The sequence below is a fragment of the Engystomops pustulosus genome, chromosome 1 (assembly GCF_040894005.1).
Source record: "Engystomops pustulosus chromosome 1, aEngPut4.maternal, whole genome shotgun sequence".
Classification (NCBI taxonomy): Eukaryota; Metazoa; Chordata; class Amphibia; order Anura; family Leptodactylidae; genus Engystomops; species Engystomops pustulosus.
Genome location: NC_092411.1, coordinates 88,134,492 through 88,206,580, shown reverse-complemented (window position 1 = coordinate 88,206,580; position 72,089 = coordinate 88,134,492).

The window sequence follows — 72,089 nt, the reverse complement described above, 5'->3', positions numbered from 1 at the left end:
TGGGGGCCGTGATCGGGCCACACAATTTGTGGTAACGGGAAGTCTGAGAGGAACCAGTGTTCAAGGATACAGAAATGCGTCAAGGCAATAACTGAATTCAAGTCTGAGTTAGAGAAAGCGGGGTCGCACGAGGAATAAAGACAAGACACAGAGGGATAAACAACAGATAATAAGACAAGCTAAGTCAGACAGAATCGGGTCAAATCCAAGATGGCAGTGAAGCACAGAAGGGAAATGCAAAATTAACATAGCAGAGGTCGGAAACAGAGAATATCAAAAATAGCAATACATACAGACAAAGTGTAAAAGAACTGCAATAACCAGCAACCTGCAGACATATAAGAAGCTCTTGGACGCCGCCCTAGCATCTAACCAGTTCATCCATCCATTGCAGCTGATACTAACACACAGGCTCTGATGACACCACCCAACTTTCTAGAGTAACACACACCCAGCTCAGCAAAGGGAGCTGATCAATCAATGCTCCATGCCAAGCAGCCCTCAGTGTGGCCAAAGCAAAGAACTCTGAAACCTGATACCTTTTAGGACACTGCAGGAGCAAGTAAGTGGGGGACATATTATAAGGGTATTTCCGCCTTTTTTGTGGCTCTCACACCACCCATTCTCCTGTCTGACCCATTTATTTTCTGGTCGGCGCCAGAAAAAATTAGATTTTTTGCCTCCTCCGCCTTTGCTCCGAAAAAAGGATGTGGTTTTCATGGTGTGGATATTTGGACACAATTAATATGTATTGTTTAAATTTTTTGCCACTGGAAATTGGCGGAGAGTAGACCAAAAGAGATTTGGTCTAGCCTGATCAGCAAATTCTCTGACTGCTGAACACAATTGTGGTGCTCAGGACAGAAAATGGTCCCAGGAACAGAAATATAGTGGCTAAATAAAATATGTGCCTCATTACCGACAGCTACTCAGAAAACCAAACTGGTGGAGTTATAAACCTTTATATAAATGGGGGGAGATTCATTATCCTTTCTCTACCAGTTTTCTTTGGATGTGTCAGGGTGGGGAGCTGGGCAGGGACATGAACGCCTGGCCTCTCAGATTTACTAGTAAAACCCAGGGAGACTATAGCAAAATACTCTTCAGTTCAGACCTGTGTGGGAAAGCGATAGATGCAGGATATTGGGTGCACGATCTTAGTGAATTGCGGCTGAGTGCATTATACACGTACAATGCACTTTCTGTGAACTCCAGTGGACGGGTAAGTAAATGTGCCCCATTATTTTGGTTTTTCAGAATTTTTTTTTAAGATATGTGATTTGATGCCATTAAGGATGCACTGGGTAAGCTGATGTGCTAGGTTCATGATTCACGCAAGTTTTCGAAGAAAAAGTGTGAATCAATTCCCTCATTATATTTGTGAGTGGATGAATGTAGCTATTCACTCACATTCTGTCACAAGACAGATGTGTGTATACAGTACATCATATGGCACAAAGACAAACCTACATCATTTTATCCTGTTCGATTTGTCATTGAAATGACACATTTAATATTTGATGGCCTTTGTAGCTTTTTACAGAACTGAACACATGGACACACATACCCTACTATTACTCATGTAAGACATAGGGCATCATCTGTAAAATGAAGAAGGTGAAACATTAGCAATTTCTAACATTTTCCCTCATGCATTCATGCCATTACATGGCTGTCATTACAAGACAGAAGTGGTGAGATTTATTTCACATCAAAAAGTAATTTACATTTTAATTCAGGGACAACTCAGCGGAAAACTAGTAGTGAGTGACACCTTAATGTTAAGTGAGCAGATAAGAGTTATTATACAAAACGTTCCAGCTGTGTGTAGTCAATACAAGTGCAGTTATTAGAAATACTCGAGAACATTTACTAATCCTGCCTAAAAAAAATGGCATATCACTTTGACAGATGCTGTATGATAAATTTGGTGCATCTTTAGACTTTTTGGTCTACTGTAAACTTATACCACCAATTTGCCACATATGTCACAAACGTGCGTGGCAAACTTGTGAGCCATCTCTCAGCCTTAGGCCAGCTTTCATCTACACCAGGTACCGGAATAAGTGAAATCTGCCTGGCAACATTACTGCAGTGAGGTCTAGATCCCTGCGGTGAGGTACAGGGTAAAAAACTATGGAGGTTACTGGTATAATGCCACTGGGAGTTTCCAAAGTCAGATAACTACAAAGAGAATAAAAATGTCCCCCAGTCATCTTTTATCACCTCATGGGAGACATATAAAGTTAAATAACACACACAATATTAATATTTAAACTCTTGGCACTCAGCGTCCGATATATCGGACGCAGAGCTGATGCCGTTTCAGCTCAAGATGTGACCCGAACCAGCATCGGAACACACGGGGTGCCGCCTATAACTAATACCCAACACCTGCCAGGCAGTGCCAGTAAGGTGACATCCGTGACGTCATCTTAAAGGCACAGGGTCAGCCTATGCATGTGCAATCAGTAATGCAGAGTATTATCATGAACACGCAATCAGATGATTGCGTGTTCATGACCCATGGTGTAAATAGTAAAAAAAATGTTTTTCAATAAAAAATAAAATAATGAATCAATAAAAATGCCCATAAGCCCCATAACAAATAAAGAGATATATAACACTAAAAAAGTCTCATAACATAAACCCCACATATATAGTAACACCGTGTCCGTAACAACCTGTAGAATAAAAGTAAATAATTATTGAACCAACACGATGAACGCCATTAAAAAAAACTGTTAAAAACTCACCAAAAATTATGATTTTTACCTATTGAATCCCACAAAAAATGCAATAAAAAGTGATTAAAAAAAATATGTACTCCTTAAAGATACTGTTGCAAAGTACAACATGTCCCGCAAAAAATAAGCCATCAAACAGTTTCATAGCCAAAAAAGTAAAAACGTTATTCCACTTGGAAGATGGCAATGCAAAAATTATCGATTTTTCCCAACATTAGGTTTTATTTGGCAAATTTAGAAAAATGTTAGAAAAAATATTTAACTATGGTATCCCTGTAATCGTTTAGAATACAGATAACATGATTATTAGGCTGTACGGTGAACAGATTTGATGTTAAATATGTAAAATTTCATCCAAAACAGTATTTATTTCCAAAATAGTAAATTCTGACAATACAGAAAATTGATATTCGATTTGTAGGCCGCGCGGCATCAAAATAAATCATCCAGACATTTCAAAAATTATGAAAATGTAAAGTAGACATATGGGAAATGTTATTCAGCAACTTATTTAGGTGGTAAATCTATATGCCTGAAAATGCAATTATTTGAATTTCAAAAATGGCAAATATTTCAAAAATCATCATTTTTTTTTTTGGATATAAACACAAAACTCATCAGCCAACATTTACCACTTAAATATAGTACAACATGTGAGGAAAAAACAATCTCAGAATCATTTTGATAAGTAACAGTGTTCAAAAGTTATAACCATATAAAACGACACATGTCAGAATCCAAAAAATGGGGCGGAGCCTTAAGATATAAACTGGTTGCGTCCTTAAGGAGTTACAAATAGACATGAATATTTCCTAATAAAATGCAAAATGAGTAGAAAACATGGCACACACTGATTTATAATATTAACATTATAAATTGATTTGTGCCATGTTTTCTACTATAGATATTGTGGATTGAGAACCCGTTAAGATCACCAACCTAAAAATTATTTTTCTGAGTGAGGTACCGTTGTCTCTCCAATAATAAAATAGTAATAAATCACCCGCTGCACTAAAAACATTGCCATAGTCACCCCATTTGCCTGGACCTATTGATATTATATATCAAAACGACCATCACACTCTAGGGCAGTGATGGCGAACCTTTTGGAGACCATCTTTCAATCGTACAAGCCCCCTGAGGCCACCAATACAGTTTGAAGAAGGAGGGCAAATCAGACTCTCATTGTAGCTTCTCTCCAGGGTCTCTCTGTAGAGAAAGGGTCCAGCAGGATGAGCTTCAAAGATAATGTGGTTCTTTCAACACCTTCACACTTTTCCCACAGTTCCAAACAGCCAATGAAGTGTTGCTTAAGTTGCCTGGGACTGCAGGAAGATTTGGTCCTATTTGGTGATCTCTGTCCTGGAGCAATGGTCTGAGTGCCCACAGAAATGGCTCTGAGTGCCACCTCTGGCACCAGTGCCATAGGTTCGCCACCACTGCTCTAGGGAATTTATTTATAATGGTAATTTTAAGTTAATTTGAAAGCAAAAAAATATATATATACTATGTATTACAAAAAAAATATCTCCAGTTTTACCTTCAACCGCAAAAAAACTAAAATTGAACAAAAAGATCATTTACATTTTTAATTTATTTTGAACTCCAAAATAACAGCTGCAAACATTTTTAAGGTATTGCACCAAGACAATTTGCTAAAAAACAATTTCCTTGGTCATTAAAGCCTTTTAAGACCTAGTCAGAAAGGGGTTTTGAAATTCTGCTTAATTTCGGCCTGTACAGTGTGTGTCAATGGAGCTGACTATGAGCTCACATGTAATCTCCCTGAGTGTGTTTAAACAACTCTGAGAATGAAGGATTAACCCCTTCACTTTCAGCTTAATCTTTGAAAATAATTCTTACACCATACTGCAGCAAGGGGGGGGCAGAAAGGGTTAACACTCAGTTCTTACAGCTGTGTAACTAAACAGGAATGGAGATGAGAGAGACTTGTTTTCAATCTGGAAGATAGATCTACTATGGCATCTGAGAGGTGTAATACAAGTACTTTACACTACTTTACAACCTGTTTCTTTACAAACTAAGGAAAATTTCTTAATGAAGTATATTGGAAAAATGTTCACAAGACTCTCAAAAATGATCCGAAATTATATTTACTCTTAAAATTTTAGTGCCTTCAAAAATTTGTCAAGTCTTCTCTAGTTATACCCCTGGGTAAAATTTCTCTGAAATCGCCTATAAAAATATTTTAAATAACACTTTTTTAAAGTTTAGTTTTACTAATACATATACCTTCAGGAAATTTGGATCCAATAAATACAAATATACTTTAAACTCATCTCAAGGGAGTTATTGCATTCAGAATTAGATCAGATGTAGATGTAAACATGCCTCAAGATGCATAGAGAGATATAGAGGAAATACACATCATGGATCTAAAAACAATGGAAGCAAAACATTAAAAGGGTATTCTCTTCTGGGCACTCACATTCAGTTTCACTAATCTTCCATATATAAACATTTCTTCAATTGGATGTTATTAAAAAAAAATGTTCCTGTGTGAAGATAATTTCTCATAAATGTAGCCATGTTGTCCCTTAGAAACCAGATAGCTTCCTCGGATACGACCACGTCACACTCTGGCAGCGGTGGCCAGACTTGCGCTTTAGAGTCCTGCCGGACCACCAGGATTCAGCAATCATTACCACAGGACGGCTGTAGGACAGACAGTAACTCCCGGACATTTCATATACAAAACCTTTTTGTTTATTTGTGTAATCTCTCAGGCAGAGGTGGCCGTATCTGAGGAAGCTATCTGGTTTCTAAGAGACCATATGACTACATTTATGAGAAATTATCTTCACACAGGCACACTTTTTTTTAATAACATCTAATTGAAGAAATGTTTATATATGGCAGATTTATCAAACTGAATGTGTTTCGTATCAATATGAGAAAATATAATTTTCTTATGAGCAGGGGAGATATGTGATGGAAGTGCACAGGAGTTTGTTTAGTTGTCTGTGCCAATCCTTTTAGAAAATATTTTATGTGTTACCAAATTAAGGATTGTAAAAAAGTATCAAAAAGTAGACATGCGGTAGGTTGGAATGGCAATAAATAAGCTTGATAAATGTGCTAGTTCTGAGTATCATGCAGTATGTGCACTGCTAGCCCTGTATCTAGGTGCCTTAGAACTGTGGCATCCTCCAGTGCCCTATCACCCAGGGTATATGACCTGCAAGCTTCCAACTACCAAGCTTAAAGGGGTTATGCCATGAAACAATTGAATGCAAAAAGCTGTCAAAGAGGTTAAAATATTTCAAAAATCTATTTGTAATGGTTACCTGGAATTAAAGATACCTTTCTATTTGTTATTATGATGCTTGTTCAGCCTCTACTCTGTTCCACACAGAAGCAGATGTGGGAGGGGCCAGGCACATGCACTGCACTGACAGCTGCAGTTATTGCACAACTCAGAGCTACAGAGCGCTCAGCCTTCAGAGTCTCCTTCCACCTGCTCTGCTCAAATAGTCCCTGCATTACTGATCCAATAGAAGTCCAATAGAAATGTGTCATACGCCCCATGTTAAAAGTGCACCAAAAAAAAGTTGGTGCAGTCTGTCAAAGCAGTGCAGGGGGCATCAGATTCATGAAGAACGTGCGCCAGAAATCCTGAATCTGGCGCCCCCTGCACACTACACAGGACACTGCACATAGTACACATGTACTATGTACTCTCACAGCATCATGGTCGGTCAGGCTGACATGCATGGATGTATAGATAAATAGGTGACAGCTTCTCACATGTTACTGATCTTTAGCTACTTCCCTGCTAGTCAGGCACAGGACAGCAATGTAACATGGAGGGACAGTGAATGGAGGAGAGTACAGGAGGAGGATGCATCAGGAGAGGTCAGAGCTCAGCCTGTTACTTGTGTTATCTCTGCAGCCTCCTGTGTGACCTGACTAATGGTGGAGGGAGGAGAGGGCTGCTACATTGCTATGATCCATGTTATGGGGGACTCCTCTGTGCAGCAGATAGTCATGTATGTCTGCAGTTACCTTGTATCTGCTGCTGTAGGCACCTGTGTGACCTGACTAATGGTGGAGGGAGGAGAGGGCTGCTACATTGTTATGATCCATGTTAGGGGGGACTCCTCTGGGCAGCAGATAGTCATGTATGTCTGCAGTTACCTTGTATCTGTTGCTGGAAGCAACTGTGAAGCAGTGGAAATCACCTCATTCACTGGTGTAGATGGCTGAGCTCTCTGCCCCCATGTCTCACTTCCTATTGGCTGCAGTGTGTCAGGTGATCTCTCAGTGTGGAGTGATCTGTAGTGCAGAGCAGCTGGTGGAATGTTTGTGCGCAGACTCGGCCAGATCAGCTGTTGCTCAGGACGGGACACAGCTACCACTAGAGGGCGCCAGCAACCAGGACAAAAGGAGTTATCTCAGTAAGCCTGCATATTTTGTAATAAGTGTAAATGGTGAAAGTACTTGTCACAATGCATTGGACCCAATTACAGCCATTTGCTATGGTGACACAACCCCTTTAATAATGGCGATCTTTGGATGAATATGGAAACTTAAAATGGATAAACAGTATAAAAGTCCATTTATAAAAAGTGAAACGTATGTCTCAGCGAGTATACATAATCCATATACACTGTAATTATATCAGCAGGCATAAATTACCAGTTGTAGATGTATGACTTTCTAGAATAAAATGTTTCCCTCAATTTCATATGTTGTTAAATTCTTCATTATGTAAGGTAATTTACATAAGAGATACTCTCTTACTTCCTTTTGATGAGTGTAAAACAGCAATAAATTGGTTCATTAATGAGCTTTTTCTAGTTTAAATACATATGCATTGCAAATTTATATTGCAACAAAAATTGAGATTAAGGGAGATGACAGATTTCCAAAAAAAACAATCCAAATCACATACCCTATGATTTCTGGATTGGATGTCTATGTGTATATTTTCTATGTGCTGCACTTTTGTAGCGTGCCAAGTGAGCTGTCAAATGTTTTGGTGTGCTGACTTTATTTTGAATTTCTTTGTCACTAAATGTTGGCAAGTATGATAATGTAATCAATTATGAAAAGCTATCAAAGCATAGTTGACTCCTGTTGAATTTTTAGAGCCTTGAGAAACAAGACCCATTATGCATGATTGTTTGCTTAATGAGGCATTCAATTAAATAGCAAAACGTTACACTTGCATGAAAGTGACTAATAGATTTCCACTTGTATAAAAAAAAAACTTTCCTTATACCTAATGCAACTAAACATGGAAGCAGGGCCGGCTCAAGGTTTTAGTGGGCCCCTGTGCGACAGAGCTTTAGTGGGCCCCTTCGTCGGCCGCCCTCCAGTGGCCACACTGCCCCCCTCCCTCTGCTGACAAACTGACCCCCCTCCCCTGCTGACACACTGCCCCCCCCCTCCTCCCCCTGCTGACACACTGCCCCCCCCCGCGCAGACATACTGCCCCCTTCCGGGAAAGAAAAAAAACTCACCTTTCCTGGTTCCCCTGCAGGCAGCGCCTGCAGCTGCCTTCTTTCTTCGGCCTGGGCCTTCGTATGTGCCGGCACACGTGATCTGATGACATCACCATGTGCGCCGGCTTCAGAGCGCCGCTTCGGGGGAACCAGAACAGGTGAGTTTTGGATTCTGCTTCTATGCTGTACTCTCGACAAGCGCAACATAGAGGCAGAAAAGTAATTGATCCGGATGGTGATCATTTGTACCAGTGTCTTATAGCGACACTGGTACAATTGATCCTGGGGCCCGAGTGTGCCCCTCCAGCACCCGGGGGCTCCGGCACTTGCCGGGTGCTGGCGCCGGGCCTTCATGGAAGTTTTACAGCTTTTCATCTAATTTTCTCTGCAATTACGTGGAAAAATATGGACTTCTATGGCTTCTAAGGGATTTCTTTTACAATCTTAGTAGGCTCGGAAAGTTGTGGCCCCATCATTTTTTATAGGGTGTTCAAATTTGTTCTATAATTAATTAATTAATTGCTGGCTGCTTTCTGACACCAGTAGGGGGAGCTTAGTGGTTTACTGCACACTGATTAATACTCACTGATGAAAAAAGTGCAGCAAGATCTTTAGCTGCCTAAAGCAGGGACTTCAGGCAGGAAATTGTTTTGTATTCACACTCTGGGGAAATTTGGAAATATAACGCATCCAATGTTAACAGTATCCACTGGTTCATGACTGCTAGTACCAAGATTTCTGCTTTCAACCTCTATTCTTTCTTTAGGATCAGAACCTTCTATCTACAGTATGTGGAGTTTTAAAGGGGCACCCCTGATCCTTGTTACTTTTGTTTAAGTGATGCTTAAAGAAGACCTATTAGAAGACCTTTACACGGTACCTTGTGTTACATTCATGTCATGTGACCAGAGAGACGTCATTGCAGGTCCTTTAACCTTTTAACAATAGCAAACTGTATACCGTGTATCTGATCACATAAAATCACAGTAGCCTCCATGGAGGACGGAGAGTAGAAGTCCATGAAGGCGGCTGTGACTTCATGTGGTCAGATACTTGCATGGGGTATAAATAAGAGGCTAATGGACCTGAGATTATGTCACATGACATGAACTTCTAAATAGTAAGGAGGCATAAGGCGTAAGGAGGGGTAGATGGAAGGGTAATAGGGTAATAGTTTATACAGTTGCAGGCAGAGGGAAAGTCCTTGAATTATATTTCTATATAACGCAGAGACTCCCGTCCACTGCACTGTGTGCAGCACGTGGGATTGTGTTACCATACAGTAAATTTATACTGGCTGCACACAATCATGTGCAAGAGCTTTAGTATTGGCAGCAGTAGACATGACACACAACGTCCTCAAAAACAGAAAGCATGGATGTGTCTATATATCCTGTCTGCATCCTACCTCTGCTTCATCAGCAATTTATGCCTCAAATATTTCCCTATCTACATAGTATTGGTGTTAGAGCAGTTTTATCAATAGAGATCAATATAAAAAAAATACTAAAATCTAGATAACTTTAATACCATAATTGAAATATATCACTCAAAACCTCAAGCATGATCGAACCATGAGGATTGAATATGTAAATTAGACAGTTGGAAGGAAGATTTTAGAAAATAACACATCTACAAGTGTCACTGCTTTCATCTTGAGGCTAGAATTTATACAGCTATAAAAGATAGATAAGAAGTCACAACTGTGCTCAAATTCCCCTATAACAGTGATGGTGAACCTTTTAGATACAGAGTGCCTAAACTACAACCAAAACCCAATTTTATGTTGCAAAGTGCCAACATGACAATTTGAGCAGTAATATATTGATCTCTGCTGTATTACAAGTTTCAATCGTATTGGTGTCCTCAGTACACCAATACAATATAAAGCAGGAAACATTTGGATTGAAGCTTCCCTCCTGGGTTCCCTAAAGATGAAGAATCAGGGGACCCATAGCAGGAGCTCAAACAATAATCCATCTCCGTCCACATCTTCTCGCTCGTGGCGCGTCCTAAGATGTCTTGGACTGCAGGAGGAAGCCTTGAGTCCTATCTGGTAAATTCTGTGCTGGGTGCTCACAGAAAGGGCTAAGACTGCCACCTCTGGCACCCATGCCATAGGTTCGCCACCATTGCCCTATAAATAACATGTCTATTATTTGATATGTTGGCCAAATGGGTAAGTCTGATACAATTCTACCGCTGTGGATAGCTTCTTTAAGCAAGTAAGTAAGGAATAATTCATTGGAAAGACTATTATATCTCTGTTCCCAAAGGAACCTTACCATACCTGTTTCCCTAGTAACAGCACTAATTGCAGTATAGATCAAATTGTATATATGGCTCTTTATTATACATGTGTGATGTGTCGTGCCGATGGTTTATAATATTGCTGTAAATTGTTTGCATCTAAGAAATCTCCTTTACAGATAGTAGGATCACCAGAGATAGCGGGGTCAACAAAGATAGTGGGGTCATCCGTTCTCTGATCTAACATCATTTTAGAGACAGTAAAGCTTTCTCGCTGCTTATCTGTAAACTAATAACAGACCTAGTTTCTCAGCTTTTTCTGTTTCTTTTATTTACACCTCTTTTTTTTGTATAAGCTGTTTTTCTGTTCCTTTAGCTATGTTATGCCTGATCTAGAAAGCTAAGTAGTTCTGAAAACCTGGCTTTAACATCCCGAATTTTGGCTTATGGGCACATACATATTGGTTTTCAAATGATTCAAATATTGGTTTCAGTGATTAATCACATATGTCTTACTGACCCATTCTTTTCAATGGGCTTTTTCACACCTCAGTTGATCTGTTGTCAGTGGAAGAAAATTTAAAACCTTTTAAAAGTCTTTTTTCTCTTCACCAACAGCATTGGCTTAGTGTAAAAAAAAAACTAAAAAAGAAGAGAAAACCAATCTGAAGCCAAAATGGTTTCAGTGAGAAAATCCCTGATGTGAAAAAAAGTCTAACTTGACTCTTTAAGAGACATCACAATGGCACAACTGGATAAAACTTACCAATCTTGTGTATTAGATAGATCCTCGACTTAAGAACACCTGACTTACAAACGGACCTGTGGATGTTGGTAATTCACTGTATTTTAGTCCCTGGCTACAGTGATCAGCTGTAATTGTTATCAACAGTGTCTGCAATTAAGATTTATTGTTAATCCTGGTTCTTATGACAACCCAAAAGTTTTAAAATCTAATTGTCGCAGAGACCAAAAATATTTTGGCTCGAGCTCCAATTGTAAAATATACAGTTTCAATTTTAAATACAAATTCAACTTAAGAACAAACCTACAGAACATATCTTGTACATAACCCAGGGACTGCCTGTATATAAAAACAGAAAGTCCAGAGCAGCGTAGCAACCTGGGTGGTGCTAAGCCACAAAGTTCTTGGCAACAAACCTGTATTAAAAACAAAAACGTCAGCACTTGAAAACTCCAAAAAAAAAATAGTGGACTTTATCCATAGAAAAGTGTAACTTTTCTGTTACAAACAACCTCCTTCAAGCACGTTAGAGTACAAATGCTAGTAAGTATATAAACGTGAAGCAGCAAGCTGATTGGCTCGAAGTGAAAGTGCATAATTAAGAAAAAACTGTGCAAATATAGCATGATTTCTAAATATAAAGAGAGTGCATAATGGGCAAACCCATTAAACATATATCGTGGCAGAGCATTGTTGAAACAACTAAGCCAGTAAGTGATCCTCCTTCTAGGAGTACACGATCACAGATCTCCATATTGAAAACCTGTAATCGGTGATGGGGCAAAGGGATATTAATCCATGTGTCTATAGTAATCCATATTTTTAATTTCTATAATAAAAAAATAATATTTGTGCAATATTACTACTATGTCAAGCTTCTGGTACCAGCTCCTGAATGGAGATCGCGGGTGTTAACCATTTACACATCGCAGGCATTTCAAGTTATTCGAACCCCCCCACGGCGCTTACCAGGGGGGTCCGCTGCTCCAATCGCAGCGCCAGGGTCTTCTAGTGCCCCGGGGCTGCTCGATCCTCTTCCTGGACCGTAACACACTGAACATCTGTATTATTCTGTGTTATAGGAATGACGGCTTGAACAAGCAATCAGAGCATCGCTCGTTCAAGCTAACCTGTAAAAGTAAAGAAAAAAATTTTGAAAACACTTAGTAAAAACATTTTTTAATAAAAATAATTAATTACATAAAGGTCCCCTAAACACCAATATTCCCTATACATACCAAATAAAGTACAAAATAAAAAAATCATGAACAAACCCTACATATATGGTATCGCCGCATGCATAACAATATGTACATTAAATCATTGACATTAGTGGACTGCCATAAAAGCAAAATCTGAAAAAAAAAAATCGCCCATAAAATCCCTTAACAAAAATGTTCTAAAATTTGATAAAAAAAAGTTATGTGCACCAAAATGGTGCCACTGAAAAGGACAACTCAACACATAAAAATAAGCCCTAAACCAGCTCGGTCAATCAAAAAATATTAAAGTTATGTTCCCAAAAAGATGGTGATACAAAAACAAATGAGATTTTCTCTATATTAGTTTTTTTTAAATAAAATTGTAAAAATATATAAAAAACTATATAAATGAGGCATCACCGTAATCGTAGCAACATATAGTATAAAGATAGTATTTTTAGTGTACGACCCCCAAAGAATACAAATAGAAAGGAAACCAAAATTGACCATTCCTCCATACTTTCAAGAGTTAATAAAATCTCATCACTAAGCTTAGTTTTTTTAGTAATTGTAGTGGGTCTGTTAAAATGAAGTATTTGTAAAGTACATCTCATGTCTCAGAAAATAAGCCCTTATATGTCCAAATTGCCAAAAAAATAAAGATTGTATAGCCATTATAAAGTGACAATGCAGATCTGCTCTGAATAGCGCAGATTCCCTTCAATTCTCGGGCGTAGGCCCATAAAGCAGGTTACCACCACATATGGGGTATTGTTATACTTGGGAGAGATTGGGTATTGGGTATCCCCACTAAAAACCTCCCTCTCCCAAAATCCGAGAAATAGGTTGGCATAAGATTGCACACAGGCCACCCCCATGGTAGTCCCCTGTAACTACAGATAATAATGATCTTAAAATACAAAAAATAATGTCACCTGGAGTGTGACCTAACAGTCTATGGAGGATGTTCATAGGCTGCAGGGTGACTTGGACAAACTGAGTGTTTGGTCATCCACTTGGCAAATGAGGTTCAATGTGGATAAATGTAAGGTTATGCACCTGGGAGCTAATAATCCAAAGGCAAAATATGTCCTTGGGGGAGTAAATCTGGGTGAGTCACTTATTGAGAAGGACCTGGGGGTACTAGTAGATCATAAATTGAATAACAGCATGCAATGTCAATCATCTGCCTCTAAAGCCAGTAGGATTTTGTCATGTATCAAAAGTGGTATGGACTCTCGTGATAGGGATGTAATATTACCACTGTACAAGGCATTGGTTTGGCCTCACCTGGAATATGCTGTCCAGTTCTGGGCACCGGCCCATAAAACGGATGCCCTGGAGCTTGAGAGGGTTCAACATAGAGCCACAAAAATGATAAGGGGTATGGAGGGTCTCAGTTATGAGGAAAGATTAAAACAACTAGATTGATTTAGTCTGGAAAAGAGACGACTACGAGGGGACATGATTAATTTATATTAATATATGAATGGTCCATACCAAAAATATGGTGGTCAATTGTTTCAGATTAAATCAAATCAAAAGACAAGGGGGCCTTGTCTCCATCTGAAGAAATTAAGGTTTAATCACCAGAGGCGACAGGGCTTTTTCACTATGAGAACTGTCAATCTGTGGAATAGCCTGCCTCAGGTGCTGGTCACAGCAGGGACAGCAGAGAGCTGTCTAGATGCCTTTTTACACCTAAGTAACATTGATGGTTATGTTATATAGAATTGTATCCCCTAAATCTCTTCCTAATCCAATACCTTCCCTTCCTTGGTTGAACTTGATGGACAAGTGTCTTTTTTCAACCTTATAAACTATGATACTATGATCTCTGAAATTTACTGGTTTACATATTACAAAGATCTTTTTCCCAAGGTTCAAATTCTTGGTCAACATTAAGTTTTCCCAGGAAACCTGATGTTTCCACAATCGCGTGGTTCCGAGCGCTCAAGGATACTCCGGACTCCCGATGTCTTGTTATTATCAGATATTTATTGTTAAAATATGGACAGGCTCTTAGAGTAAGCCAGACCATTTATCAGTACCCATTATTTAGATAACAGCAGGATTAGCCCACTAACACAACTAGAAGTAGGGCGTTGTTTAGAGGTATGACTCCATCTTTTACACATCTAATAAGAGTTTTAACCTAATTAATTCATTTTAGAAAAGAGTCCTACGCCTTACATTTATGAAAAGATCCACTTTATATGACCGGAAGTGACTACTTCAGCCTCCGATCATGTAGATCATTGCAAATTCATATAAATGTACGAATACAACAACACATGGGGACTTAATGTTTATAATGTTTATTATGTATATAAGATATTATGATCTTTTATTGTAAACTATTTATTTATGGATTTTTTTTACCGGCCCCGGTAAAACTTTGAACCGGAAGTATATGCAGATACCGACAGTTCTTATTTCTGGTATCTTGCTAAATGTAATAGTAAATTAAGACAACTCATATATACTGCCTGAAGAAGGTCCGGGTACCGGACCGAAACGCGTCGCAACAGAGCATTTTATGTACCATATTTTAACAATAAATATCTGATAATAACAAAACATCGGGAGTCCGGAGTATCCTTGAGCGCTCGGAACCACGCTATTGTGGAAACATCAGGTTGCTCTCTACACTTGAAATACCATCCCCGGTGACCCTGGAACACGGAGGACGGGCTATAATGCAAATCGAGCTGCCGGATACACGAGACCATAAGGACTACATGCTGATACTTATCACCAAATAGGTGAGAGTCCATATGGACAAACTTTCTGTTTTTATCTGATTGCCTTGGGTAATACACCATGAGAGCGCTCCTGTCTTTTTTCCTTTTCTTTGTCTCTCTCCTGTCATTGTGAGATTGGGAGATTGCATTGTGTGCACGACCCACTCTGCTTCCAGGTTTTATATATAAGAATAAAGTAAATTATATTTTATGCTCATAATGGAATAACCAACACTGTACATTATAACAATTCATCAAGAACTATTCTACATTGATAGTATACATAGATCCTAAACCCTAAAAGCAAAGAAAATTTCATCCCAAAATAACCTATACTGCTTTATCCCTTTATGTACCATTTTTATCTCAGTGATGACAAGACCCCAAAACCTTCTTGAATGTGTACAGAGACAAAGGTTATGAATGTCACCGGCTTTCTGTAGGCCACAGTTATTGCAACTATACACCTTTTTACTAAATCTAGATAACAGTTTAGGTGAGTAATAAATTCTATGCAATATAAACAATTGTGTCAACTGATGGGCTGGTATCCTAGTTACCTTATTCAGATTCCTGAGTATCTCAGTCCACTGTGAGTCATTCAGCACCCCCATCACTTCTGTCCATATCCTAATGACTCTAGATTTATTATTTCTATTCTTGTCTACTGGCCAAAATAGTGGCAGAATTTTACTTTTAAAGGACACCTGTCATCAGGTCTGTGTCACTTGTCCTGTCACCTCTACCTGTTGGAGCAGCTCACATGGATTCAATCCCATGCCTTTATCTAGTCAATTCATACATTAATCATTGTAAAATCATCTTTTCCTTATTATGTAAATGAGACTGGTCACATGGTCAGAGGCAGTGATGTCACCCCTGTTACCCCTCTCCTCTCCCTGCTCATGTCTGTGTGTAATGTATAGTAAAGCAATGCTAGTGTGTGTGCTGTATCTGCTGACATGCTCTCTCCTCCCATACACATGTGTGATACACAGACATCAGCTACACAAGTACCTGACATGTCCTGCTATACACATGGCTGCCTGGAGCTGTTGTATTTCTCCTATACACACACAGGCTGCAGGGGGCGCCAGCTCCAGGAAGCACATCATTATACAGCCTCACACCATTATACAGGCTGTCAGTCATGCACTGGGGGTGTGGCTGTGCCTTCCACTCGTGAATAAGCCGGATAGCTTGAATATGCTAATGACTCATTGGACATTTCACAGGTCATTTGCATACAGCTTTAGGACATCATTGCTTAGGTTTACAGGCATGTAGAGGGACAATGAAGGGATAGAGGCAATGCTTTCTAATGGCAGTTCATGCAAATATATTTAGATTAGGGGGGTTATTTTGCCTGACGTTTCTTCCATTGTTTGAAACCAATAGGAAAGCTGCAAATACGTATAGAAACATGAGCTCTCCAATCCAAACTCCTCCTGTAGATCCCTAAAGGATTTCAGTGACCCATTATCCAGAATCTGATGAACATTTTTAACCTTTCTCTATCCATTTGGAATAGTTTACTTCAGGAATGCACCATCTCCTATTGCCCCATATTGGTGTAATTAAATTAAATCCCCACATTTCTGTTATCCTCTGAACTTCACTCCAAATTTTCACCATTAATTTTAAGGTTGGGTTCTCAGAACCAATTTTAGTAGACCTCCATGCTTCCCTTACCAGCATTTCCAAAACATTATAACCCTCATCTGTCGCCACTCCCCCCCACCCCCCACAGGCCTCTCCACAGTGCAGATTTATTCCTTCTCCTGGTTGGCCCTAACTAGCCTGGCGAGTGTTTTACCTGAAATATTAGCTTCCAGGAAACTTCTTCTGGCCTGTGCAGAAATCTTTCGATCCGCCTATAATTTGATCAAATCCGTATAACATGATTGGTCTTCCTCCCAAGCCTGTTTGTTGGCATCTGAGGGGTTACTAATAAAAGATCTTCCAATCTTGCAACCTGGGCTTCCAAGATTCATGCAATTTGCACGGCTACAGTGTAGGCATATATATGTCCTTGCCATGCCCGTGTCTTTATGTTCTTACACCTACGGTGTACTTTATTTGGATGTTTGAATGTGTGTTTGTACATGGGCCCATGTATGTGTGTGTGAGGGTATGCCTGGAATTGGCATGTGATCAATTCTATTTGGGACTATATTGAACATTTGACATCTGACATGTCTGGCTTTTCTATATTTTTTGCACAACCCTATTATTTGTTGTGCTTAATTTATATTAGGGTTATTGTTTCTTTCTTTATTTCACAGACTTGTGGGAGTGGTGAGGTTTCCTCGCTATATCCACTCCATGCATCTTAATGCTGGGTGTTGCAAGGTGGGTACCTGGCTCGCTCTTTATATCATTACATTTTTATCATGGTTTTTTTTTTTTTTTTATCCCAGTCCATTATATGAAATGATCTACAACTATCTATTATATTTATCAATTTACAACCTTCTCTCTTTTTGTCACACATGTGTAATTTACTGAGACTTATTTTCATTTTTCCAAATATGTTTATTTTTGTAACCTTTTTCAAATATGCACACTTTATTTTGACCAAGTTTTTATACACTAGCACTGATGGCACTTTATCCTGCCTTGGATACCGGGCCTGTCACAGCTGCAGGCCAGCAAACACAGGTTTTTATATGCGGACACTGCACTTGTCAGGCACCCCTGAGGAAACCGCGGTTTGCGGCGATACGTGTGGGACACTTTTTTCGTCCCTGTTTCTTCACACTGTCCAGGCTTGGTAATTGGTGATTGGATGGTAATTATCATTTCTTGTCTCTTGTAGCAGGTTCATCATCACCTTTTGTTCCCCTGCCCGGGCAGCATAGTAGATTCGATAATGTCTGCATCATTCAGGAGCTTGTCGGACTGTGGATCCTATAATATAGGCTTATTTGTACATGCCTTATTGTATATGTTATCATTGGTAGTTTATCTTGTGTCTTCTGATCAGCTGCCACTAGCCTGTCACCTGATCTTGTGCGACATACATTGCGTTTATATTCTTTCTGGACAGTGTTCTGAGCAGGGTCGTACGGGGCGACAGGGTTCTGGCATTATCAGGTGCCACTGTCCCCCCGATGTCTGTACTTTTGGGGAACAGCTAGACTGTATTCCCTTGCCATTCCCCAATGTATAACACAACCAGGTCTGTCTATAACAATGTAGTTAGAAGCAGGGCCGATTCTAGCATATTTGCTGCCTGAGGCGAATATTAAAATGCTGCCCCCCCCCCCACTCCCTGTTAAGTAAATCCTTAAACTTTACTAACAATTAACAACCCTACAGACAGCTCCCTGACACTGTGTGACTGACTACAGGTTCTGGGAGTCATTAGTGACATCTAGTACCTTATAGGACGACTTTATTCCAGGTTCTCCAATCCATGACGTATCACAGGTGAACTCACGGGCAGATATCTTCAGCTCTGTGCAGCATCTCCACCCGGCGTCCCTAAAAATACCACAGTCACTTACAGTATAAAGTCTCCTGAAAAACAACACTGTGCTCCTAAATAATATATACCCCTCACAACACAACTGACCGCACGCTACCCCACATATAACACATCCCTTCATTATATAGGGATAAAATCTATATACATATAATATACTGTATCCCATATACAGCCCCTGCAGCTAAGTAATATACTGTACCCGATATACAGCCCCCCCAGCATAGTAATATACTGTATCCCATATACATCCCCCCAGCTTAGTAATATACTGTATCCCATATACATCCCCCCAGCTTAGTAATATACTGTATCCCATATACAGCCTCCCAGCTTAGTAATATACTGTATCCCATATACATCCCCCAGCTTAGTAATATACTGTATCCCATATACACCCCCCAGCTTAGTAATATACTGTATCCCATATACAGCCCCCCCAGCTTAGTAATATACTGTATCCCATATACATCCCCCAGCTTAGTAATATACTGTATCCCATATACAGCCCCCCAGCTTAGTAATATACTGTATCCCATATACATCCCCCCAGCTTAGTAATATACTGTACCCCATATACAGCCCTCCAGCTTAGTGATATACTGTATCCCATATACATCCCCCAGCTTAGTAATATAATGTATCCCATATACATCCCCCAGCTTAGTAATATACTGTACCCCATATACAGCCGCCCCAGCTTAGTAATATGCTGTATCGCATATACACCCCCCAGCTTAGTAATATACTATATCCCATATACCGCCCTCCAGCTTAGTAATATACTGTATCCCATATACAGCCCCCCAGCTTAGTAATATACTGTATCCCATATACAGCCCCCCAGCTTAGTAATATACTGTATCCCATATACATCCCCCCAGCTTAGTGATATACTGTATCCCATATACAGCCCCCCAGCTTAGTAATATACTGTACCCCATATACAGCCCCCCAGCTTAGTAATATACTATATCCCATATACATCCCCTCCCAGCTTAGTAATATACTGTATCCCATATATAGCCCCCCAGCTTAGTAATATACTGTATCCCATATACAGCCTCCCAGCTTAGTAATATACTGTATCCCATATACAGCCCCCCAGCTCAGTAATATACTGTATCCCATATACATCCCCCCAGCTTAGTAATATACTGTACCCCATATACAGCCCTCCAGCTTAGTGATATACTGTATCCCATATACATCCCCCAGCTTAGTAATATAATGTATCCCATATACATCCCCAGCTTAGTAATATACTGTACCCCATATACAGCCGCCCCAGCTTAGTAATATGCTGTATCGCATATACACCCCCCAGCTTAGTAATATACTATATCCCATATACCGCCCTCCAGCTTAGTAATATACTGTATCCCATATACAGCCCCCCAGCTTAGTAATATACTGTATCCCATATACAGCCCCCCAGCTTAGTAATATACTGTATCCCATATACATCCCCCCAGCTTAGTGATATACTGTATCCCATATACAGCCCCCCAGCTTAGTAATATACTGTACCCCATATACATCCCCCCAGCTTAGTAATATACTATATCCCATATACATCCCCTCCCAGCTTAGTAATATACTGTATCCCATATATAGCCCCCCAGCTTAGTAATATACTGTATCCCATATACAGCCTCCCAGCTTAGTAATATACTGTATCCCATATACAGCCCCCCAGCTCAGTAATATACTGTATCCCATATACATCCCCCCAGCTTAGTGATATACTGTATCCCATATACAACCCCAGCTTAGTAATATACTGTACCCCATATACAGCCCCCCAGCTTAGTAATATACTATATCCCATATACATCCCCTCCCAGCTTAGTAATATACTGTATCCCATATATAGCCCCCCAGCTTAGTAATATACTGTATCCAATATACATCCCCAGCTTAGTAATATACTGTATCCCATATACAGCCCCCCCCAGCTTAGTAATATACTGTATCCCATATACAGCCCTCCAGCTTAGTAATATACTGTACCCCATATACATCCCCCCAGCTTAGTAATATACTGTATCCCATATACATCCCCCAGCTTAGTAATATACTGTACCCCATATACAGCCCCCCAGCTTAGTAATATACTGTATCCCATATACATCCCCCCAGCTTAGTAATATACTGTATCCCATATATAGCCCCCCAGCTTAGTAATATACTGTATCCCATATACAGCCTCCCAGCTTAGTAATATACTGTATCCCATATACATCCCCCCAGCTTAGTAATATACTGTATCCCATATACATCCCCCAGCTTAGTAATATACTGTATCCCATATACATCCCCTGCAGCTTAGTAATATACTGTATCCCATATACAGCCCCCCAGCTTAGTAATATACTGTATCCCATATACAGCCCCCCCCCAGCTTAGTAATATACTATATCCCATATACAGCCTCCCAGCTTAGTAATATACTGTATCCCAAATACAGCCCCCCAGCTTAGTAATATACTGTATCCCATATACAGCCCCCCAGCTTAGTAATATACTGTATCCCATATACAGCCTCCCAGCTTAGTAATATACTGTATCCCATATACATCCTCCCAGCTTAGTAATATACTGTATCCCATATACATCCCCCCAGCCTAGTAATATACTGTATCCCATATACAGCCCCCAGCTTAGTAATATACTGTACCCCATATACAGCCCCCAGTTTAGTAATATACTGTATCCCATATAAATCCCCCCAGCCTAGTAATATACTGCATCCCATATACAGCCCCCCAGCTTAGTAATATACTGTATCCCATATACATCCCCCAGCTTAGTAATATACTGTATCCCATATACAGCCCCCCAGCTTAGTAATATACTGTATCCCATATACAGCCCCCAGCTTAGTAATATACTGTACCCCATATACAGCCCCCCAGCTTAGTAATATACTATATCCCATATACATCCCCTCCCAGCTTAGTAATATACTGTATCCCATATATAGCCCCCCAGCTTAGTAATATACTGTATCCAATATACATCCCCAGCTTAGTAATATACTGTATCCCATATACAGCCCCCCCCCAGCTTAGTAATATACTGTATCCCATATACAGCCCTCCAGCTTAGTAATATACTGTACCCCATATACATCCCCCCAGCTTAGTAATATACTGTATCCCATATACATCCCCCAGCTTAGTAATATACTGTACCCCATATACAGCCACCCAGCTTAGTAATATACTGTATCCCATATACATCCCCCCAGCTTAGTAATATACTGTATCCCATATACAGCCCCCCAGCTTAGTAATATACTGTATCCCATATACAGCCTCCCAGCTTAGTAATATACTGTATCCCATATACAGCCTCCCAGCTTAGTAATATACTGTATCCCATATACATCCCCCAGCTTAGTAATATACTGTATCCCATATACATCCCCTGCAGCTTAGTAATATACTGTATCCCATATACAGCCCCCCAGCTTAGTAATATACTGTATCCCATATACAGCCCCCCCCAGCTTAGTAATATACTGTATCCCATATACAGCCCTCCAGCTTAGTAATATACTGTATCCCATATACATCCCCCCAGCTTAGTAATATACTGTATCCCATATACAGCCCCCAGCTTAGTAATATACTGTATCCCATATACAGCCTCCCAGCTTAGTAATATACTGTACCCCATATACAGCCCCCCAGCTTGGTAATATACTGTATCCCATATACAGCCCACAGCTTAATATTATACTGTATCCCATATACATCCCCCAGCTTAGTAATATACTGTATCCCATATACAGCCCCCCAGCTTAGTAATATACTGTATCCCATATACATCCCCCCAGCTTAGTAATATACTGTATCCCATATACAGCCCCCCAGCTTAGTAATATACTGTATCCCATATACAGCCTCCCAGCTTAGTAATATACTGTACCCCATATACAGCCCCCCCCAGCTTAGTAATATACTGTATCCCATATACATCCCCCCAGCTTAGTAATATACTGTATCCCATATACATCCCCCAGCTTAGTAATATACTGTATCCCATATACAGCCCCCCAGCTTAGTAATATACTGTATCCCATATACAGCCCCCCAGCTTAGTAATATACTGTATCCCATATACAGCCTCCCAGCTTAGTAATATACTGTATCCCATATACATCCCCCCAGCTTAGTGATATACTGTATCCCATATACAGTCCCCCCCCCCAGCTTAGTAATATACTGTATCCCATATACATCCTCCCAGCTTAGTAATATACTGTATCCCATATACATCCCCCCAGCCTAGTAATATACTGTATCCCATATACAGCCCCCAGCTTAGTAATATACTGTACCCCATATACAGCCCCCAGCTTAGTAATATACTGTATCCCATATACAGCCCCCCAGCTTAGTAATATACTGTATCCCATATACATCCCCCAGCTTAGTAATATACTGTATCCCATATACAGCCCCCCAGCTTAGTAATATACTGTTTCCCATATACAGCCCCTAGCTTAGTAATATACTGTACCCCATATACAGCCCCCCAGCTTAGTAATATACTGTATCCCATATACAGCCCCCCAGCTTAGTAATATACTGTATCCCATATACATCCCCCAGCTTAGTAATATACTGTATCCCATATACATCCCCCAGCTTAGTGATATACTGTATCCCATATACAGCCCCCCAGCTTAGTAATATACTGTACCCCATATACATCCCCCCAGCTTAGTAATATACTGTATCCCATATACATCCCCCCAGCTTAGTAATATACTGTATCCCATATACAGCCCCCCAGCTTAGTAATATACTGTACCCCATATACAGCCCCCCAGCTTAGTAATATACTGTATCCCATATACAGCCCCCAGCGTAGTAATATACTGTATCCCATATACATCCCCCAGCTTAGTAATATACTGTATCCCATATACATCCCCCCAGCTTAGTAATATACTGTATCCCATATACATCCCCCAGCTTAATATTATACTGTATCCCATATACATCCCCCAGCTTAGTAATATACTGTACCCCATATACAGCCCCCAGCTTAGTAATATACTGTACCCCATATACAGTCCCCCAGCTTAGTAATATACTGTATCCCATATACAGCCCCCCAGCTTAGTAATATACTGTATCCCATATACAGCCCCCCAGCTTAGTAATATACTGTATCCCATATACATCCCCCCAGCTTAGTAATATACTGTACCCCATATACAGCCTTCCCAGCTTAGTAATATACTGTATCCCATATACATCCCCCAGCTTAGTAATATACTGTATCCCATATACATCCCCCCAGCTTAGTAATATACTGTATCCCATATACAGCCCCAGCTTAGTAATATACTGTACCCCATATACAGCCCCCCCCCAGCTTAGTAATATACTGTATCCCATATACATCCCCCAGCTTAGTAATATACTGTACCCCATATACAGCCCCCCCAGCTTAGTAATATACTGTATCCCATATACATCCCCCAGCTTAGTAATATACTGTATCCCATATACAGCCCCAGCTTAGTAATATACTGTACCCCATATACAGCCCCCCCCAGCTTAGTAATATACTGTATCCCATATACAGCCCCCCAGCTTAGTAATATACTGTATCCCATATACAGCCCCAGCTTAGTAATATACTGTACCCCATATACAGCCCCCCCAGCTTAGTAATATACTGTATCCCATATACAGCCCACAGCTTAATATTATACTGTATCCCATATACATCCCCCAGCTTAGTAATATACTGTATCCCATATACAGCCCCCCAGCTTAGTAATATACTGTATCCCATATACATCCCCCCAGCTTAGTGATATAGTGATATACAATATATACAGCATCCCCCAGTATAAAATGATTCTGGCCCCATATAATATATACTGAATCCCCCCCAGTATAAAATAATTATAGCCCCAAATAATATATATAGCATCCCCCCCCCCAGTATAAAATAATTATAGCCCCAAATAATATCTATAGCATCCCCCCAGTATAAAATAATTATAGCCCCAAATAATATCTATAGCGTCCCCCCCAGTATAAAATAATTATAGCCCCAAATAATATCTATAGCGTCCCCCCCAGTATAAAATAATTATAGCCCCAAATCCTCAAATAAAATATACAGAACCCCCCCCGCCCCTAGTATAAAATAATTCTGGCCCCATATAATATCTATAGCATCCCCTAGTATTAAACAATCATAGCCCCAAATAATATATATATAGCATTCCCCCCAGTATAAAATAATTACGGTATAGCCCCAAATAATATAAATATATATTGCATCCCCCCCAGTAATAAAGAAATAATTATAGCCCCAAATAAAATAGCATTCCATGATCCCCCCCCCCCCCAGTTTAAAATAATTCTGGCCCCATATGATATATATAGCCCCCCCCCCCCCCCCCCGCAGTATTAATTATTAGCCACAATTAATTAAGTACATGAAAAATAATAAAAATCATACTCACCTGCAGGCAGCTGCTCCCTCGGCGCGGCTCCGGTGTTCACGCGGCTCTCCTGTGAGCCGCGGCTCCGCACAGTGACACAGGCGGCGTGAGGTCGTGGCGCCTGTGTCACTGCTTAGAACGGAGCGACGCAGCTGCCGGAAAGGCGCTGCGGCGCTCCGCATATAAATCGCGCCTGTGTCTTAAAGAGACAGGCGCGATTTATTTAGCTGGTGGGCGATTCGGGCGTTAATGGACGCCCGAATCGCCCACTTTAGAGCGGCGAATTTCGCCGCCCTTTACAGGGACCCGCATTCTGCCGCCTGAAGCGAGATTTTCATCTCGCCTCATGGCAGATGCGGGCCTGGTTAGAAGTCTCATATTGTTGGTAAATGTCAGTTTTTTGTAACCCCCTTTCCTTTGGGATGTTACCATGAAAAAAGCACATTCCTAATCCCAATTTTGTGAGGCCCTAGAATTAGGTCATATTTAGCCAACTCGTTTATCTTCCACTGGAAATATGATATTATTATGCAATTGTCATATTTTCTACTGTATTTCTTAAAACTTTGTTTTATGCTCAGTAATCACTATCTTATATTTTTTTCTTTGCCTTTTCTTGTCCTTATTCCATTTTTAAAACTTAACGTCATTTTAAATGACTTAATGAAGTCAACAAATTGTTGGTTTTATGGTGTTGCCTCTCCTTGTGGTGCATGTAAATATAGAACAAGAGCAAGCTGTGCAATTTCTCTAAACATCATCACAGCTCAAGTCACTAAGATACAGTACAAGTGAAGGTCTCTGCAGGTGAAAGACATTAACTGAACTATAAATGACTGACATAATGATGTTAATTCAAAGAGCTGCACTAGACATGTTTGGAGTCAGTAACATAAATTGGCATTTAAGAGGCAAAAGCATTTTACATTTTTCTTTTCATCAGTGATAACTTTGCCTACGGAAAGGACACTTCAAAACGCCTGTGGAATGGTTGAAGAAATGCAAAGCCCTCTTGGGAACAAAACAGATATATCTTAAAATGATGCAGTAAAAAACACAAAATTATGTAAACAGTATGTCATATACTTGTACATACATTTATGCTTAGGATATTGGTACATTTGTTACCAATATACGGTGCAGATCCCTCAGGTCCACACTTTACTCTTACATTGTTCATACCAAGATTTATCAAGCCAATTAGAACATGGCAGAGAAATAGTAATCCTCTTTAATCCTCTTAAATAACATCCCCTCAACAATTATTTCCCATAACTTGTGACATTTTTCCTTTCAAGAAAGACATCCAGGCCCCTCTTGGGGCATTAATAAGGGCTGTGCGCCAGTTTTCTGTCTTACTTTATACATTCTTTTAGGAGCCATTTACTTGTTCAGGTATTTAAGAAGTGTCTGCGCCGCTATTGTATCGCACACGACCCTTTTGTGGCGTTGATTCCCTAGCCACCATGCAACACAAATTAGGGGGTGTTCCGACGCTCAACTGGACCATGCGCCAGATTTAATGTGCAAAGTCTGTAGCACACCCTATGTTAAAGGTGCACCACAAAAAAGTTGGTGAACTCTGTCAGGCCAGTGCAGGGAAGCAACAGATTCATGATTTCTGGCGCACCTTCTTAGTGAATTTGGCGCACCGAGCATTATACACAGGCAGAGCACTTTAAGTGCACTTTCCTACATTCTAAGTAAATGTGCCCCAATATTCCATGTGTGGGCTGACTAGTCATTTGTATAAAATGCCATCTATGCCTATCTTAATACATTCTATTATTTTATTTGTCTTGGCAGCAGCTGTCTTACACTGGTCATTAAAGTTTCCTGTCCACCAGTCCTTAAGGTTCATCTTCTATTCAGGGATCATCAGCGAACCTCTGCTACTACCTCCAGCAGACAGTGTAAATGAGTGCTTTTAAAAAAACTTTCAGAAAAACTAACTGATCTCCCTGTTGCTGACACCAAGTGATAGAATCTTTGATAGAGTATAGCTTTACTGCAATACTAATCAGGATGGGTCAGAATTTGGAAATAACATAATATGACTGAGAATGGTAGGGTTTGAATGTAGCTACCTGCATATGCAGTTATTTCAGATGCAAACAACTGTTCCATGGAACATTGTGTGCACCACCTGTGTTATGTAGGTTAGCCGATTGCGATTGAAAATGATTGCCCGGGAGGCAAAGTCAGGTAGTAATAGGACCTGCTGTGTTTTTTGTGACACAGCCGCTGAAAAAGAGCTAATGTACACCTCTAATTGTCTTGTGCAGATAGCCTCAGTTTGAGAATGAAAGACAATTTTAAAATGTGGTTGGTTAACAAAATTTGGGCTTTTGAGCCCTCACATGTGGAGGCTACCTGTAGACTGCTGGCCATTATTCTGCCACATTTTTTCAACCGTTTTACAGTGGGGGGGAATTGGCGCAATTTTGCTTGTCTTCCTAGGTCAAAATGGGTTTTTCCAGGCCTTGCTGGGGCCACAATGTAACACTATTGACCTTTTGTAAAAGCATTTCAGGACATGCATCCTAAGGGATGCTAGCAGGTGGCAGGTCATGGGCTGAAGCAATAAAACGTTGTGTGCGCTGGGAGCTCCACGTTATCAGGAGACAGATGAATGGCGTGACACAATGGAGCACATTTAATTACATAGTCACTAATGCGCCAGAAATCATGAATGTTTCACTTCCCTGCACTAGTCCAACAGAGTTCACCATCTTTTTTGTGGCGCACCTTTAACAAAGGGAGTTCGACACAATTTAAAAGTTAAATCAGACCTTCCGACGACACGGTCCCTAATTTGGAAGCCACAAAAGGGTTGCGCGTGCCACAATCCCAATGCAGACACTTCTTAAATGCCCGAGCAAACTGTTTTAGCCATAAAGAACGTGCATGGTCCAACTAAAGTGCACCGCGCGACCCTTATTAAATGTGCCCCAATGTGTTCTTCTGCTTCAACCAAGGACCTGTGACTGCTAGCAGCACTCAAATAGTAATATGTGTCTTTGCATTTAAAAACATTTGGTTGGATGTGCTCGCACCCCCGTGCTGAAACCCAAGCTACCCCAATGCTTCATGGTGTTTGCTGTATTTTTGGGTGTAGATATTTCTGCTGTTGTTTGTGATAGAAACTAAACATTGGGCCTTGGCATCCGTCTAACTTTTCCAGGTGCTGATACCCTGCCTATTTTTTTTTTGTTTTTCACAGTTAGTATTATGAAAAAAGAACAATTCACATGGGAAGTGAATTTGCAAGGTTTAGACTGTAAATTCATGTAAATGAAGTATTATCATTACCCACCACCATACTGTAAAGGATTGGATTACATATCTAGTCTGTGGTCTAAGTATAATCTGTTTTTCTGCTCAGGGTAGAATTAAAAGCTAATTGACATCTAGAAAACATAACCTTTTCCTTAGTAAATGTGAACCGTTTCAATAAAACAGGTCTGTGTTGTACGAGCAATTACTTTTATGACATTGAGTATAAAGATTTTGAGTCAGAGATCAGCAACCACATACAGTTCCCTTCCAGCAAATAAATGCATATAAGATGTAATGACAGCAAATTCACTAATCCGGAACATCTGCTGTGCTAAGATAGTGAGTTTCATTGCTACTAATTCCATCATTTTCTCACATCATCTTCATGTGTTTATCATCATCACCACAAATTTTCTAAAAATTGACTGTTGCAGATATACATGTGGATTAGTGCTAAATCTCACAATCTGTTTTATAAACAAGGCAATGTTCATTTTTTTATTTCATTTCTAGCTTTTATTAGTAGTTTTCTTATTTCCTTCAATTTCCTTCAATGTTTTTAAATTTCAAAAATAAATATTTTATGCTTTTTGAGCAGATTAAGGGATATTTTGTATATAGTATGGGTATAGATTTAGTTTCATTTTGTATAGTTTTACATTTAATCAGGATGTTTGTAGTTCAAATACGGTAAATAAAACTAGATCACAATGCATTTACTAAAGTAGGTGAAAGCCCTGCATGTGGGATTTCTGAAGCCTCTCAGGTATCTTTTCAAAGTGAATCATGGTGGAAGTGTTGTACGGCAGAATATTTATATCCTAAGAAGATAAGTAGATTTGAAAATAAGCTCTGTCGGGAGTTTTCAAGTGGAGAAGTGAACGGATTAGCCTATTAACCTGTTTCTCAGGTTCCAATATTACTACTAGGACCTGAACAGATCCTATTATAAAAATATTTTACCCAATGCTTGAAGTAGCTTAAGAAGTAACGCTCGTGCCTAGATTAACAAATATTATATCATATCCAATGTTCAGCATACATTTTAACCATATTCTGAAATGTCAGATATCATATTCAGGAGCTTAGAGCTGATAAAATGAGAAAGTCCTATTTCTTCACTGTACTGCATGCAATTTAGAATGGAATTAATGGATTTCTAACAAATTTATAAATGGTTAAATTTATCATAACACAATCCTTATTACATCTATATGCCTACCTACTCTCTGAAGATGGACAACGACAGGGTGAAAAAAATGTATAATTTAAATGAGCATAAAGGTGTCCTCCAAAGGTACCTTAAAGGGGTATTCCCATTTCAGCAAACTAATGTTAACGTTTTTATGATAAAAAGCTATATAATTTCCCAATATACTTTCTGTAGCATTTCCTCCCTGTTTTCTAGATCTCTGCTTGCTGTCCCGCTACAGAAAGCTTCTGTTTACTTCCAGTGGACAGAAATCTGACCATGGTTATTCGCAGAGAATAATCAGAACTGCGGCCTTATTGTCTCCGCCCAACAACACCACCGCAGCTCATACTTGCTCCACTATAATGAAATGTCCACAGCAGAGCCCTCCTTTATTGAAATGTCCACAGCAGTGCCACTCTTTACAGAAATGTCCACAACAAAACTCCTACTTACAAAAATGTCCACAGCAGTGCCACTCTTTACAGAAATGTCCACAACAAAACTCCTACTTACAAAAATGTCCACAGCAGAGCCCACTTTACAAAAATGTCCAAAGCAGAGCCCTCTTTACAGAAATGTCCACAGCAGAGCTCTCTTTACAGAAATGTCCAGAGCAGAGCCCTTTTTACAGAAATGTCCACACCTGGGCCCTCTTTACAGAAATGTCCACAGCTGAGCCCTCTTTACAGAAATGTCCACAGCTGAGCCCTCTTTACAGAAATGTCCACAGCTGAGCCCTCTTTACAGAAATGTCCACAGCGGAGCCCTCTTTACAGAAATGTCCACAGCGGAGTCCTCTCTACAAAAATGTCCACATTGGAGCCTTCTTTACAGAAATGTCCACAGCAGAGCCCTCTTTACAGAAATGTCCAAAGTAGAGCCCTCTTTACAGAAATGTCCACAACAAAACTCCCACTTACAGAAATGTCCACAGCAGAGCCCTCTTTACAGAAATGTCCACAGCGGAGATCTCTTTACAGAAATGTCCACAGAATCCCGAAAAACATCCTGGTCTCGAGGGGGGCCAAAAAACCCGATGCGGGTTTGGCTCTGATCCAGAGCTGAGCCAGCATCAGTACCACGCGCGGATATATCCGCCGCTGAGAGCTAAGTCACTGCACTCAACGGCGGATATATCCGCCGCAGAGTGGGTAGGGGTTAAATCCATTATATTGCATTCAACCTTCAAGCAAATCTGGGATATTTGTTCCCTACTGTGCAAAAGCCTTTCAAACTCCTCAAATGAGAACAGAGAAAAGGAAAGAACAAATATCTCTGCAGTGCTGAACCACTCTTCTGATGCTCTATGTGTGAGCTTTTGTCTGTCCTGTTTTCCCAATAAGGAAAGGAAGGGGAATTTGAGTAAATTAGATATTGGGGCAGATTTACTTACCCGGTCCATTCGCGATCCAGCGGCGCGTTCTCTGCGGTGGATTCGGATCTTTCGGCGATTCACTAAGGCAGTTCCTCCAACGTCCACCAGGGGTCGCTGCTGCGCTGAAGTCCGCCGAGGTCCGCCGGAGTTCACGATCCGTTGCTGGGTGCAGGTAAGCATGTGTCCAGCGACACTTTTTTTTAAAAATGCGGAGGTTTCTCCGAATTCAATATTTTTAAAATCCAATTGTCACAGAGACCAAAAAGAATTTGGCTGGGGTTACAATTCTAAGTTATACAGTTCCGACTTTCAACTTAAGAATTGAATTTAGGAACAAACCTACAGAACTCATCTTGTACATAATCCGGGGACTGCCTGTAGTAGGAAGTTACTGTTATCAAGATGAGAGAGCAATAATAAGGGTTTTAGAGGTTTCAATTGTAAGAAATGGTTGGCTTCTGGAATTGTATTTGAGGTGCAGGGATGCAAAGAAGGTTTCAGTGCTTCTTTAATAAATAGCAACAACACACAAATAATAAAAGTAATATATGGTAAAAATGAAAATAATTGTGTTCTAATTTTTTTCTAGAGGTCACACAAAAGCCCTAGTGAGCAGGAAATGTCATTGGAGAGAACTGCATATTCCTTGTTGCTTTTGTGTTGTAAACTGATTTATTATTGTACTTCATGTGATTGTGGAACACTTACAATGATGGTGTTAAGTTACCTGTAATTCTTTTCTTTTTAACCTTTGCAGCACAGTAAACTGCTGATCATGAATGTGGCCATTTATTGTTCAAAAACCCATTATGTTGTATCCCTCCTTCAAACTAATCCATGCAGTCAGTTTCCTACTGTTTGGAGAAAGAAGAAAAAAGAACCTTTTGAAACCTTCAAATAGATTTTGCCACTTTCACAAACCAGCATGATAGAGCAATAAAATACACTACATAGAAAGTGGTATTGATCATACTGAGGAGCATGTAGCGTACTATTGTACAAACATAACACACACATACAAGCTAACTGTATGCTGAGCTCTTAGAAGAAAATGTTACACAATTGAACATTTATTAAATTCAAACATCTACAAATCAATCACCTCCATTACAATATATTTTGTTTTGTCAAAAACTCTATATTCAGTGAGGGTGATGTATCACTTTCCATTGCACCAAATGAACATAGGACCGTACAAAGTCACTTTGACACTGACACTGTTGCACCAAATTTGTTAAACTTGCATAGTCAAATTTTCACAATAGGACTGAATTCATGACTTTCTGTTTAGGCGCAAATTTTGGAGCAAATTGACTCCATTCTCCACCCTTTTTTATTTTTCTATGTTGTCCTAAACTACCCAGAAATACCCCCGTGCACAGTGATTGACTGTAGAATGGAGAAAACCAGTGAACCAGCAGTCACTGTTCCAAGAAATTGATTTGCATACACATAAAAAGAAGGCAGATCCTTTATAAACAAGAAAGGTCTGCCTGGGAAACTTAGAGAGAACCTGCCATGCAAATTAACCCAACCAAAAGAAAGATTTCATGAAAAACTATGATTAAAAATCATTGTGCTTATCCCTTATATGCCACTCATCCTATGTAAGTCCAATGACACTAAGTGAATTCTATAAGGCCCTGCATATTCAGGGTTACTGCATTGCCCTGCCTTGATTGACAGGTCTCACTGCTGTGTGGAACATGGAGAGAGCTCTGTTACATCATTGGGCAATTCATGTCATGTGACCAGGTGATGTCATCTAAGGTCCTGTTACATTTGCTATGTCTACCCCATATATGTATCTGACCACATCATGCCTCCATGATTGAGGCATGCTGTGATTTCATGTGATCAGATACATATATGGGGTAAATGTTTCAAATGTAACAGCACCTTAGATGACATCACCCTGGTCACATGACATGCTGAGAAGAGGCATGGAACGTGGGGATGAGTAGATGGGAGGGCACGGCCCCAGGTGATTTTGAAAGTGGTAGACTGCCTATAATCCCTTCCCGCACCCTAATGTAATTTTACATCATAGGATGTGGGTAGTTCCTGCACCTTGACGTAGAATTACGTCATGGCGATCGCCCAGGCTCAGAAGCGAGCCCATGCCATCGCCGCAGGATACTGGCAGTACGCGGTAGCTGGGATCCTGCAGTAACAGCCGGGATCATGACTATCGCAATCCCGTCTGTTTAACCCTATACACGTCATGGTCATAATGACTGCGATGTCTATAGTGCATTGCCATGACAATCGGCAACCTCTATGCAGGGCACGAAGGTGCCGAACATTGCCACGGCAACACTGAGGTCCGATTAGGATTGTGCTTACAGCACAATCTAATAGTGCAGCTGTCAGCCTATGCAGGATGCATAGATTAGTATTGTAGCATATTACAATGAACAAGTGATCAAATGATCACTTGTTCATGTCCCACCCTGGGACAAAATAAAACAGTAAGAAAAAAGTTAAAAAAAAAGTGCAATATATAAAAAAATTATTTAAAAAAGTATAAAAGACCCCTGAAAATTGCCAAAAAAACATATTGGGTATCACAATGTCCGTTACAACTCGTACAATAAAATAAAATTGTCACTGAACCCGTATGGTGAACGTTGTAACAAAAGTGCCAAAACACAAAAATAATGAAGTTTTCGCATCTGACCTCATAAAAAGCGCATAAAAAGTGATAAAAAGTAACATTTAACCCGACATGATACCAAAAAAAAAACAAAAACAGATTGCCCCGCAAAAAATACATGCTAAAACAGCTCTGTAAACCAAAAAATTTAAATGTTCTGCCCATTGTTACATGGCCATGCAAAAACAAGCAAATTTCTCACAAAATGAGTTCTATATTCTGCAAAACAAGTTAACCATATAAAAGCCATATAAATGGGGTATCGCTGTAATCATGATGACCCATAGAATAAAGATAACACATTATTTTTATGGTATGGTGAACATCTGGGAAAAAATTCTAAAAACCATAAACAAGAATTAATGATATTTTTAACCACCAAGAAAGAGTTAATAAAATCTGATTACTAGCTACTGAACCCCCCTTTAATGATGTATCTGAAAAGTGGAAAAAAATAATCCCCCATATGTCCTTCTGCTCCTTTCATTCTGTGCCCGGCAGTGTGCACTAACAGCAGTTGACCACCACAATAATACTTTGTGACAGTTTAATATTTAGCCAAAATAAATATATTGTCTAAAAAAAATTACGGCTTGTAAATTACACCTCCATTTTGTTTTAACTGCTGTGAAGCATCTAAAGGGTTAACACACTTCTTAAAGGTGATTTTTCACACATTGAGGTGTAGTTTCTAAAATGGCATGATTTATAGGGTTTTACTGCTGTTTAGGCCTCTCAAATTCACTTAAAGCTGAGCAGGTGCCTCTAAATAAGGGTTTTGGTGATTTTCACAAAAATAACAAAAATTTCACCCACAATTCTGAACCTCCTAACAACCTAAAAAAGAGAGAGGATCATAAAACCCTATGCCGATATAAAGTAGAGATTCAGGAAATGTGAGTTCTAAAGTTACTTGGATGCTATGACTATCTGCCTGAATAGCAGAACGTTTTGAACTAATTTTTAGAAATTTTTGCCAAATTTCAATTTTTTTCAGAACTAAACACAAAAGATATCATAAAAATTTTTCTATTACTTTGAAGTACAATGTGTGATGAGAAAATGATCTCGATATCCCCTTTATATGTTAATGCGTTACAAAGTTCTAACCTCCTATAATGACACAGGGCATATTTTATAAATCAGTACTGGTCCTAAGACCATAAAATGGCTTAGACCAGAAGGGGTTAATGCTTTCCATTTCTCTCTATGGTCATAGTAATAACAGAAACCACATACTGATGATAAATGGAAGCCCTTTTGTTTATCATCAGCTTATGAATTTGATGACCCTGGTTCAAAAAATGAATATGCTGTTAAAATATAAGCATAGTTATCCCAGACAGCGAATATTTATACCAGCCTTACAAAAACAAAAATGGTGTTTTCCAAAGTTCTATAAATTTTTCTAAACTACAGTCCATTCTAGAATGAAAAAAAAAAACCGGGAGAAGCAGTTTCTTTGCATTTGACAAAATTCCACAAGCACCAAAATATTAGCAAAAAGAAAAAATCAAAAAGTACTGAATTGAATGTCAATTTTTTAAGCATCTGAAAACTTGCAGTGTGATGGAGCCCTGAAGATTTGGTATGAAGATGCTGAAGTTTGCAGCTACCTTGACAGGCTCTAGCCTCAGGCAAAATGAGAACCTTATCTTAGGCAGCAGGTTTAATCAATATGTATCCAATGCTTTGATGAAGTGCATCAGTGGCATCACTATGGCTTGTGATCATGCTGTCAGAGAGAGAGCGATTGCTTACAAAAATCTGAGTTCTGAAAAGTCTTGTTTTATATCAAGTAGAGGAAAGTCAGAATCAGTTGTACTTCATTAAAGACACTTAAAGAGGTTTTAACACTGAACTGTGTGATGTACCCAATTCAAATACTATGCATGCCCTGCATAATATTATGCAACAGAAACAAAAAGTCAATTTATTACTATTTCTGGGAGCATAATCAACTTTCATAATGCTAAGGTTGAGCTTTCCCCCATGCCGCAGTAAAAATGAGACATAACTGCATCAGCCAATTTAGCTGATTCTGCCACTGTCAAATGGCTGCAGAATGATAGCGTTATAAAAATGGCAGTCTATTTTTATGTATTACCGTTATTTGGTTGTTGGAATACCACCTACTAGTATTACACTTTTCCACTTTGAGAGGAAAATAAAAACAATTATTGTTGGGTTTGTACATAGTTAGATTTAACATTGTTAGAAACTTTAATAATTTCGGAGCCAGTCAGATCCTTTTTTGATATTATTGCATGCTGGATGAGTATTCGTTGGTGAAATACAGCCCCTACCTAGCAAGTACTTTCATCTTGATCCACTGCTGCCTGCTGACACTTAGTAATAAAAGTAGTAAGTTGCATAATACATTTTCTTGGGCTTGTTTCCAAAGCTTAAGGCATGGCCTTTTGGCCACAATTCGTCCATGAAGAACACTTCAGGTTAGACTGGTTTCTGTCAGTTCTGAGCTATTGGCAGTGCTGGATATGTTTTACTTTGAAGGGGAATAAGCATGATGCTTCTATTATCTGCTGCAATTAGTTTCTTTGACCAATCACTGCATCTACAACTCAACATTGTATGTTTGTTTTTGCTTCTTCACAAGCACTTGCAAAGCACACCTTTAAAGCATTCCAAATTCTCTTATGCAATTCTCTCTTTTAACACAAACAGAATGATGCCGATAATGTGCTGCTCTTCCTTTTCTTTCCGGAGTTAGAGCATTTTCTGTTCGGAAGCTACATCTCAAAAAATCTTTCCCAGCAGTGGAGAAGTAGGTGGAGACTAACCTCTTCCCATGCCTGCCCCAAAGCTGAGTCAAATTTAGGTTGCCCAGTGATGTTTTGTGTTCTCTCATTAAGTAATTTCACAGTAAATCCTACATACAAGATCGTACATATAGGATCTATATGGTGTAGCCTGGCAGCTGTCATTTCAACTGTCATTTCATTAAGGAACATGCAGCATATAGTAAGTAGTAGAAAACAACAGTCACATAGGGGCAGATTTACTTACCCGGTCCATTCGCGATCCAGAGGCACGTTCTCTGCGGTGGATTCGGGTCCGGCCAGGATTCACTAAGGTAGTTCCTCCGATGTCCACCAGGTGTCGCTGCTGTGCTGAAGACCATCGGAACGCATTGAAGTTCACCGTCCTATCGTGGGTGAAGGTAAACGTGGGACACTTTTTTTTTTAAATGTGGCGGTTTTTCCAAATCCGAGTGTTTTTTACGGCCACGCCCCCCATTTCCGTTGCGTGCATGCCGGCACCAATGCGCCACAATCTGATTGCGTGCGCCAAAATCCCGGGGCAGTTCAGAGAAAATCGTCGCAAATCAGAAATATTCGGGTAACACGTCGGGAAAACGCGAATCGGGCTCTTAGTAAATGACCCCCATAAAGTGTGTAGCTAATCTACATTCTGCAGAAAGTTCTGGGAGAGCAGAAGGTGGGGCTGCAGAGGAATAAATTACACCCTCTCCATAACGATGCATGGCGCCGTAACACATGGAAAGACAGGACATGTTCTATCCTTTCCCTATGCACGGAGCGGCACAGTGTGCAGCATGCTCAGTGTGTTACATTACACAGTGTAATACGCCTATATTACACTGTGTAAGGTGAAGTAGAGCTTGAACAAGTGATCAGTGGATCACCTGTTCAAGCCAACCTGTAAAAGTGAATAAAAAAAAGTTAAAAACATTAAATAAAAACACATTTTAATAAAAAGAATTAATTGAATAAAGTTAAAGTCCCCTAAACACAAACATTCCCTATGCACATGTAATAAAGTAAAACCCACAAAATCGCCAAGAAACCCCACATATTTGGTATCGCCGCATCCGTAACAATCCGTACAATAACTCAGAAACATTATTGGACCCACTCGGTGAACACCGTAAAAACAAAACCCCGAAAAAACTCGCCAAAAATGTATACTTTTCATAAAATCCCTTCACAAAAACGTTCCAAAAAGTGATCAAAAAAAGTTATGTGTGCCAAAATGGTACCACTGACAACTTAACATGTAAAAAATAAGCCCTAAATTAACTCTGTCAACCAAAAAGTATTAAAGTTACATCTCCGAAAAGATGACAAACAATACAAAAACAAATGAGATTTCCTCTATATTATTATTTTTCCAGTAAAATTATAAAAATATATGAAAACTATATTAATGAGGTATCACCGTAATTGTAGTGATCTATAGAATTAAGATAATAAAGTACTTTTAGTGTACGGTGTACGGCCCCAAAAAGATACAAAAAGAAAGGAAACCGAAATTGACAATTTTTTCCCCCATACATTCAAGAGTTAGTAAAATCTCATCAATAAGCTAATGACCCAATAAAATGAAAGTGCATCCCATGTCGCAAAAAATAAGCCCTTATATGTCCAAATTTAAAAAGTTAAATTTTGTGGAGCATTTTGGTATTTTATCCACTGAGAATTTGTACATTTTTTGAAAAACACATTCATTTAGCCAAAAAAATGTTACTTTCAAAATTGCATCTGATTTTGTTTTAACCCCTGTAAAACAATTAAAGGGTTAACAAACTTCATAAAAGTTGTTTTACGTACGTTGAGGGGTGTAGTTTCTATAATTGGGTAATTTATGGGGTTTTACTTTTATCTAGGCCTCTCAAAGTGACTTGAAACCTGAGCAGGTCCCTCAATAGCAGGATTTTGCATTTTTTGTGAAAATGTGAAAAATTGCACCTAAATTTCAAAGAGTATGCATAAAAAACCACACAAAAAGTCCACATAAAGTAGACTTTCAGTGAATGTTAGTTATTAAGTTCTTTTGCGCTTATGACTATGTGTGGAAAAAGATTTCCAGAAAAACATTTTGAAGTTCAAAAATCGTGAATTTTTCCTAATTTTCACCTATTATATGATTTTCTCATAAATAAATGCAAAGCATACCACCAAAATTTTTCAAATAACATGAAGTACAAAGTGTCACAAGAAAACAATTTCAAAATCACTTTGATATGTTAAAGTGTTCCAAAGTTATAACCATTTATAGTGACACAGGGCAGATTTGCAAAAAATGGGCCGTGTCAGGAAGGTGAAAAGTGGATTCGACGGTAAGGGGCGAAAGAGGAAGTTAGCTGAGAGATAATGGGTCATTTAAGAATAAATCAGGCATTTCAGAAGTTTGGAGATGAAAGGGAGATTTGAGGCTGGTCGGTTGTTCACACCCATTTGTAAACTTCCTACACAACTTCTCTGTTCCATTTAATGACTGTGTTATACATGGCCAATCAGTTAAAGGGGTTTTCTCGTCTGGGCACTCACATTCAGTTTCTGCCATACATAAACATTTCTTCAATTAGATGTTATTAAAAAAAATGTTCCTGTGTGAAGATAATTTCTCATAAATGTAGTCATGTTGTCCCTTAGAAACGAGATAGCTTCCTCGGATACGGCCACCTCTGCTGGAGGGATTGTACAAAGAAACAAATTATTTTTGTATATAAAATGTCCGGAAGTTACTACATGACCCACATCAGTCCTGTGGTAATGATTGCTGAATCCTGATGGTCCAGTAGGACTGGTCCGCTGCCATAGTGTGAAGTGGTCGTATCCGAGGAAGCTATCTCGTTTCTAAGGGACAGAATGACTACATTTATGAGACATTGGGGCAGATTTACTTACTTGGTCTGTTCGCGATCCAGCGGCGCGTTCTCTGCGCTGGGTCCGGCCAGGATTTATGATGGTAGTTCCTCCGCCGTCCACGAGGTGGCGCTGCTGCGCTGAAGTCCGCTGGAATGCCTCGAAATACACCGGCCTATCCTGGATGAAGGTGAGTGAAATTTTCGCAACACAATTTTTTAAAAAAATGCGGCGGTTTTTCCGAATCCGTTGGGTTTTCGTTCGGCCACGCCCCCCGATTGCCCTGGGGCAATTCAGGTACAATCGGTGAAAATCGGAAATATTCGGGTAACACGTCGGGAAAACGCAAATCGGGCCCTTAGTAAATGACCCCCATTATCTTCACACAGGAACATTTTTTTTATTAACATCCAATTGAAGAAATGTTTACATATAGCAAATGAATTTAATTAAATGTAAATGCCCTGATGGGAATACCCCTTTAACCTGACTTTTAAAGGAATTCTGTCACTTGGGTAGATTAAAGTTCAACCACATACACTTGTCGCCTGCTGTCCCAGAGTCTGGTTTCATATTTTGAATAGTGCTGAAACTTCTTTATTCTGGCAAATAATCTACTGTTAAAATATACTAATTAGTGCTGGAAGCTCCTGTGGATGTCATACAGGCAGCCTGATGCTCTTTCAGCTACTGATTATGTCTGCTGTGTGTTCACATAGCCACCCACATCACCCAGCTCTTGGGAAGTCTTGTGAGTGTACATGGTGGTCTGCAAGTAGGGACGCTCACGAGACTTCCTAAGTGCCGGATGATGTCACTAACATGGTTTGTCCCACGTCTCGGGTCACGGGCTCACCCGTGCGGCTCTGTGTACCCCTGCTCCACGGAGCTGCTATTCATCTCCTAAGGCGCACTCGCGCCATCTTCAGAAGATTTAAATGGCCAGCACCCCGTTAATTGGCGCTGGCCTTACCCAGAATTCTATTTCATCCTGCCTCTCCCTGCACACCCTGCTGGATCTTTGGGCTCAATGCCTAAGAGAAAGCTGTTCCCTGCGAGTTATTTCCGTGTATTGACCTCCCTTTGTGACCTCGGACCTGTTCTTGATTATGCTCCTCCACTGCCATCCCTGACATCCTGCTCTTTTTCTGACCCTGAGTACAATAAGGCAGAGAGGTGATTTGAAGAGAAACAGAGCTGTCAGTCAAAATAATGGGGTGTGGTTCACTGCCAGCCTGGGAGAGGAGAAGAGTCATAGCCAGCAGACATGAGTCAAGAAAGCTAATTTGCATATCAGAAAAGCAACTGTAATTTATGTTCAGTGCCTCGCTGGCAGATAATTGTAGTTGATATGGGGAGGACTAGTAACCCTTTTATCAGCAGATATTGTTAGTCAGGGTGGTAAACTTTTGGTGTCAGGTCTTCTTTAAGTCCAGCTCAGATGGAACTCCTACAGAAAGGGCTTTCCTTCTGTCCAGTGCAAAAGCTTAATACATTTCAACTATAACTGGACTTACAGCTGTTCTACAGAACTCTAAGGCCCAGAACTTCTTTAATACAGAAAGTGCCCAAACAGGGGTTCCAACAGAGCAATAACCAGCCCTCATAAGAGCTCAGGATTTTAAAATGAAAGAGCATGCTTATGCCACCCAAAAGAGACCACTCAGTGGAAAACGTCATCTCTCGTGTTAATAGGGATTTCATGAAATTCAAGAAAGAGATAGAAAAGGGCACACTATACTACCCCAATAACTTCTCCAGCCTTGATCGACAAGCATTAGATTCCTTCATAAATGACAAAAAACTCATAGTCAAACCAGCAGACAAGTGGAAAGCCATAGTAATAATAATGGATAGGCAAGTTTATATCAATGAAATTCTTTCACAACTTCACGACACACAAGTTTACCGCAAACTGACCCAAGACCCCACTATGACTTTACCTGTAAAAATTACGGGCCAAAGCAATAGATCAGAAAACAACTAAAACCCCAGAATCCCTGTGATCTATGTACTTCCCAAATTTCATAAAAGACTCGACAAACCACCGAGCAGAAAGATTCATTACTACCTCCCCTAACCATTGAAAAAATTCTCACTCCATTAATCAAACTGTCCCATTCTTTTCTCCTCAACACCAATGACTTCTTGACACACAACCGTAATCTTAAACCTGACACATACCTTGGGATGTATCTAGCTTGTGCAACATCCCCCACCAGGGCCTAGCCTTTTCTTGGGGCCTGGAGTCAGCCGGGGCCCGCAGTACCTGAGTGGCTGGCGGTTGCGGCCTAGGCACGCTAGTGTCACGGTGCTTGGTATGGGGAACCGGAGGGCTGTCCTACAGCTTGGCAGGTCTCCAGCAGGGTGGTGTTGGCAAGAAATGATGAGGGAGAGGCTGCTATAGCGGATCTCCCTGGGCAACCCTTTGGTGTCTAGAGTATGAGTCTCTGTGTAGTGGACAGGGTGCCTGTGATGATGGCAGTCGTAGTAGCAGGGACCAGACGGAGGCAGAGGTTGAACAAAAACAACTTACAGTTCTTTATTGGAACTGACAGGAACCGCAGCAACGTGCCTTTAACAGAATGGTTGCTGAGATGCAGAGTGCTGAGATGCAGTTGGAGGGAGCCACAGGATGTATAGCGCCAGCCTGGATGCAGAGGGCAGGCTGGGAGGCAGCTGTGTCCTGGAAGGATGCTTCAGTTTGTCCTGGGTTGCTTCAGGTATCACCCTTGAAGGTAGGATGATACCCCTTTCCTCACTATACTAGCTATTAGTTCCACTCTTCAGGAAGGGGCTAGGCTCTTCCTGCTCTGGTCTGGTATGCTAGCTTTACAGAGTCTGTATTGGAGTAATTCCAGTTCACAGAAACATTGTGTAACACATGTGATTGGCTGACACATATGACATCAGACAAAACACTTAACTCCTGCCTTACCAGGCAGGATCTACCACTGCAATGTTCCCCTGTGTCCTATAAGGACTATGTAGTGTGATGTAGTGACATGCTGTGGGGCTGACTAGACCCTACACAGGCTGCAAGCTACATGGTGGGGCGTATTCGCAACCACTCCTCTGCCTTGCATCGGCGAGGGTGTTGCATACCCCCGGGGCAATTGAAAGAGCCGCCCTCGGCTCGACTACGGACTGATTGGGGCACAGAGGTAGATAGGGGCACTTCTGTGAAGTGCAGGCTGCAGGATCTGTAGGGACAAACCGCCCATGGTCCTGGAGACAGGCACCTGGGTTGGTGTCGGACTAAGACAAGGACATGTAAATGCGAAGTATGACAGTTGGTCGCTATTGCCATTAAACCAAACTGTATAGTAGGAAAGGTGTGGTGTCATGTACTGTAATCCACTCCTTGCACCAGGGCCTGTATATTTGTTATATAAACACTTCTTCCCTAGCGACAAATATATAGTGTGTGTATATGCATTACATTGGCATATGTGACACAATAAGACATTATACAAATGTACCTGCCGACTGACATTCTTACCCTTGTATGAGTGGCATCCAGGTGCTATCTCTGTAACACCCCCAGTCCCATAAGGACCCGCAGTTTACGGACTAACCCCATTTACAAAACTTCGGTTTGAGGCATAAGATAGCGGTCAGGGTTTTACATAGAGACGGTCCGACACAGCCACACTACAATCTGAAAAGCCTATAAAAGGTTAGTGCAAACTACTGGCATAAATTGACAGTGTGCAAACATTTTGTAAACCACATTGGCTTAGGAGCTCAATGGGTACACATCTTAAACGTTACAAACGTTACAGAGGTAGGCTACTCAGGGTAGCAGAATAAAATGTCTCTTTACCTGGAAAGGAAAAGGCATAAAAGTGCATGCAGAAGGTCCATACCTAAAAGGAAGGCATTAAGTGCAATATAATAAGTCAATGAGGGAGCAGCTTTTCCTTGGAGTTGGCAAAAGTCTCACAGAAGGTCTTTAATGGCAAAGTCCATCTTCTGGGTACAGCCCTGGATGTGGGGAAAAGTGCAATAAAAGATGCAAAGGGTCTCCTCTATGTGTAGAGGGACAGAGTCCTTTGTAGGAATCTCTGCTGTGGCAGAGGAAGGGGTGCTATCATAGCACATGACAGTGGGCAGTTCAAGGAGAGTCTCTTGACTGAGATAAATAAGGGTGAGAGTCTCAGGAAAGTCTCTGGCTCTATAGGGTAGGGGCGCTCAGCCCAACTGGGATAACATAAATAATATTTACAATAGGCACAGTACCTGAAGAGGGCTACAGCCCATCAGGGGTTAATCTTGCTGCTCAAGAGCAATGGCTGCAGGCATGGGAGCAGGAACTGCAGCAGGGACATCATCAGCCTGGGTGAAGAAAGCAGTGTTGAGCTCTGTCACCTGAAGACATCTGGTGGTAGAAACTGGAACTGCTGACATGGAACACCCAGGAGCTGGAGCTGGAACAGCAGGGAGGTCATCTGTGGCGGCAGGCATCTCAGCAAAGGAAGGAGGCAGGCACTTCTCTGGCTGACCTTCTGTAGCTGGGGGCGCTGTGGAGCACATGATGATGACCGCAGGAGCTGTAACTTCTTCACTGCTGACAGCTGAAGGATTGTTGTTCCTGGACTGACCTGTAGCTCTTGGGGGCGCTGTTGCGCTGGCGGTGGTAACCTCTGTAGCTGGCAGGGCGTTCTCACCGGACAGCCTGGGCCTCTTAGCAGGTGGTCCTGGATACTCCGCAGGACGGTCAGCAATGGCTACAGGAGTGCTGGGCTCTTCTGAGATAGCTTCCAGGGCAGTGGGAACCCAGGGGAATAGCAGCGGTTTCCCTCCCTCCTGGTCTGGCTCCGGCAGGTTCCCCAAAACAAAACGAAAACCCTCCGGTGCATACGGAACCTGGACACCGATAGTGGCGAGGGTCCTCTGCAGGGGTTGAACCGGAGTCCCAGCCGGGGAAGATGGCTGCTGAGGATGGTCCACCATTTTGGACCTATTGCAGAGAAGTCCGGCAGCTAGCAGACCGGAGGTAAGTGTCCGCAAAGGAGGCCCGAGTTGTACCGCGATGCAGCCGGTGCGCAGCAAAAGGTCTCCAGACGGGGTGCGCTGCCACAATGATTAAAGTCTCAAAGGCCTCAAGGAACTCCGGTTCCTCATTGGGAGGTGAAGGCCTCGGTCTTGCTAGGATGGTGGCTGCATCTTCAGTCCACAAGGCGGTCAGCGGTTCACTTCCTGCGCTGAGGTGGAGCGGGAAACTCTCGCGCCAGAGTGCGCGGCCTAAGTCCTTCCCGCCAGGAGCTGTGGCGGGCTGAATTTTCTGCTGCGCCACAGCGCACTGAGGCAGGATTCGCGCCATACGCGCAGGGGGCGGAGCTTAGCGATGCCTCTGGGTTTTCCCGCCAGTGAAGGTTTTGGCGGGCTGGAATTACTTGCTGCGCCACCATTTCGTGAGGTAAAATGCTTCAGGCGCGGCAGTGCCGGAGGTAGCAGAGCTGACAAAGTTCTTTGCAGGGTTTAACCTCTTGAGTGCTGGAGCGATGCTCGACAGCACATGGCAGCAGTAATACTGTTCAATGCAGAAACGCACAATCACTTGGGCCTAAACCCAGCAGCAGGGTTAGGCAGCACAGTCTTTTTAATAAAGTACAGTCTATAGTGCCAGAATAAGGCACAGAAGTATATATCCTGTTCGTGGCGCCACTTGCAACATCCCCAACCGGAGCCTAGCCTTTTCTTGGGGCCTGGAGTCAGTCGGGGCCCGCAGTACCTGAGTGGCTGGCGGTTGCGGCCTAGGCACGCTAGTGTCACGGTGCCTGGTATGGGGAACCGGAGGGCTGTCCTACAGCCTGACAGGTCTCCAACAGGGTGGTGTTGGCAAGAAATGATGAGGGAGAGGCTGCTATAGCGGATCTCCCTGGGCAACCCTTTGGTGTCTAGAGTATGAGTCTCTGTGTAGTGGACAGGGTGCCTGTGATGATGGCAGCCGTAGTAGCAGGAACCAGACGGAGGCAGAGGTTGAACAAAAACAACTTACAGTTCTTTATTGGAACCGACAGGAACTGCAGCAACGTGCCTTTAACAGAATGGTGGAGTGCTGAGATGCAGTTGGAGGGAGCCACAGAATGTAGAGCGCCATCCTGGATGCAGAGGGCAGGCTGGGAGGCAGCTGTGTCCTGGAAGGATGCTTCAGCTTGTCCTGGGTTGCTTCAGGTATCACCCTTGAAGGTAGGATGATACCCCTTTCCTCACTATACTAGCTATTAGTTCCACTCTTCAGGAAGGGGCTAGGCTCTTCCTGCTCTGGTCTGGTATGCTAGCTGTACAAAGTCTGTACTGGAGTAACTCCAGTCTGCTTCTGCAGACTCCTGGGTCTGACTGCTCTCTAGAAGTTTTCTCTAGAACATTCCTGGCCAGGGGTTTTGTTACTCCCACTGGTCAGGTGGTGGCTACTCCTCCAATTACATCTCAGCTCACAGAAACAGTGTGTAACACATGTGATTGGCTGACACATATGACATCAGACAAAACACTTAATCCTGCCTTACCAGGCAGGATCTACCACTGCAATGTTCCCCTGTGTCCTATAAGTACTATGTAGTGTGATGTAGTGACATGCTGTGGGGCTGACTAGACCCTACACAGGCTGCAAGCTACATGGTGGGGCGTATTCGCAACCACTCCTCTGCCTTGCATCGGCGATGGTGTTGCACTTGTATACCAGCATCCAACATGATAAAGGTGTCTTTGCAGTCTTCAAACTACTAGACAAGTAACACAATCACCTCAAGTCAAACCACTATGCCTAGATCTTCTAACACTGGTACTAAATGAAAATTACTTCATGTTCTAGGATTCTTTTTAGCTCCAAAAACGGGGTTCCAATGTGGCCCCCCCCCATATGCGAACAGCTTCATGTCTGATTTTGAAGACCGCTTTGTTCACTCCAATATGCTATACCAAACCCAAGCCATCCTATGGAAAAGATATATTGATGACATTGTTTGCATATGGGGAGGGCCTCTGGACACTCTTTTGGTCTTTAATTCTTAATTCAATCAAATTTGGCCAGAACAACAGATTACGATCAACCATAGTCTGGAACCTATTTACTTCCTGGACACTACTGTTTTAAAAAAAACACAACAGGCCTACTCATCACTGATCTTTACACTAAAGCTATTGATCAAAACAGCCTCCTGTAGTTTTTAAGTTGCCACCCAGATCCATGCAAACATACCATGTCTAATTCCCAACTACAATGGGTCCATACAATTGTCACGGACCCATCCCAGAAAGATTTACGTTTACATAAAATGCATAAAAAATCCAGAGCCTGAGGCTATCCCGAACACACACTAAATACAGTCATCTTCTCAAAGGAAAGCCACCGCCAAAGAACCATGCATCAATTTCATACACTTATATCACCCTTCAATCTTTAAGTTACAATAAGCCATACAAAGTCATTGTTTCATTCTAACGAACAGTCATCCCAACATACCAGATTTCACAAGTCACTCATTCATGTTACTAACGTCTACCCAACCTTAAAGACAGGCTGGTCAAGGTTGATGAGGGTCCAACCAAACCCAAGGTCAGACAACGCTTTCTCAGCACGCCCAAATTCGGTACTTAAATTGCATGCAATTCAATAATGTACAGAAAGGGGGATAAGATTTTTCATCCCCTAACGGGTAAATCCTACCCTGTCCAAGATTAATTCACTTGGGAGGGGGGTCTTATCCTACTCAAATTCCCCACTTTTTCTCCACTAGCCCAATGGAGCTAGCAGAGTGTTATCTGGCTAAGGAGGGTGGCAAACTTCAAAAAGTGTCCCCAGTAACGCTGCCTGCATAGGCTTCTGCTGATTTTCCCCTCAATTTTCAAACAGGAGATAAAGAGCCATAAAAACTCTTTAACCAATAGGTTGAATTGGGACAGTTATGGTGTTACAGCACATCTCAGCCCAATGGTAACCACATTTTTGGATCGTTATCTTTCAGAGATCACAGTTGTCCAATTCCTGGGACTCTAGCACCCTTGGGTCCAGAGATATAAATATCTCTGGGTAGGACCATATCAAATGGGTCAGGTTTGGTATCAATGCAATCCAGGGATTGACCCGGATCCAATGATACCAGAACCATGACCCTACATATTCCCCTTGAGAAGCTATGGCTTCTCCAGGGTTTAAGACGTGATACCAGGTAGGAGGGACCCATGACCCCTCCTGTTGGGTGGGCAGAGGTGTGTCTGCATCTGATATAATCAGGCACCTCTAAGGCCACATCGTCTTTCACCTGGGGAAAATCTTACCATCAACAAGCGCAGGGAGGATCTTAAAGTGTGGACTATCCATTCCTATTAGGGCCACATACAAGTTAACTAGCTCACTGGACTGCTGAGACTTGTAGTGCTACCTGTATATTTGTACTTGACATATTTGTATATGTGTACTGTATATATTGTATTTGTACTCGTATCACCCAATTGAATTGGTGTGCTGTGTCAGCTCGCCGACCCTCTTTCTCCGTACCGTGCCGCTAGTCCACCGATGTGATGACGCTGTGCCTAGTACCATGGTAACACGTCATGTGATTGGGAGGTGTGGCAGGCGGGGATGGAGTCAGGTGACTCACCCCACGTGGCAGAAGGTGTTGGCGGCAGGACGGCCGTCCAACTTCCGGATGGAGGCGTGTGAGGCCCCATGGGTCACGCCAACTTGTGGGGTGTTTGTACCGCTGGATTGGCTGAGCGTCCACAAACCTGGGTGAGTTTTAGCCCTTTTATGCATATGGGATATATTATTGGTTGAATACATAGTTGTGTGACATATGGTTTCTCCTATCTTGAAGCGGGGTCACAGGTGTGGTGAACCCTCCAGTTGTTCCTTGTAATATATATACTCCTTAGGAACTTTTAGTCACTATGCACGGAGGCCGGAAGAATTGCGGACTGCGTGAAACGGCCGTTGCCTTTTTGTAAGCATCATCCCCCACTCCCTCCCTTGCTTGTTCTACTTTTTGTGAGTATAATTCTTTCAACAATAAAGAAGAAGCAACAGGACGTTGGTGAGTGCCATCCTTTCCATAAAAACTCTTGCCTTTTTTCATGCCTATGTAATGCTGTTTGGATTTTGAGCACCACCATTTACTGAAAAACACCCATTCAGGTTCCATTTCTAACGTGTGTGCCATAGGTGTATACTGGTTCAAATCTGTTGTTGGTAGTGCCATGATCATTTACCTGTCTTTTTCGTGGAATAATTATAACAAAATAGAGGTGAAATTTACTGATTTTGACAGTAATATGTTCATTTAGCCCTAAAATATATACATTCACAAAAGATAAAAAAATAAAACCCATCTTAAAATTTATTACATATTTTCTCCTGTGTACAGAGACACCCTGTTAGTTGTTGTATGGATGCATTAGCCAGTTTTGCCATAGAGAATTACCATATACCATATACTCGTGTATAAGCCGAGTTTTTCAGCAAAAAAATAAAACTTAATACTCAACAAAAAAAAATAAACTTGATACTCACCCTCTGGCGCCTGGATCCTTGGCGTGGCTCTCGATCCTCGGCGTGGCTCCGGGGAGGCTCTAGTTCGCTCTTTTTTCTTTTCTATTTCTTCTCTTTCTTCTTTAGCCGGCAGAGTCGCGTCCATGCGATCTCCCGGCCGGCGCACACTATGATGCGGCGGCGTTGCAGCTGATGATGTCATAAGCGGCGACACCACTGCATCATTGTGTGCGCCCGCAGATCACATGGATGCGACACTGCCGGCTATTACAGCAAAGAGAAGAAAGAAGAGGAGCCACACCGAGCATGGGGGGTGAGTGAGTATTGCCGGAGGGTGAGTATTAATTTTATTTTTATTTTATGTGCTTGGCATACAGGGGGCTGGCTGGCTGTATACTATATGGGAATGGCTGTATACTGCAGGTAGCTGGCTGGCTGTGTACTACATGGGGCTGGCTATATACTACTGGGGATGGCTGTATAATACAGGGGGCTGGCTGGCTGTATACTACAGGGGGCTGGCTGTACACTACAGGGGGCTGGCTGGCTGTATACTACATGGTGCTGGCTGTATACTACAGGGGGCTGGCTGTATACTACATGGGGGCTGGCTGTAAACTACATAGGGGCTGGCTGTATACTAAATTGGGGCTGGCTGAATACTATACCCTCGGCTTATACTTGAGTCAATAGGTTTTCCCAGTTTTGGTGGTAAAATAAGGGGTCTCGGCTTATACTCGGGCCGGCTTATACTCGAGTATATACGCTAATTGGTTTTTAGTTGGTTCATTGGCACACTTTTGTGAGCTATAAAATATTTGTTTGTCCATTAATGTTACCATGTGAGGGCTCTTTTTTATCAGGATTAGGTGATTTTTTTAAATTTACATTTGCAAATGTATTAATTTTATTTGTGGGGGGGTTGAAAAAAACATCAATTCTACAATTGACTTTTTTTACTTTATTTGGTGTTCATCATATACACTAGGTAATATGTTATCTTTATTGTACGGGTCAGTACTATTATGCCAAATTTACATATTTTTGCTTGCATTTTACTAATTTTGTGGTTAAAAACCAAATGAGGGGGAAAAAATCTATAATTTTTGCATCACCATTTTCCAAGTGACCTAACGCTTTTATTTTTAGTCTATATGGCTCTTTTCGTATAGATAAGTTAATTAATTACATTTTATGGCATTTTGTTTGGGAAAAGATAGGTAAAATCATAATGTTTGGCGTTTTTTTAAAAATGTATTAAGCGTTCATCGTGTGGATTCAATAAGGATTTTATTGTACAGGTCATTACGGAAGTGGCGATATTGTATTGGTGGTTTTTTAATGGTGATTTTATCTGTGTATTTTATATGTAATTGGGCTTTGGGAGCACCTGTATTAATTTATTCATTTACAGGCAGTCCCCGGGTTACATACAAGATAGGGTCTGTAGGTTTGTTCTTAAGTTGAGTTTGTATGTAAGTCGGAACTGTATATTTTATCATTGTAATCCCAGCCAGAACTTTTTTGGTCTCTGTGACAATTGGATTTTAAAAATGTTGGGTTGTCATAAGAATCAATATTAACAATAAAGCTTCATTACAGACACCTGTGATAACTGTTACAGCTGTTTATTGTAGCCTAGGACTAAAGGACAATAAATTACCAATACCCAGAGGTCCGTTTGTAACTAGGGGTCGTATGTAAGTCGAGTGTTCTTAAGTAGGGGACCGCCTGTATTTTAAAAAAAATGTAAAACTTTTTCTTTACTTTTTAGCTTGTCCCACTACGGGACAAGCATTTATTTGATTGCTTGTTCATTATATTACTAGGGTCATAACACTCTCGCCTATGCAGACTCAGTGCCTATAAGGTCCTGTCTGTGACAGGATCTTACATGCATTTGTTATGGACTTAGATCAGACCCCAGATGCTGTAAAATACTGCTGACACACCATATTTTCTGATGCTGGTTCACTCTAAGTGATTAATGTACTGCATTTGCAAATACATAATCTTTTGAGGAAATAAATGTATGCATTGCTGCCATCCAAGAGCCATAACTTTTGAGATTTTTGTTAATTTAGTTAATTTAGTTAATTTGTGTGAAGGCTTGTTTTTTGCACTGATCAGCTGATGTGTTATGCCATCAGCACCCCACAATAACTGTTGCGGGATGCGAATGTGTGCTAGAGGAAGCTAGCTACACACATACACATCGTCTTCACCCTTTTTTCTCCGTGTCGATGCAGAATTAATATTTGGGCTAGGGTCTCTCAAATCTCCCTGTAGGTGAGAGCATTTGCCTGAATAACCCATTTGGTCGAGGGACAAATTCTTCTCTTTTACTCAATCTTTAACACCCCTCCCCCAGACATCAAGTTCCAATTTACGGATCGGTGGGAATCAGAGTTAAGCTATATTCACACTGCCATTGCCCGCCCGTACCGTACCGTAGCGGGCAACGGCAGTGTACGGGGAGAGGAGGAGGAGGTGAGCGCAGCTCACCCCCGCCCCTCTCCATAGCAACCCATAGCAACCTATGGCGCACGGCGCCGTATTACGGGAAAAGATAGGACAGGTCCTATCTTTTTCCCGGGTACGGAACTCCCGTGCCGTGCGCCCATAGAAGTGTATGGGGGACGTATATCGGCCGTATATGCGTCGGCCGTATATACGTCCCCCATACGTTAGTGTGAATGTAGCCTTAGGTTGTGAACTGTCCTTGGCGAAATGGGGAAATTGTTGCTCCACTCTGGCAAAGGGCAGCCAGCAGGTATCATTGATGGAGACCTCCCTTAGGTTACTACATAGAGTTTATTACATTAACACCTGTCTGGAAACTATGTATACCCACCTTCCGAATACCTGCTTCAGAGGCTGTAATGCCCCGGGTGATATGACCCACATCTGTTTGCACTGCCCCCTGGTTACCTCTCTCTGGAACAACTTTAAGACCCTTATCCGCTCTGTATTAGGTAATGCAACCCCGGTAACCCCTGATGTACTCCTTCTAGGGGATAAGCCAGCAAGGGTCAAAAATAAAGTGCATCGATTGACTCAGTTTATAGCGTTGGCAAATAGAATCCATATAGCACCAAATGGAAAACACTGAACCTGTCATTTACCGCGGTGAAAAACAGAGTAAACCTATTGATGTGGTTCGAGAGGATAGAGGGGCGACCAGGACAGACACACTACATGTATTTGAAGGTATCTGGAACCCATGGATTACTGCACAGGGTTCACCTGCCCTTGAGAGAGATCTGACCTTGTCCCTTTAAGGACATTGATAGTTCACACATGGCTCATCGCTTGTTACGACTTTCACCTTTAGCGACCACCTATACTGACCTTGTACTAACTCCATTATCAAGTTAATCCAACCCTCTCCAACCCTTTGCCCTCCCTTTCCCTTTTTCCCCATTCATTTGTTCAGTTTTTTTTTATTACAGTAGCTGCTTATGCATCACTCTGAAATCACTTCTATGAGATCCCCCTGCAAGGGGCATGTGTTATGCCATGACCTATTGTAAGGCACTGTTATGCTTGTAATACATTAAATCTCCCTGTAGGTGCTGGTGTAGGTCTTATTGATAATGGATTTCTTCATTATGAATACCCCCTATGAGTTGTGAAAGAGTTGCAATGCTTATGGGACATCTGACCCCTTATTATAAAGGCAATTATCAGTGCTAGTTATAAAAGGTCAACTAATTATTGTGTCTTTTTCTTTTTTTTTTATTTGTGAAATTGAAGTTGACATTTGTTATCTGCTGGGCAAATTACCTGACAGCATCGCCAAAAACGAAGCAACTTTGCTCAAAACAAGCTCATTTTCACTCCTACACACATCTTGCCAGCAACATAAGGAAAGGACACGGGGGGATGGGGGCCACAGGATAAAAAATAAAGGATGCATCATTCAAAGTCAAGCTGTAGTCGTTGTAAATGATTTCTTTTATATACTGTAATATTTGCCCTAGCTGTGAAATAGATAATCGTGCTAGAATGGACTCTAAGGAGTACTCAGCTCCATGAAGAATGTTCTTAGGGTCAGACGATATTTACTGCAAATTAACAGGCAATGCGGTAGTAATCATATAGATCAGCTGTATATTAGGATTATACAAAGGCTTTTTGTAAAAGGCAATTTAAACAGCTGCTGGGAATAAAATGCTGCATTATCCATGTGCTTACAGTATCTTTATATAATGAACATTGTGTGATTAGATTATTGTAATTATTTGTGTTTTAATGCTTCCTTTTCCTTAGGTAATTTAATTTGAATACAAAAGTCTACTATGGGGTTAATTATAACTGACAGTATTCTTCTCTTGCCAAATTCTCCTTCTGAGTCATTGAATAGTCGATTCTGTAATGTTAATGCACATGTGACAGAGGGTTATTAGTTTTAAAAAGCCTGCTTTGAAGTTGCCTTCAATCTATAGAGAAGAGAATGTAATGGTTGCTGTATCCCGAGGTCTAAGGTCTCAGAGGTACTCTGATAAGAGGATGTGTAGAAAAGTTTACACTTTTGATCTCTCCCTTATTAGTCTGTATTTGCTATAATCTCACTAATATTTTTTAAATTTAAGATATAGGCTCAGATACATTAGAGCCCCTGCACCAGTTTTCGGTCTGACTTTGAACGTTCTTTTCAGTGCAAACTGCTTGCACATGTATTTAGAAAGTGTCTGCGACGCATTTGTGTCGGGGCTTCACTATACCCTATGTGACACAAATTTTTGCACTGATAGGGGCATTACGTTGCACAGTCGGACATGTGCCACATTTATCATGCAGTGTCTAACAAAACTGTGTTGCACGCCCTACCTTAAAGGTGCATGAAAAAAAAGTTGGTGGTGCACCAAATTCATGAAGACTGTGGGACATAGTTCATGAATCTGTCGCACACTGCACACTCCACAGGCAAACTGCACAAGCTTTACTTAAAGCCATTGTACAGTTGTTGATAAAGTCGGAACCGTATACTTTATTATTGTAACCCCAGTCAAAATTCTTTTGGTCTCTGTGACAATTGGATTTTAAAAATGTTGGATTGTCATAAGAACCAGGATAAACGATAAATCTTAATTGCCGACACCTGTGATAACTGTTATAGTTGTTTATTGTAGCCTAGGACTAAAGTACAGTAAATTACCAAAATCCAGAGGTCCATTTGTAACTAGGGGTTGTATGTAAGTCAGGTGTTCTTAGTAGGGGACCGCCTGTATATATATATATATATAGATATGTATATATATATATATATATATATCTATATATATATATATATAAACAAAGGAGAGTCCTGAGCAGCACAGCTGAAGCAGTGAGTGCAGGAGAATTCTTGGCGGAGAATATCAAATATATCATAGTGAAGAGGCAGCAATAGAGATAGCCTTCTAACATCCAGCGTAGAGAGCGTAGAAATCCAATGTGTAGTGTCATGTATTAATAAGGATATAAGGATTAATATCACTAAATATAATATGAATACAAATAGTTTTTTCAGATGTTTGGACATTTAAAAGGCAAAAGATTTTGCTTTGTTTCTCAAGTTGTAGAAATGATGAGGTTCATTGAATGGGTAAAACAACAGTAAAGAATAATTTAATTCAATTTAAAATGTGTTTTTTGCAACCAAAATATATGTAATCAAAAATGCACATTGTCCTGTTTCATTCTATATTCCCTTTACATATTTATTGCTGGAGAATATATAAAAGAGTTGAAAATGGCAAAAGTTGTGATCAACTTTTTTTTTATTTTTTGACTTTTTTTTCCTCTAAAAGAATTCAATTAAACAGTTATAGAAATCCTTGTCTTTAAGAACATTAATAGAGATTGTGTGAGCCGTGATATGCCTGATAATAAGCCCATTGAAAAGACAGAGCCACAATAGAGCTTTCAAATCTATATAAATAAAGGTACGGTAAAAAGCAGCAAAACAGAAATATAGCAGAAATCTGCTGTACCAGTGATAAAAAGCAAGAATGTAATGTAAAAAAAGCAATGTAAATTCAGTATGTAACCTATTAGTCAGTGTTGTGTTGATACATTTCAGTTCCCGATATAGTTACTGGATTTATCATCGGATCATCTTTGTAACCCATATTTAGACAGTGGAAACTGGCCTTTTCTGTGCTACAGGGCACATAACAGGAACCTGATGCTGTTATTTTTCATGTAGTTTATTGTATTCTCCAGCTACAAAGAATGAATTCTTATTGAAAATGTTATTCAGTGGTGAGAAAAGTAACTCTCAAGTCTGACCTTGTTATCTCTGAGTCATTCTAGTAAAGGTTACAGTTATACAGTATATCTCTACAGCTATTAGACGTGTTTTTCACTGAGAGATCAGATTCACTGAAGGCTTATACTCCTGACGGCCACAGTCATTACAGGATGACTTCTTTAGGAGTGTGGTACTCTATTTGCCATGATATTAACAGAGTATTCATTTCAGTGGTATCCAATGGATAGGGACAGACACAGACAAGGACACCCGACTTACATATGACCCCTAGTTACAGAGCCCACTGTGACCTCTGGTGAATCTCTCTGGATCCTTTACATTAATCCCAGGTTGCAATGATCAGCTGTAAGGTGTCTGTAATGAAGTTTTATTGATAATCCCATGACAGCAAAAATTCTGAAAATCCAAGTTTCGCAGGGACCAAGAAAAATTTGTCTGGAGTTACAATTATAAAATATACATGTTCTGACTTACATACTAATTCAACTTAAGAACATAAAGGACTTTGTTAGGAAAACTCAGGACTGGAATACTGTACACAAAAATAACTACCAGGCAAGTCTAAATGCAGGCTGACAGAACTGAGAGAGTCTCAAAGAAATAGTGAAAAAACAAGAACAGAGGACGGCACCTCGTGTGATATGAGGATATGAGGATATGTAGGTAGGGTGCTCACCTCATTTGCAATAAACTATTGCATGTAACCCTATTAAAAGGGTAGTCCAGATAATGTCCCTAGGTGCAGGAATGATGATCGGTGTCAAGCTGCTCCTGAGCTCCAGCGACCAGTTCCCTAGGTTAGGGCTGGTAAGTGGCAAAAAACGAAGGAAAAAAAATAGGAAAAAATTGGGGCTCTAATTGGGACGCTATGCCGAATGGGTAGAGGGGTTGGAGTCACATAACATACTCCTATATAATTTGGTAAATATTTTCATCTGAATAAAAGATGAAAATTTCCTATAACGCGTTTTGCATGATGCCACTGTGTCACCGTTACCTAGGATGTTCAGTGGTATTTGTATTATATTTTACGTCCATTATTTGAGAAAGGGTCCTGCATGACGCAAAGCACATTATAGGACATTTTAATCTTTTATTTAGAGAATAAATTATTTACCAATTCAGTATAGCGTACAAATTAGAGCCCCCATTTTTTCCTATTTTTTCCCTTTGTTTTAGAACTGAGAGAGTGGGCGAAATAACCCTGCACTGATCTACAGACCTATATCCAAATAGGTCTATCAGCCACTGTGAGGTGGTACAGACAGAAAACTGCAGTGTGGGCATTAGGACAGTATGCAAACAGAGGGAAAAAACAGGATGAACAATGATGAAACAAACGGGATTCAAGACAGCATAAGAAACTAAAGCAGATGCAAGAAAAGTCAACTAAAGATGTACAGACACAGAACATAGAAGAGTGAGTAGAACCGCCGGGTCGCACCAGAGAGTACGTCAAGGTCAAAACCGCTAGACAAGGGAAAGTAAACTAACTGGCGAAATACAATACCAGGGAGAAGCAAACAACACTAAGTGAGCACAGGAGACCAGGAATCCAGCTAGGCTGTGAGTTCCAGAAGGTCAAACACTGGCACAGGTGGAAGGACCAGATCCTATTTATGCAGCCTGAGATCCGCCCCCAGAATCCCATAGGAGCTGGAACCCAGGTGATTCAGAAGACAGACAGCTAAGACTTACCTAAAGCGCACGTGTCCTGAAAGACCGCTAGCATTGTCAGCGTGGAGGGTGTAAGGACCAGCAGACCCGGTGTCCCTCCTAGCAGATCTGACAGACCTATTTTGTATGATATCCAGGGAGTGCCTGTTTGGGGTCCTTTGTTGGCCCATATCCTATTATACAAAATCATTTTTATGACTCTATAACAATCTAGTTCTATTCTTTGCTTTAAAAGGGGTGGCCACTAATATGAAACTTTACCAGGGTAAGTACAAGACCTTATTTGGCTTATCCATATTGTACTTACCCAAGTAAAGTTTCTCTTTTGTGTGTGGCAACCTAGGGACCTCCTGTGGGTCCTGCATTCTTCTGATAGAACTCATTACTGCATTCACATCCCCTCTGTGATAACCACTTCTATATCAGTGGCTGGAAGTTCGTAGGATGTGAGAAGAAGTCTTGAGTTCTGCTGGTGACAGGTCACATAAGCCGCAGCTGCTTATCCTAATAAGAAACTTTATTATGATAAGTAGAATATGGGTGATGCTATTAGGGATAACTCTTGTATTTATCCTGGTTATAAGTTTCATTACAGGCTACCCCCAGTGGCATACCATTGAGACCGGGCCCGTCGGACGGGGGGGCCCAGGCGACCGTATCAATGGCGACAGCGGTCGGTACGCCACTGGCAGTCGGACAGGGGCCTCCGTCCGTCCAGACAGGAAGCTCCTGCCGTCACTGTATAGTGCTCGATGCGGCCGTTTCCGGACGGTCGAGCACTATTACTGGAGCGATGTGGCCGGAAAACCACCCTGGCGCACATCGCTCCATGAACTAGGATGCGCGGCCGCGTGATGACGTCATCACGCTGCCGCGCACCCCTTCCTGTCTGGCCGCGGGCTGAAGAACGAAGACGCGGGACCTGCTGCCACAGAGGTGAGTGTACAGGGTTTTTTTTTAATCAATCAGTTGTAAAAGGGGCTTATTGTATATAATAATTAATTTGATGTAAAAATTAATTGTGCGGGGGGGGGGGAATATGTAAAAATTCATTGTGGGGGGGAGTAGAATATGTAATAATTCATTGTGGGGTTAGAATATGTAATAATTCATTTTTTTTGGGGGGGGGGTGGGCGGAATATTTAATAATTCATTGTGGGGGGACAGAATATTAAATAATTCATTGTGGGGGGAGAGAATATTAAATAATTCATTGTGGGGGGGGACAGAATAGGAAATAATTCATTGTGGGGTGGGGATATTAAATAATTCATTGTGGGGGGAGAGAATATTAAATAATTCATTGTGGGGGGAGAGAATATTAAATAATTCATTGTGGGGGGGCAGAATATGTAATAATTCATTGTGGGGGGGCAGAATATGTAATTATTCATTGTGGGGGGGGGGCAGAATAGGAAATAATTCATTGTGGGGGGGATATTAAATAATTCATTGTGTGGGGGGGGGGAATATTAAAAAATTAATTGTGGGGGGCAGAATATGTAATCACTGAAATGTCGGTTAGCAGAAAGGGTTTTGAGGTTTTTTTTAGGTATAATTGGGGGGGGGGGCCCATTAGGAATTTTGTCCCAGGGCCCAGTGGACTCTAGTTACGCCACTGGCTACCCCTTTTTTGCATTCATATAAAATCTTATAAAGGAGACAGCAGCTTTAGGGTGACAGTGTGCCCTCTTCCCTACTGGCACCATGTGCTCCATAGAAAAGGTCATTAGCAGTCAGCTTATACACACTATGGCCAGAGATGGACGATCACAGGCTGGCTGTATTGTATTGGCCATACTACACATATTCAAATCTATGCATGTATAATGACCTTTGAATATTCAGATAGTCCCCTGGTCTCTACCTTTTCTTAGTTTTAATTTAGGTGAAATAAATTCAAAAGAAAGTTGTAATATACTAGCTAACCCTTCATGGGTTATAACCAAGAAGACATCCACTGGGTGCCCACACATCCTCTTTTATAGAACAGACATATTTGTAACAGAGTATAGCAAATCATGTTGTTTTGAGCAGGTCATTTTGTGCCACACATCTTAAAAAATGTTTATCCAAGACAGGTATAGAAATACACATCTGTAGAAATAGTCTTCTTTGTGGGATTGCAATTCATCTGTTCAATTGTGTAAAGAGCTTGATACACCATTTCTCCATCAATAGAGAAAATACAATTGTAGCTAGCCATCTTTTAAGTTAACTGGCTTGTACAATACAAAGATGTTTTCTTCGTGTCCATGGATATATTTTAGCTTGTATTTATCCGCAAGCCTTGTATTTTTGCTTCCTTGTATTTTTTTAGCTTCCTACTGTGTGGGTGGTACCTAATTCAAGTCTGTCTATCTAAGAGCTGTGGTATATTATTGCAGAAAGCAAAACTTCTGGATTTATCCGAATCTCTTAATAGCGCTACTCATTGTTACTCATCTATAAAGAGCAGAAAACAAATAATTGTATGCAATATACTAAAATAAATGCATGTGGGCACTGGCTGAGATACATGTGGAACAGTCATTTAGCAGCTTACCATATATGACCGACTTTTTATAGTATTTTTTGAGACTACATTTGGCAGAGATACAGGCATCAGACAGTTAGAATATGTAACACATAGTATGCCATTACTATTCTGTTACCTTCCCTTCATCCAGCGCTGCTTGTGTTTGATAAAGTCGAAACGTTTTCGGATTTAAGCCATTAATCTAGCTATTAAGCTAGTTATTTTTGGAGTACTTGGATAATTTTTTTTTGATACCTGCTCAAATTTACACACAAACTGAAATTAAGAATAATCCTTTAATAAACTATTTTACATAACTCGTTAACTGCCTGTATATATGCTCTGAATATTCTATCTCTAAGATAGATGCCAAAAGCATTGAATGCTGTCAGGTGTCCCTCTCTAAAACAAACACACACACATAGATATATTTTTATTAAAGAGAGACATCTCTGATCTCCCTTGAGGCCAAAGTAATTGGGCATCTTGAAGTTCAACATGTTCTACTCATCTGGCATTCGGATGGTTGGCCAGTCCTGCTGAATTCAACAGGAACAGCTGAAATGTATATATTGGGGCTCATTTACTAAGGGTCCGCAGAGGAATTTTCGTCGGGTTTCCCAACGATTTCCGTTTTGCGGCGCATTTAACAGGGGATTTTGGCGCACACAATTGGATTTTGGAGCATCGTCGCCAGCTTACACGCGACACAAATCGGTGGGGCGGGCCTTCAGACAACCCGACGGATTTGGACTACGCGCAGGATTTAACATTTTGAATTGTGTCGCAAGACACACACTTACAAGCACTGGGAAGAAGAAGGTGAACTCCGGTAGACCTCGCCGGGGAAGCGACGGATGCAGGAACTCGGGCACATGAGCTACGTGAATCGCACCGGACTTCATCTTCGTCGGACCGTCCGAATCGGGGATCAGGACAGGACCAGGTAATTAAATTTGCCCCAGTGTGTATGGCTGTCTTAACACTACATTAGGGTTCACAATAAATATTGCTTTACTATATCTACTACTAGTAAAGTACTACAGTACAAAAGTACTGAAGTACATCCTCTACTAAAAAGCCTTATTACTGGAAGTTGCTACTAACTGCAGACTAAAGAAAGGGATTTAAGAGAATAAATTTCAGGCATGCATATTATATTTTCTCACCTATAAACTGTATTTAATGTATGTATGCTAAATTCAAATATGAAAAGAAGAAAAAAGTGACAAGTCTGTGATAAGAATACAAATGTCCCCTCTCTAGAGCTGTTTTACATCTCTACCAACTGCTTTATATATAAGATATAAGGAAGACACTTGAAAATGTAAAAGATTTGCAGCTATATACTCAGGAGTCACAAGTGAGATGAGAACACGGTAATTTACTAGATGAAGGTGACTACCTCAAGGTCATCAGCAGCAGTCGTCCTTATACAAATGCCTTGCTCAGTAAAACACATAAGCCCCAAGTTAGCTTTATTTTTATCCGAGCCTTGGTTTACCCCTCCCAGTAATGTCTCTCATGTCTCTGAATGTTCATTTTTGAGGATGGAATCTCTCCTCAAGTTCTTGTTTCCTGCTCTCATTTCCTCACCTGCAGGCAGCGTAGGCGGCTGCTGATTTATTAATTCACTTTCAGTGCGGAGAAGACATGGTAGTACAGCTCCACTGTGCATTAGCTGAACATCTAGTCACAGCTCAACCAAATCTTATAATAATGGTTGTGTGTATGTATATATTCTGTACAACACATATGTATATATTTTTGTTATTACCAGGATTCTGAAAGCTCAGTCAATGTCTGCTCTTGAAGTAAATTTTCATGCTTGTCCGAGCAGATAGCTTTTGTTGTTTTTCAGTCCTTCTCTACGGGATTTGTTTATCAAAAGGACTATGTTAATTTAACACTCAAGTGGATAAAATGAAAAGAATGCAATATATTACATCTGTTGTTTCATAGCCCAGATAAAATAGAATAGTGGCCCAGATTTATTAAAGCCACTGCAACAGTTTTCTCTTTGACTTTGCACATTTTTTTCAGCGCAAACTGCTTACACACGTATGTAAGAGGTGTCCGAGACACAAATGTGTTGCATGTGAAGGACATGTGTTGCATGCAACACATCCTGCACTATACTACCCTGAATGAAGGGGAATTTCAGTGCACAGTCGGACTTTACGACACATTTATGACAGTCTGACATAATTGTGTTGCAAGCCCCATGTTAAAGGTGCACCAAAAAAAGTTGGTACACTCTGTCGGAGAAGCGCAGGGAGCGGCAGATTCATAAAGAATTTTCGCCAGAAATCCCGAATCTGACGCACTCTGCACACTACACAGGCAAACTGCATATAGATATAATACAGACTGCACTGTTTTAGTAAATGTGGGTCAGTGAATTGATTTTGAAGCATTTTGATTCACATATACATTTTAACAGTTTTCTTGAAAAAAAAGTAACAATGAATGTATCTTTTTATCATATTTGTATGTGTAATGTGTTTTTGATATGTTTTTCAAGTATAAAAGCAGAGGAAAACATTGAACAGTATACAATTATATGAACAATGTTGTCACACAGGGCCTGTCCTGAAGAATATGACCATATATGAATAAGATATAGGATGAGGAAGGTGTTGCAGAGTTTTAAATCTTCAGCAGCACCCTCCATTGTAAGGGAACAAATAATGTACCGGTAGTTGAATACTACACGGCACCCGAACAGTGTTGTCACTCTCTGATGGTGCGTTCACATGTTCATTTTTTTCAGATGCAGTTTTTAAAGCCGAAAGCATATGGATCATGATGGGTGAGAACATATCTCCTATTTTTTCATTCCAATCCGGGTTTGGACATTAAAAACTGCATTTGAAAAACTGAACGTGAGAACGCACCCTAAGTATCAAAGGCCTGTAGTTGGAGGCTGACTTTATGACTGCTGTATCAGGTTTTTAAAGTGGACATTCAGAGATTAAGATTACATAACCAAGCGTCCTGCAGCAGCCACGTTAAAACTGCGGCAACAAAGTGTATTTCTAAAATAACATTTAGAGCTTTCCACATTGAAGAAGGGACTGCCACATTATTTCCCCTTTCCCCAGTCAGGTTGAAGTGTTACATTTTAAATTTTTTTTTTTACCAAATAGCATAGAACTTAACAAACCAATCCAAATTTAGTGCTAGCTAGAAACTATGAGGATAAACCTTATAATAAGTGTGACAGTTGGGTAAGCATGACTTAAATCATATTGGAGGTGGATGAATGTTATATAGCCCTAACATACATCCAAATTATAGTCTAATCAGTTTAGAGGCATCATGGGAATCTGAAGCTGTCATAGCTAATCAGGAGTGTGGCATATCAATACACATGCATGCAGATTATTGCGGCTTTTTGCACTGGAGTAGTACTAAGTAAAAAAGCTGTTTGGTAATTCTAAGACAATTTCTATTAATAATGAGAATATATTTCCTGTGCTAGCTTCAGTGAACAGCTTAACACTCACTATGTCTTTATTCTTTACACATTTTTAGTCTGTGGGTTTGTAGTATTTAATAGAATTTATAATTTAAGTTTCATAAATATTCCAAGTCTGAATAACACTTCATGATAAATGCTAGTTGTTTTCAATTTGCAAAGTACATTACTTTACACCTTTAGAAATAATTTAAACTGTATTTGTAGGCATAAATTTTACATGGTTGTCAAACTGCAAAACCAAGCCAACAAACCAAGGAAAGGTTGCCTGTAGTGAATCTAGTAACACTGCTCTAGAAGAGATAAAAAGTAATGCGCATGCGCTGCAGGGATGCCCTGGAAGGTGAGACTTCAGAGGTTATAGAGGCATAGCATAGCCTTAACCCCCGGTGCTCTGCCAGCTTACACTGCACCCCTGTAGTCTCTGAAGTCTTTCCTCCTGGTGCCTCCCTGCAGCTCACTGCCAAGAACAGCAAGAAGTTATTGTGCATGTAAGGGCATGGGCTGAATTGTCCCAGAGTGCAGCCGTGATGTAACGGGAGGCAATAGAGGCGTGGTATAGCCTTAGTCCCCAACACCCTGCCAGCTTACACCAAGCTTCAGTAGACTCTGAAATTAATTTGAATAAAAGAAAGATAAAGTTTTTAGTTAGTTAGGGGGGAGGAATTAGATAAAGGCATTGTAGGAAGCTTCCGCCAGGAAAGGAAATATTATGTAGGTATGGAGAGAGTTAATCATTAGTCTTCCTATCTGCCTGAGGTGGATGGGGCCTCAAAAGGTTTTCAGATACACTGCTCACTGGAGGAGGAAGAACGAAAAACAGAGAAGCTGTTTTCCTTAATGAAGTGTATTACAAAGATTACTATTATCATCTGTTCTCATAATTTTGTAAAAAAAAAAAAAAACTTTAAAGGATATCTACTGCCAGGATGAAGGATTGTAAGCCAAGCACACTTACATACTGGTATGTGCCCCCTCTGGCAGGATCTGCTCTTTTTTTTAGCTTCCTATGCCTTTGTTTTTAAGAAATAAAGGCTTTAAAAATCATGCAAATTATCCTGAGGGGCTCTAGACTCCATTAACACCAATACAGCCTGGAGTCCCATAGGCTCATTTGCATAATTTTAAACATTTTTTTTCCCCGAAAAATCCAAAGCATAAGGAGCTTAAAGAAGAGTGGATCCTGCCAGAGGGGGCACATACCAGAATTTCAGTGTGCTCGGTTTACAATCCTTCACTCTGGTGGTAGATGTCCTTTAAAAGTTTGATTAAGCTTTAAACTAAATCTTCCATCAAAATCAAACATGATTAAGAAAGTGGCACCTACAAAAGTGTTCTGGTAACAACCCCAGGCTCATTACCATTATGAATACCAGCAAAGATACCCTCTACAATCAGATATAATCCCTATATCAATCAAGAGATAGATACCAAAAGGCAATATATGGGATCTAGATAGTACATCAACATCAATACACAAATACCATGTTACTACGAAATCAATGCAAACTTTATTATGCAACTAATTGACACTCCAAAAAATATATACAACAAGACAAGAGGGTGGTGGTCAATGTACGTGACACCCCCCTGAGGAAGCGACGGAAAAAAATACGTCGGGGTGCTGTGGTGGTGGTCTGGTGATTTGTATCTTATTGGTAGGCACTCATGGGTAATATTGTACCCTACTTTGGGCATTGGTAATACTTTGACCATTTTACATTGTACTATCCTTTGTGTGCCTGTTTATGAAATCCCATTGTGGAATGCATTGTTTCTATTACTTGTTGACCACCACCCTCCTGTCTTGTTTTTTCTGTGGTTTTAATTATGTTTTTTATCATTATCATCTTTGGTATCTATCATTACCATTATGTTAAAAGTTGATTTTAGAAGTTGGACATGGATAACAAATCTAAGAAGATTACCATGGTCTCAGTGTCTGGATCTATGAGTAAGTGACCCTGGTTTATCATGCTTGGTTTTGATGGTAGATTTTTTAAGTTAAATTAGCTTGTTTGAGCAACATGCAGAGGGATCTATGAAAGGTAATGGATCATCTCATCCTGCTACAAAAACAACAATGTCAATGGTAGTTTATGATTTTTTTTTCTTACTTGCTCAAAATAAATTAGCCCTTTGTAATGCAACTGATGGAAACTTATGAATAAAATACTTCTGTGACAGTACCATTACATTAGATCCATTATAAAACTTTGTTCTAGCAAAGAATTTTAAATGATATGTAATTAAAGGGGTTTTCTCATGAAACAAGTTAGGCCCTATAAACAGGGCCTATCTTGCTGATCGGTGCAGGTATCAGTGATGAGACCCCCACAGATCACAAGAACTGGGGGTCCCATGTACCCCAATTGGACCCCTTGTCACTCCCCGAGATAAGCTGAGCAGGAGCCAGTGCATGGCTGGGCAGCCCCGTTCATCTTTATGGAGCTGGCAGAGATTGCGGAGCACCGTATGCGATGAACTGGGCAGCCTGGCCATTTGTGACTAGCTGCTTGGCTCATCTCGGGAAGCAACGTGCAACATCAGACCTCCCATTCTTGTGATCTCTGGGGTCTCATCACTGAGACCCCCAAAGATCAGCAAATTAGGCTGTGGATAGGGCCTAACTAGTTTCATGGGGAAAAAAAACCCTTTAAGGTATGGAGGCTCCAAAAGCATATACAGAAGTTATTCTTTTAATAATATACTAGAGCAGAATTATACCTTGCATTAGAAATCTCAGAATATGTCCCAAGTACATGGAGATAACACCTCTAGAGCCTAGGCAAACAGATATTAATTTTACATTTAAACCTATCATAAGTTTCTTAGAAGCTCTGTTAACCTTTTTCTTTTTTTTTTTCTAGAATGTTGCAAAATTGAAAGAGATCATAGGAACAGCAATGTGTCTTTTGTATGCTAGGTCAAGTTGAATCAGTTTTTCTGCAACTCTTTCTCTTTTTATGTCCATATTCTTGAAACAACACTGAAATGTTAACAGCCATGGGAAATGATGATCTTCTTTGAATTCTATAGCTTTACATCCTTTTCACATTCTCTCAATCAGCTTTATTGTTTTGCTTGGAACCAAAGTGCAGGTTTACCATTTTTCCAATGTTCCTTTCTTGTATTTCCTGGGTGAAACTAATCCTTTCTTCTTATTAATCAGAAGTGTTTCTGTAGCAATTTAACCTTGAATGTCTGATTTTTGCATTTTTTCTGAACAGATGATGTTGATATGTGCCTGCTGCTTGATTTCTTCGAACGTGCAAATATGAGTGCCCGCAAGGATTTGCTCCAGACAAAAAATCGATCAGTTGACTTGAAGCCCATGGTAATTACAATGTTCAATAATCAGTGAAATGATATACATACAATCTTGGAAAGAAATTGGGGTATCTTAAAGAGTGACACACATCTTGTCCCACTCCTTACAGAAAGACCTTTGCTGACAGCGCGACGCGCAAAAAATCTCAAGGATCTCCTTACCAGGAGCCATTTCCAGCGCCCAACGACACCTTTGGGTCTTGGCTTGTGCCTACACGGATCTTTCCCCTGTGGGGACTGCTCTGTATGTCCTCACATGATTCGTACAACAGATTTCATGGACCCAATGAACTATGGCAAATTCAGAATCAAAGATTATATACATTGTAAAACCAAGGGCATTGTCTATGTTTTAATTTGTCCTTGTCCAAAATTGTATGTGGGACAAACAACCCAAGAGCTACGCAAAAGATGCCAGCAACATCTGTCCACAATCAACACAGCCAGTTTGGACCTCCAAAAAGGTAAGACACTTACCTCAGTGGCCTCACATTTCCTCCAACATCATGGGGGCCGGGCCCGTGATTTACGGATCATTGGCTTAGAAAAGGTTCCACAAAACATCAGAGATGGTAATTTGGCTCCTCAGTTATTGCGTAGGGAATCGAGGTGGATCTACATACTCGATACAATGACCCCCGAGGGGCGTAATGAGGAATTGTTATTTACAGGACATTACAAAAAATAAAATGATTATTAAGGTGGACTACCTTTATAATTTATTGTTATAGGGATATATAATTAGTTTTTTGTGTTTATCATGAGCATCACTACTTTGGTACACATTCTTATCATTGATCATTGTTCATGACCTGTTCATCAAGTGTTTTTGTGGATTTCACTTTTGCCTACCTGTAATGAACTCACTCTGGGATTTTTTGCCTCACCATAGTCACTTTTAATGGACCCTCTTACGGGATGTGTGTAATTCATGGTTCTTCTTCTATCTGAATTACATGCTTCACCAACACGGTTTTCTCTTTTTTTCTTTGTTTTATGTATTTATCAATAACACACTTTTTGTCTTCAAGTAATAGGTGTAAGGATCTTATATTAGATTGGATAACAACACTTCATCTCTACATTAATACTGTCACCTCTATGGAAGTGCGACATTTGAAGAACCACGCTTGAACATGTATGGGTGTGTGTCCCCTGCTTACATCAGTCCTCATCGTCCCTCGGCCAAACCTCCAGTGGAACTTCTTAAGCTTGGATCCCCGGATCTATACCCCTCTGTAGAATGATTTTATGTGTCTCCTCTCTCCTCTGATCGGCATTCGTAGATGGGAACGGGTCTTTAGTCTATGTATTTTCTATGTATTCATATACCTTATATACTCGAGTATAAGCCTAGTTTTTCAACATAAAATTTGTGCTCAAAAACCCTAACTCGGCTTATACTCGAGTCAACTAAAAAATAAAGTCAAAACTCACCTTTCTGACATCACCTGTAGGTCCTCTTCTGTCTGAGACAGTCTGAGACAGAAGAGGACCTATGGGGGACGTCGGAAAGATGAGTACAGTGTTATTTTTTTCCCTACTACAGGGGCTGGGCAGGCTGTATGCTAAAGGGGCTGGGCAGGCTGTATGCTACGGGGGCTGGGCAGGCTGTATGCTACAGGGGTTGGGCAGGCTGTATGCTACAGGGGCTGGCAGACTATATACTGGGAGGCCGTAACCAATGCATTTCCCTCGGCTTATACTCGAGTCAATAGGTTTTCCCATTTTTTGTGTTGAAATTAGGAGTTTTGGCTTATACTCGGGTCGGCTTATACTCGAGTATATACGGTAAGTGACTTATTTATATTTGCGCTACATGTATTATAACTGTACTTTTTTATATTGTACTTGTTTATTCATCTATTCGATAGTTCTTCATAGTTTGCTCTGGTGGGACTTAGGCTTTTTTTAGAGGCATTTACATCCCCATGTATTTATCAGTACTAGGCCCTTTTCCCCTTTTATACATTTTTTTCATTTTTTTTTTTTTTCATTTTATTTTCTGCATCATTATATTTTATTTTCAGCACAATAGAATAACAAGGAGAATTTGAGTACACACTCACTTTTTGGACCTTATTTAATATAGTAAATGGTTACCACATAGGATTCAATAAGTCATTCATAATATGGTCTTTTATTTTTATTTTGCTCATATTTATCTTAAATTATTTATATATAAGCTTTTTGGTGCACCTTAAGGGTTCATTGAGTTTTTGATACTTTATGTTTATTTTTCATTAGATTAATTAACTCTTTTATTCATGAGAATGGTCCTTGATAGAGATGAGCGAACATACTCGTCCGAGCTTGATGCTCGTTCGAGCATTAGCGTACTCGAAACTGCTCGTTGCTCGGACGAATACTTCGCCCGCTCGAGAAAATGGCAGCTCCCGCCGTTTTGCTTTTTGGCGGCCAGAAACAGAGCCAATCACAAGCCAGGAGACTCTGCACTCCACCCAGCATGACGTGGTACCCTTACACGTCGATAGCAGTGGTTGGCTGGCCAGATCAGGTGACCCTGGGATAGACTAGCCGCTGCCCGCGCTGCTCGGATCATTCTGTGTCTGGATGCCGCTAGGGAGAGAGCTGCTGCTGGTCAGGGAAAGCGTTAGGGTGTTCTATTAGCTTACTGTTAGGCAGGAGTGATTCTACAAGAACCCAACAGCCCTTCTTAGGGCTACAATAACGTTATACTTTTTTTTTTTTGTTTGCTTGTGGCTGGGCTTGCTGGCACTAGTAGTGCAGCTAGTACCATATTGTGAGGAATTTGCAGGGGGACTTGCTACCGTTGTGTTTAGCTCTTAGTGACACACATATCCACCTCAAACACCAAAGTGGGAAAATTTATTAGGGGTTTGATTTCAATTAGGCACAGTCTGCCATTTCCTTTTTATTTTACGTTTATTTTTTCATAACTCAGCGTCATCTCATCAGTGTGCTTTCATACTTGGCTAGAAAATAGCCATAGCAATAGGATAGCATTGTTTGGTTTTAAAAACTAAAAAACACAAAAAAAAACTAAAAAACACAAAAAAACACAAAAAAAAGTAAAAAAAAAATTAAAGTTATGACTTTCATTTTCAAAATGTTTAACCCTAGGGCTAGGGGTAGAGGACGAGGGCGGGGACGTGGGCGTCCAACTACTGCAGGGGTCAGAGGCCGTGGTCCTGGGCGGGGTGAGACACCACCTGCTGATGAGGGAGCAGGGGAACGCCGCAGAGCTACACTCCCTAGGTTCATGTCTGAAGTTACTGGGACTCGTGGTAGAGCACTGTTGAGGCCAGAACAGTGCGAACAGGTGATGTCGTGGATTGCCGACAATGCTTCGAGCAATTTGTCCACCAGTCAGTCTTCCACGCAGTCCACCCATGTCACCGAAATCGGCACTCCTCCAGCTCCTGCACCTCAGCCTCCTCCCCCCCAGTCTGCCCCCTCCCAGGAAAATTTGGCATTTGAACTGGCATACTCTGAGGAACTGTTTTCTGGACCCTTCCCACAGTCACAAACCACTTTTCCGGTTGCTGCTGAGCAATTTTCCGATGCCCTGGTTTTCCACCAGTCGCAGTCTGTGGGTGATGATGACCTTCTTGACGTAGTGGAAGAAGTGTGTAAAGAGGTGTCCGACGATGAGGAGACACGGTTGTCAGACAGTGGTGAAGTTGTTGTCAGGGCAGGAAGTCCGAGGGGGGAGCAGACTGAGGGATCGGAGGATGATGAGGTGACAGACCCAAGCTGGGTTGATAGGCCGGGTGAACACAGTGCTTCTGAGACGGAGGTGAGTCCTATAGCAGAACAGGTTGGAACAGGCAGTGGTGGGGCCAGACGGAGAGGCAGGGCCAGAGCTGGTGCATCAGCGCCAAATGTGTCACGTAGTGAAGCTCCCGTGGCGAGGGCTCCCGCGGCGAGGGCTAGATTTTCAGAAGTCTGGAGGTTCTTTAAGGAAACACCGGATGACCGACGGACTGTGGTGTGCAACCTTTGCCAAACCAGGATCAGCAGGGGTTCTACCACTACTAGCTTAACTACCACCAGTATGCGCAGGCATATGAATGCTAAACACCCCACTCAGTGGCACCAAGCCCGTTCACCTCCGGCCGTGCACACCACTGCTCCTTCCCCTGTTTCAGCTGATAGTCAGCCCCCTGCCCAGGACCCTGGCACAAAAACCCCATCGTCGCCTCCACGATCCTCCACAGCATCCACCAACGTTCAGCTCTCCATACCCCAGACGCTGGAGCGGAAACGGAAATATAGTGCAACCCACCCGCACGCCCAAGCCCTTAATGTCCACATCTCCAGATTGCTTAGCCTGGAGATGCTGCCCTATAGGCTAGTAGAGACCGAGGCCTTTCGCAACCTCATGGCGGCGGCCGCCCCTCGGTATTCGGTCCCCAACCGCCACTACTTTTCCCGATGTGCCGTCCCAGCCCTGCACCAGCACGTGTAAGACAACATCATCCGTGCCCTGACCAACGCCGTTTCTGACAAGGTCCACCTGACCATGGACACGTGGACGAGTGCTGCCGGGCAGGGCCACTATATATATCGCTGACGGCACATTGGGCTAACTTGGTGGAGGCTGGGACCGAGTCTGACCCTGCGGCTGGTCATATACTGCCGACGCCGAGGATTGCGGGGCCTACCTCGGTCCAGGTCTTTCAGGCCTACTATGCCTCCTCCTCCTCCCACCCCTCCTCCACCTCCTCCTCCGAACTACCATCCGTGGGCATGGCGCCATCAGTCGCTAGCTCTAGGCACAGCAGCAGTGCCGTCGCTAAGCGACAGCAGGCGGTGCTCAAACTGCTGAGCCTAGGCGATAAAAGGCACACCGCCCAAGAACTATTACAGGGCATCACGGCGCAGACTGATCTGTGGCTGGCACCGCTGAACCTGAAGCCAGGCATGGTTGTGTGTGACAACGGCCGTAACCTGGTGGCGGCTCTGCAACTCGGCAGACTGACACATGTGCCATGCCTGGCCCATGTTTTAAATCTGATAGTTCAGCGTTTCCTCAAGACATACCCCAATCTGTCTGATTTGCTCACGAAGGTGCGCCGCATCTGTGCGCATTTCAGGAAGTCCAGCACAGATGCTGCCACTCTCAGGGCAGCGCAGCGCCGCCTCCAACTTCCCGCTCACCGACTGTTGTGCGACGTGCCCACGAGGTGGAATTCAACATTAACCATGTTATCCAGAGTTTACCAGCAGCGCAGAGCGATTGTAGACTGCCAGATGTCAGCTTCCACCAGAACTGGTAGTCAGGTCAGTCAGCTTCCTCAAGTCTACAATGAGGAGTGGACGTGGATGTCTGATATCTGTCAGGTGCTGAGTAACTTTGAGGAGTCAACACAGATGGTCAGTGGCGATGCCGCCATCATCAGCCTCACCATCCCGCTGCTTGGCCTGTTGAAAAACTCTCTGATCAGCATGAAGTTGGAAGCTTTGCGCTCGTCACAAGAGATGGGGGAAGAAGATTCCCTTGTTGATAGCCAAAGCACCCTTAGGTCTGTTTCTCAGCGCATATCGGAGGAGGTGGAGGAGGATGAGGAGGAAGAGGAGGAGAATGTTGGCGAGACACAAGAGGGGACCATTGTTGAGTCCTTCACTGTTCAGCGTGTATGGGCAGAAGAAGAGGAGTTGGAGGAGTTGGAGGAGGAGGAAATGGACAGTCAGGCCAGTGAGGGGAGTGAATTCTTACGCGTTGGTACTCTGGCGCATATGGCAGATTTCATGCTAGGCTGCCTATCCCGTGACCCTCGCGTTCAAAGAATTTATTCCAGCACCGATTACTGGGTATTCACTCTCCTGGACCCACGGTACAAGCAAAATCTTTCCACTCTCATCCCTGGAGAGGAAAGGAGTGTGAGAATGCATGAATACCAGCAGGCCCTGGTGCACAAGCTGAAACACTATTTCCCTTCTGACAGCGCTAGCGGCAGAGTGCGTAGTTCTGCGGGACAAGTAGCGAGGGAGAGTAGGCGAGCAGGCAGCTTGTCCAGCACTGGCAAGGGTACGCTTTACAAGGCTTTTGCCAGCTTTATGTCACCCCAGCAAGACACTGTC